Here is a 71,377-nt window from a genome sequence, read left to right on the forward strand (position 1 = left end):
AATATTAATTTAGGTAAAACATACCTAATGGATAATAGTCCCTAATCTTTGTATTATTCTAAATTTGGTCCTTAATTTCCTCAGACTCTCATTTTTCACCTTTCACATTTCCATATTCTCAATTACATCATTAATTTAAAGAAAGAATTGATCAAACATAACATTATCTTTTAATTAACAAATTCAAACGAAGCTCCATTGTAATTAAGATTTATTAATTTCTTTAAGATTGAATGTTCAAATTCCAATAACACACTTCATCAGTTAATTATATTACAAAAAAATGAAAACTAATCAAAAGATTGAACATAAAACATGCTACTAAATAAAATGCTATTTGACGTGTGATATCTTACTAATTTATCCTCAAAATCAAAGTCTTCTATTACAAATGGTTTTTAAAATAAGCCCGCATTTCGAAGTATATTAATAAAATAATAATTCAACAAAATATGAACATATCGTTAATAATTATATATCATACATTTGTGTGTATATATAAAAGAAGATTTACTTGAAAACATTCACTACATTGATGGTAAATCAAATAATTAAAATGATTTAAGGCTAAATTGAGAATCTTCTAAAAAAGAGTTACTTTATACATTTCAATTGTTTTTATTCTTCCAAATTATTATAGTTAAAAGAAAAAAGTCTACGGTATGGTAAGAAAAAGAGATGGCATTTTTCCACACACCAAACAAAAAAAAAAGGATGGTGGCAAAGACAAAGAAGAATGGACCACAAGACATATTTAAAACCATCAAACCACATCTTGAACGTATGGTTTCATTACAAAATACAACGAAATTGTGTCTTTCAATGCATTATTTTTCTGTATAGTCCGTCAAACTTTTACTTGGGCAGTTATTTGACTCAAAACTAAAACTTTTACAATATGATCCAAAATCATTTAAATCTATAAATTTTTTTCTCCAATTATATCCCTAAAAATTATCATTTAGTCACTAGTACCAAAAGTTCAAATATCCGTTTCAAGTTGCATTTTACCTAAAAAAAGGAGGAAATTACTTTAAATGACAAAATTGTTGAAAATATTTATAAATAATAGAAAAATATCACAGTCTATCTACGATAAACTGCGATGGGCTACTATCTGTGTCTATGACATAAATATCGTAGATAGTCTGATATTTTGCTATATTTGTAAATATTTTAGTTTATTTTTCTATACTTGAAAGCAATTAGAAAAAGAACCTTTAATTTTTTATTTACTAAGCTTTGTTTGGTAATAATTTGGTTTTTAATTTTTGTTTTTGAAAAGTAAGCTTATATCATCTACATCTTTTACCATGATATGCATTTTTATTAAGTAAAATGGTTGAATTTTTAACTAAATTCCAAAAATAAAACTTTTTAAAAGCTACATTTTTTAATTCCTAAAACTTGGCTTGGTTTTTTAAACAATTAGTGAAAAGTAGATAACAAATGGATAAATTTGAAGATGAAAATAGTATCTATAAGGTCAATTTTTCAAAAAGAAATAAAACATAAAATAGTTAATACACGGGACCTAAAATTGCTCATTTTCCCTTTCTTTCGTTGGAAAAAAACGTAAGCTCATTACTATGTGAATGGATAAAGGTATTTTGTATTTAATATTTAATATTTTTAAATTATGAAAAGTTGGCGTGATAATATATATTAATAAATTTTTAACTAAATACTCATTTTTCGTCTTTGATGGTAATATATATTAATAAATTTTAAATAATTAAATAAAGCAATAAAATCAAATTAAAAAATTTACTTCATAATTATTTTTAATTAATTAATTAATAGATATTGATGTCAATGTTTAAAAGTGAATGTTTAATGAAAAATTGAGGTTAAAAAGTAAAATATTGAAATCTAGGGACCAAATTCAAACAAAACTCAAAATGTTAAGAATAAAATTGTAACATTTTGAAGCTTAAAAGAACTAAATTGGAACCAAATTCAAAATTTGAGAACTAAATATATAACATTTTGAAACTTAAGAATCAAATAGAAATTAGATCTCAAATATAGTAATAAAAATGTATTTTTTCCAAAAGGAAAAGTCGTGCGGATTAAATTTGTAATTTAAATTAAAATGGTTATAAAAACGTGCATGGCCAATTTTCGGAAAAGCAAAAGAAAAATCAAAAGAAAAAAAAGAGTATTATCCAGGTCAGCGTTGTAATGATATATGGTCATAACCCCGAAATGGAATATCTGTACCCAAAAATAAAAAATAAAATAAAATAAAAATAAAATCCATAAAATATTCTGCCTGGTTAACTTGAGCCAACCATGTTGCCTGCTATGAAGCAGACAACGAAAGGGACGTTACTTAACGATAACGCCGCTAACACCTCATGTCTTCCGTTACCCAAACAACACGCATGCCGATGCCGTACTATTCCACCGTCAATTAACGTCGTTAATTCTCCATTCTCCGTCTCTATTTCTTCCCTTCCTCACTCCTTTCCGTCTCTCACGCCGTCCATGATCATCTTCTCCGGTTACAATCTAACCATGGTTGGGTTTAGAGTCTACTGAAGCTTCACAGTTCGGGCTGCTACAGAGGCTAGTTCCCGTATAATAGGACGCGCGCCAAGCCGTTTCGCGATTCTTTCTCTTTTCTTTTCTTGTGACGGCGTTTCCCCCCCTCGACGAGCGACAGAGAGGATCAGCGGTTGATTTTCGAGCGGTTTCTGTCTCCGGTGCAGTGACGAAGGAGTTTCAGGTCTGTGTTGATGGTTTAATTTTGTTGTAGTTGCTATTTTGGTTTGAGTTCTTGACTGTGTGTTGTTGGAATGGGAGATTTTGGTATTTGTCTCTGTATATCTCTTTGTGGAAGAGGGAATTGGAGTGAGTTTTTGGTGGTTTATGGCTCATGATTGGTTCTGATCGTGCGTATTCAGGGGCGTTGGGAGATTTGTTTTGAGTTGCAATTATTTTTGGTGGTTGTTTCACTTAGGAGCTTGACGATGACTTATAATGGAGGAGATTCGTATAGGCAGTCTTGTATTTCGGCCCAAGGTAAATTGTCTTAATATTGGATTTATTTATTAATTTGTTTATTTATGTTGGTGTTTTGCTCTGTATTGAAGATTAGTGGCTTCTTGATAGGTTGTGGAAGAGATGATCTGTATATGGAGCTATGGAGGGCTTGTGCAGGTCCACTGGTTGATATACCTCGCGTTGATGAGAGAGTCTTCTATTTCCCTCAGGGCCATATGGAACAAGTCTGTCTAATCTTTTATTCTTCCTCTTCTTCTTCATGTTTTTTTCTTTTTGGGTGCTTTTCGTTTCAGATCGGTTCTTGTTTTGTGTTTTTTTACTTGGAATTTGTTTCTGAAAAGCGTGATTCATGAGGAATATAGAAGTTGGCGTGTTTGTTGATTTATGGGCGTTGAATATTATGGTCTTTCTGTTGTACTTCAGTTTCTAAATCATATTTAGTGTATGTGGCTTTGAATTGGGATTATGACATTTCTTATGGATTGTAGTTAGAGGCATCGACGAATCTGGAGCTAAATAAGAGAATTCCTCTGTTTAATCTTGCCTCGAAGATTCTATGTCGTGTAATTCATATTGAGCCACTGGTACTGCTCTTTCTCATCTTATGTTGCTCTGTTATTTCTTGTGAGTTTGGTACTGATGAAATTGTTTCTTATCCCAAAAAGTTTGTTATTGAGATTAGGGAATCTAGGCGGAAAAGCACCTTGCATCCTTCTTACTTTGTTCTTCTCCTTCTTTGTCCCTTCCCCAAAATATCAAAACTTCAAATTTTCTACACGACCTGCTAATCTTTGTTTTACCTTTTCAGATTTCGAGTATCGGTATTTGTTCATTCCCTCTTTCAGGCTAGACATTTTTGAAAAATGCCAGTCTCTCTTATTAGTGGAAAAAGTATTGTATTCTTATTTATTATATTCATCTCTGATTGTAGGCGGATCATGAGTCAGATGAGGTTTATGCTCAAATAACTTTAATGCCGGAATCAAATGTAAGAACCAGAGAATTTGGTCTGTCAAATTTCAAATTGTTTTTTCTGCTTAACAACCGGCTTCATTTGTGGTATATATCTGCAGCAAAATGAACCTAAAAGTATGGATCCATGTCCTCCTGAACAAACTAGACCAGTTGTTCATTCATTCTGCAAGGTTTTAACTGCTTCTGATACCAGTACTCATGGTGGGTTTTCTGTCCTCCGAAAACATGCTACTGAGTGCCTACCTCCCTTGGTGAGACTAGTTCTTAATTCTTCCTAGTTCCTACAGTCAAATTTTTGCTCTCTCTCCTTCTTTCTCCAAGCTTTTGACTCGTTAATTTCCATTCTGAATTTTTTTCAGGACATGACTCTGGCTACCCCAACTCAGGATCTGGTAGCCAAGGATCTTCATGGATATGAGTGGCGATTCAAGCATATTTTCAGAGGTAATGCATTATATTTTCTTTTATAGATATTATAAAAGAGATTTATTGTTGGTGTACGTAATTGGCTAAGATCATATGTTATTAACTTAATGAGTCAAGTGATCCCCTTCTATAAGCAGCATGAAAGTTTGTTCATCCAGTCTGCTTTGTAGATAAAAGTTTCTTTATTAAATGACCAGGACAGCCACGAAGGCACCTGCTGACAACTGGGTGGAGTACATTTGTTACTTCTAAGAGATTAACTGCTGGGGATTCCTTTGTATTCTTGAGGTAACAGTATTATCTTTCATCTCTTCCTCTTACACCCTGTCCGTTGCATTTTTATGTGTGAGCATCAAACTGTGATAACTTTAAACCTGGATAGAGAGGTTTTTAGGATATCAATCAAATACGTAACTTTAAGGCACATGAACAGGGTGAAAGGGACAGAAAGAAATAGGATACACGAAGCAATGATGTGTGGAAAACCTAAGGGATTATCTCCACATGGAAAAAACTAAAGGGCCTAGTCTAGCACAAATTTGCCATATGAAGCTACGGGGCTTAGATTCATTGGCTGCTCAACATACTCGGAATGCCTCAAGTGTTCTTAAGTTCCCAACCTGCATTTCAACTGCAAATTACCTTAATGCTTAATAACCTATGCTAATTATTGCAATTTTCTCCTGTTAACATCGCTCGAAAACCTTTGAGTATAGTCCAAGACAATACCTCCAATATTTTACGAAGAATGCACAAATAGTTACTATCATATGTCTGACCAGGAACTATGACTTGAGAAACAACAGTAATCTTGTTCCAAGGTATTCAGGTAAAGAAATTGATGCAACTCAAATGTAGAATCTTCCAGGTCTGAAACTCTTTGTTTTACTTGGTTTTCAATATTCAAGAACCTCTTAGAATGATCTCTATGAAAATCAGATTGCAAGTACTTGTTTTTATGGACTCTTTAATGACAGAAAAAGATTGGTTTAATTACAAGTTTAGTTCCTAAACTTTCATGTTTGAGTCTTGGCCTTTGAATTTTTATCTAATAAGTTTAGAATATTGAATTGAACTCTAAATTTTCAATTTTGTCTTAGAAGTCACACTTACATCGTAAACATTTCTTAAATGTTAAAAATCTATTAGACATAAAATTCTAATATATTGAATTTTAAAAATTTTATGTCCAAATTTTACAAATCTTCCAATTTCGTGTCCAATATATTCGAGAATTTTAAGAAATGTCAAATAGGTCAAGATCCTAAGAGTTAGAAAATTGAAAACTCAAAAACTTATTGGACAAAATCAAAATTTTATGGACTTATTAGGTACCTATTAAAGTTAAAAGACACTTTCTAGATATAAAATCGAAAAATTAATGATCTATTAGACACCTTTTCAAGTTTAGGGACCTGTTTGACTAACAGAAAAGTTTAGGGACTATAGTAGTGATTTATCCAAAAAGATATTATACTTGGACCTCATAAGTATTGCATGATCACACAAACTATTGTTTGTTTGAACAAAGATCCTCCAAGACCTCTATGCATGAGCAAACAAAACAATTCTGCTATAGAAGATTTCACGAGTATCACTCATTAGTAGTAATATGTAAGGTTCCTCCTCTATATTGATATGAAACGAAATGAAAGCAATTACAAACACACCCCAGCCAATTCGAGAGGGCTGGTAATCTCTCCTCACTCTACTGACTTCTCTCCCAAGGAAATTCTTGCCCTTCTAGGTCACACATTCTCTTATTTCTATAAGACACAACATTCTCTCACTGGTCCCCCCAACCCCACACATAACTAACTCCCACTCTCTGTAATGATTCTTTTGCCCCTCCTCTTATATTGATGTATAACGGGGGGGGGGGGGGGGGGGTTGGGGTGCGGCTAACATGATATTTTTTCTTGAGCCAGATCCTGCTTTCACTTAACGAAGAACAGCAGCAAGCAGTATTTGTTGTGATTATGAGAATGCAGAACAGTGATAATTTCATGACTATCATTCTAGAGCCCTCAGCAAGCCATCCTCAAGTGTGGAACAGTCTTATGAAACTAATAGATGATGGAACATTCAAACGTCGCAAATGTTTTATCAAAACATCAGTTGCCAACTTAAGCTAGTTACAAACATAATATTGGAATTACATAATTAGTTAACAAGTAGGTTATTGGGGGTAACTGCCTTTTTATTTGACCTTTAAAACATAATGTATCATCATGTGAACTAAAATCTGTATTAATTTCTGTACTTGTACAAGCTTTAATTCATTTGAGAGTTGCTTTAATAGGGGAGACAATGGAGAGTTGCGTGTTGGGGTGAGGCGTCGTGCTCGACAGCAAAGCAGCATGCCACCATCTGTGATATCAAGTCAGAGCATGCACCTAGGGGTGCTCGCAACTGCATCTCATGCTGTTACAACTCAAACCCGCTTTGTAGTCTATTATAAACCTAGGTACTCAGCATTTTAATTCTGAAGTCAATTATGTTTCATTGAACTGGACTGAATTTTTTCTCCTTAAATCAGGACTTGTCAGTTCATAATAAGTCTAAATAAATACTTGGAAGCAGTCAATAACAAGTTTTCTGTTGGCATGAGATTCAACATGAGTTTTGAGGGAGAGGATTCTCCAGAGAGAAGGTAGTGAAGTAAATTATAAAATTACTGGAATGTTATTTTGAGTTTTATCTCTTGACCCTTTTTTTGGACGAATTAGGTTTTCAGGAACTATAATTGGAGCTGCAGATATTTCACCTCATTGGCCTAACTCAAGCTGGAGATCACTAAGAGTGAGCTGCTCTTGAATTCAATTCCCGCCGGGAATATCACTTTTCAAATCCCTTTTGAATTATTTACTTAATTTAATAGTTTTCAGGTTCAATGGGATGAACAAACATCTATAATGAGACCTGACAGGGTATCACCTTGGGATATAGAACCACTCACGTCTTCCGCAGTCACAGGTCTATCTCAACCCGTTTCAAAAAACAAAAGGCCTCGACAACCAACTCCAGCTCATGGTGTGACGATTTTCTTTCTTCTCTCTGCTCTCTGTTCTCTTATCTGGTCTCATTTCCTTATGTACATATGTGCAAGTCACTGAATCAGTCCGTACAATTTGTATTCCAGCTTCTATTTCATTCTTGGTTTCTAATTTAACTGCAGATGGCGCTGATTTGACTAAGCCAGCGCATTGGGATTCTGGATTGGCACAGTCACATGATGGTAAACAATGCAGTAATGCAGCTGAAAGCAGAAAAGGTGAAAATACTGAATTGTGCCACCATAGAGAGACAGATTCCATCAGCAACAGCTCATGTGTATCAAGAACACAGACTGACACCTGGCTATCTACCCGATCCAATAGTTATAAACACCCAGTACATGACATGGCGCAGGATTATAAAACTGTGCCTGGCGGTGGGTGGTCCTTTCTGTTAGGAACCTCAACCTGTCACTTGGCTAAGTTAAGTGATGATCAAATACATGACCCCATTGAAAATGGGAGGAACGGTGAAACAGTAGCTAGTTGTAGATTGTTCGGTATTGATCTTAATCATTTGGCTGCTGAGAAAGCATCTCCTCAACCAAGCAGTGTGTCTAGCGACACAGATGGGCGCATCAGTACCTTGTCAGTGGCTCAGTCCGATCCGAAATCTGACAACTTGGAGGGCTCTATAGAAAGAAAATCAGAACCATCACAAGCATCTCTGAAGGAGATTCAATGCAATCAAAGTAGCTCAGCTAACACTAGAAGCCGCACCAAGGTGCAGAAGTTAAACTCGTTCACTCAATTTAGCTGTAAAGAATTTTGTATTCATGAACTAAGCAGGCAATTCTTTTTTCACTTTTGTTTGGTGTCCAATTGTGCCAAAAGGTTCACATGCATGGAATGGCCGTGGGTAGGGCAGTGGATTTAACCATCTTAGAAAGCTATGACCAACTAATAGATGAACTTGAGAAGATGTTTGATGTCAGGGGACAGCTGTGTGCTCGAGATAAGTGGGAGATAGTATATACTGACGATGAAGGGGATATGATGCTTGTTGGAGATGACCCATGGGAGTGAGTACCATTAGATACTACAAGTACAATCTACAGAGTTCCTTTTCTAGACCTTGCTTCAACTTATTCCCTTGTTTTCCATCTTTTGCAGAGAATTCTGTAACATGGTGAGAAGAATTTTTATATGCTCTAGGGAGCAAGTGAAGAATATGAGCGCAGGAAACAAGCAGCTGACTCCAACAGAAGTTGAAGGGGCTTTAGTACTCCCGGATTCCCCCGCAGTTTGAGATGGGAACTTAATTTTTGTTATTTAAACTCCACTTCAGATGTCTTTCCCTTGTTTGTTTGTTTCGTTAGAGCTTGTTTGGTATTGGGTCGATAATAAAGTATGAAATTGAAAGTGGCAAATGAAAGGCTGTTTATGTGACTGCACATTTTTTAGAGCCAATTAGAAGTCAAACTGGCTTTTAATAACACGAAAGTCTCGCTAGGAGCCAAAGGAGTGGATTGGATGCTCGGTGTAATAATGCATTATATCAGTAGGATTTGGTTTCTGGGGATGGTATGAGTTTGTGTGAGCCTTCTTTCCTGATCAATGTAAATATGTATTTTCTGGACTTCGATCATTTATAACTAGGCAGAAGACTGGAAGCATCATTTGATGCACAAGTTTCAAGAATTTGAACGCGTTCAAATGCAAATCTTCCTCCGTTCAGTTTAACTTTTGTACACCATTTGCACACACAAATAGAACCTTTTATTTCCTTACATTTAGCATTCCATATTCAGTGGTTAATGCTATGAAAGGAAGGGAACCAGGAAAAGGCGTTCGAGTTGACGATTTTCAAGTGGTCTCTTTACAATTTTGATCTTAAACAGGACTATTTTGGCTGTCTGAAGATCACAATGCCTGGCTAGCTGTCAAGTACAATGGGAGGTTGCAAAAAGCTTGTTTATATATATATATATACACACGTTTTGAATATGGAGGACATGTTGTCCTCCCTCCATGGGAGTAACTCTTGAGTTATTTGTTCATTTAAACCCGTGATTCCAATGCAGGGTTGGATTATTGCACTTAGCATATACTCTGACTTGATCCTTCCTGTTGCTGTTGTTGCAGCTGCAGATGTTGGAGTGAATATGATCCCATCTCTGCAGTCTGGTTGGAAGTTGGAGGAAGCTCTGATGAGCCAGCCAGTGGTGGTGGCGGAGCAATGCCGGGCGGATCAGAACATCGAGTCGTTGGGATGACTGAGCATCTACAGAGAGGACAAGTTGAGTTGGAGATGAGCCAGTGGTTCATACAGTCAATATGAAACACATGTTTGCATGATGGGACTTGCAACAATTGCTCTTTTATCTCAAATTCTCCCAGGCAAACGCAGCACCTGTTAAATGGATAAGAAAGTTATTGCCTTTTTCTTTGTTTCAATGTTCATTGCTAACGTATATCCTCAAGGACAATATAAGGTTGACTTGAAATCTCAATCTCTCTCACACAAATAAGATAAATTGAATTACAGGTGGTGCGAAGAGAAACAACTCCACTAGTTAAGATTTATATCTTTTAATTAAAGGTCAATTGTTCAAATCTTTCATTCTATACATTGTTAAATTCACTATGAGGAGAGGCTAACAAGAAATTTTTCTATATTACCGAAGTATGAAAAACTTTTCATATTTTTTACTGTGTGCCACATCAGCATGCTTATAAAAATAGGGTGGCATTCTACTCATGATTCCTTAGTATTTATGGAGACAAATGATATGGTACTTTTGTAGTATTAGAATTTTTTTGAGACTCACTTGGATACCTAACTATTAGTCCTAGATCATAAATCTAATTGACGTGTAAAGGAGATTGGAGTAATGAGAAATTTAGTTTTGTAAATGAAAGACCCCTCCGTGTGAAGAGAAATAAGACTTTAAAATTTATCTGATAGTAATGCTTAAAAATGAGATTTAAATTATTTCATCAAACTATTTATTAAAGTAATACAAGGATAGAGAACAATATTTAGATATAAGATTGAAACATAATTACTAGAGGGGAAAAAGAAAAGAAATAAATCAAACATGCTCTTCATCTTCAGTAGCAATTTTGTCGGCCTAAGGTTCTACAAACAACACCTTTCAAGAAAAGAAAACAAATAACAAAAAAGAAACTTTTAGAACAAAAAATTTAAAAGTCACTTTTGAGAAATTAAAGAGCGGACGTTATAAGAGATTCCAATCCTCCAAGGAAAAGTAATCTAAAAAAATCAACAAATTTTGAAAAAGTATCAGTTTCACCTTTATCTTTATATTGTTTGTTATGTGTGCTCCCTATTTAAGTCACTAAATCTTCCATCCCTATCCCTTGACTGTTGTTTTGTATAGCTCAATGAATATGACACTAATTATCATTTTAAAAGTCGATGATTTGTTCTGCTACATTAACCATTGATGAACTCGATAAAGAACAAAGAGAGAACTTTTCGTGTTACGCAAATGTAACATGTCAATATCTATTTTAGTGGAGCAATGTTAACTTGATACTATTCTAATGGAGATGTTTTGGTGCACCTATTGATTTATAATCGGAAATATTTTAAAGGGAAAGAAAGGGAGGAAAAAAGGGAAGAAAAAAAAACTCTTCAATTCATGTAATCTATATCAATTTGTGCATGTGGGTGGCGAAGGATCAATTGGCAACTTTTGTAAATTCAGTATTCCAATACCATTTAGAGGAACAACTGTTCATGAACATCTTTTTTGCTTTCAAAAGAACCCCAAAAAGCCAACAGAGTTTTCTTTTTCCCCAATCAGAAATGGTGATACTTACAGAGAATCTCTAGTCTTTAGTTCTTCATCGAATTGGATCTTGGGAAGTTTTTCTATGAGATTATCTGCCTTCAAATCCACTTGACAAGCCTGAGAACAATTAAGATCAATGAGATGAAGAAAAATGGCAAAACAAATCACAGAAAATGAATAATAAGAAAGATGAATATTAAGGCTTCTAATTTTTTGCTTAGATTCTCTGACCCCCAGCATTGAAAACACACACAAAAAAAGAAAGAAAAAGTTAAGGAAATTGAGAAACAGAGGAAAAATTACTTACAGTGGTAACATAGAGAGTGAGAGTATTGGAAGTAGTTGGAAGTATTGGAGGAGATGAAGAAGAAGAAGAAGAGAGAGAGGAAGCTCTTCTTTTGAGATAAAATAAGTAGAAAAGAAGGAAGAGAATAATGGAGAAGAGGATTGGAATGGAGAATATGAAGGCTTGATAAAGCTTAAGTTGAAGTGCTTGAGGGTAAAGATGAGGAGGAGAAGGAGTTTGAGGCAAACCCATCAACAAAAAACAATTTTTTTTTTTAAGATTAAACCCAAACTCAAAGCTAAAATTTGAACAAAGAAAGAAAGAAAGAAAGAAAAGCTTCTTGCTTTGCTTGTACAGAGGAAGTTTGTTTCAATTTAAGGTCAGAAAAGGAGAAGGGGATTTTGTTAAAATAATGTCACTTTGTCAACAAAACACAAGCTAATTAAGCCCATTTGGAGGATTTTTTTCCTTTTATTTTTTTTATTAAGATATATATATATAAAATATGGTATTTATTCTTTTTTTTCCCCTTTTTTTGAGAGGTGATGGGACATGGCCACAACCCTCCACTGAATTAACAAAGGGCCCTGTTTTCACCCCAAGCACTGAGGCCCCCATGTCTGAATCTTCCAACAGCTTCCTTCCATAACCATAACCATAACCAATCCTTCCTTATTTCTTCTTGAAGAAGATGATTTTTTTTTTTTTTAATAAAAGATAAAATTAATCATTGTTCCTTCAAATTTAAAGATGTTTGGTTAGTAGGTCAAATGGGTTGTAACTACTTTCAGAGGGGAAAAAAGAGAAAAAAGAAAAAGAGAGAGAGAGAGAGAGAGAGAGCAAACAAATGGGTTTTTTGGTTTGGTTTGGTTCAAATTGAAGATGAACATGTTACTCAGTACTTAATTTTATTACATACAATAAGGTTGTCTCTAAATTTGTCCCATCAGCGATAGTGTCTTAATTTCATACTTTGCGGAGCTTTTGGCCAATGCATGTGATATTATTTAAGAAAATACCACTTTTTCCTCTTTTGGTCCCTGTTCTTGTCCCTTTTTTTTCCCACTCTATGATGAAAGGGTTGGAAGCTAGGACAATAGAGAGTTGTCTTATGAATGTATTCAAGGATTGGGAGTTGGAGTAGTTGAGTGCATTTTTACTCATGTAATCCGCGATGGTTTTATTTAGGATTGGATGATAGACCGTGATTGATATGTAAAAATTGAAAAGTATAGGTGACATCATTTACAACTTCATTCCCGTAAGTTGACATGATAACTTATGTATAAAAATTGATTATGCAAGATGGTGTTGTAAAATATGTTTAAATGAATTGTAACAATGATAAAAAATTCTCTTACATGGTTAGAATTTAATTGCAAATTATGTCACATACATTTTTCAATTTTTACACATGTATTGCCATGTTATTTTTCATCCTTAACTCTTCAAGGATATTTTTCTAAAACAGTTTCGATTCAAGGGTTAAAACGAAACATTTTAAAATTTAAAGATATAATTAAAATGTTTTTTAAAGTTGATATGATTTAATTTTTTTTTCCCAAAGAGAAATGGTTAGGACAAATGAGATATGACTTGGTGGCAGCCTTGGTGTACAAGTGATGATGATATGGTTTGAAACTTTAGCAATGGGATCCTTTTTTTAGATTAATAATGAACATCTAATTTTTAGGTTAAATATTATAATGTCTTAATTTTCAAGAAGGTAAGATTGCAAATTGTCCCTCAATTTCTTTTCATTTAAAATAAAATTTAATTTCTAAAACCGGATTTTTCAAACTTATTTCTCTCTCTTTACCCGGAAACTTCATGCCCTCAATAACATTGAGCGAGTTATAAATTCTCTTGAGAAGCATCAGATTTTTATAAATTAGATAAAAGATTATGAAAAATTCTTATAAATAGGAAAATCTAAAAATATTTACATTTTATAGCAAAAGTTTCAAAAGTACAAATATTTGAAATTTTTTTGCTATAAAGTGTAAATATTTTTTTATATTTAAAAAGACCCTTCAAATTATTATGGATAATTGTTTTAAATGGTAAAATTGCTCTGTCACCGTCAACTAATGATAAACTGTGACATTTTGTTGTATTAGTAAATAAATTCGCTCATTTTCCATTATTTGAAAACAACTTAAATATTATCATTACTATTATTATTATTATTTACATTATCATTACTTTTTCTTTTACTAAAATTTCAGCAATTTCAACATTTTTTTTGGAGCCAAAGTATTAAAATATGTCCATTTCTAGACATTTGCCAGTAATGACCAGAAATAAATTTGAAACAAAATTTTCTGTAAAGAAAAATCATTTGTTCCAAGTCGTTCCAAATTTGTTATTGATTGGTATTTGTTATTGTGTCTGTAAATAAACATATTTTGCAAGGAAGTTTTTATTAGGTAGCATTCTTTTATATATATATAATTGTAAAAGCAATAGTAAATATGATATTTTCTAAATTTTGTTTTATAAAACATTAATCACTTTTTTAGTACAACGAATATGGAATATAAAAATTTAAACCTCCGATCTAAAAAAAATATCTAATACCAGTAAGTTATATTCATGTCGATAATTAATATAACTATCACTAAAATGAACAAAAACGACAATAAAAAGTCAACGGTAGTAACTAGCACTAAGAATATTGCATTTCCATTGTAGTTTTAATCTAATGGTCAATTTTCTTCAAAAGAGGACAAATATATATATATATATATATAGTCAACAATTCAAATGATATTAGTTATCATCAATTTTCATACATTTTACGGCTAACCTCATACCAATTATCTTCCATACCTTTCTTTTTGATATATCTTTCATAAAATTAAAGATTCCATCTTACAATACTACATTTGTTGACTAGAAAATTTCTGAGTTTGGTTAATCAACTTTTTTTTTTCATTCTTTCAACCGAATTAGACAATATTTGTTACACTTTTATCTTTAAGAAGAAGATGATGATAATAATAATGAGGAAGATTTTTAAAAATTAGAAAAATAAGAAAAATCATTTACACGAAATAGTAAAATTTAATTTTCTTTGATAGAGACTCACAAAAGTCTATCATTGATACCATATGAATATCAATGTTTTTTTTTGCTACTTCGATAAATAATTTGACATTTTTTCTATCTACAAAAATTTCTCTAATATAATAATAATAATTAAAGTCCCATTATCTCTCTTTTTCTTTCGTTTTAAATTTTATTAAAACGAAAGTCTTTTTACATAAATCTTAAGGAACCATCCTACCATAATTGACTGAGCCCAAATAATAACGAAAAAGATAAAGGCAAAGAATATGTTCGAAGCATTATCAAAAAGTGAAATTTACGGTTTGAAGTTCTCATCATTACAATAAAAACATATGATGTGACATCAAAGTTTGCTTGAAAGTTGCTTTCATAATGTTTTTCTATTTTGTAAAATAATTTTCTTTTAGTAAGTAATAACTTCAACTATCTTCCAATATAAACAAATATTATTGTTTTCTTCCTATTAAAAGACATTATTTTACCGAAAGTTCACACCAATAACAAAAAATAGCATAACTAAAACTTTCTATTGATAAGAGTGTAAAACCTTCAAACTTACCCATCAAATAAAAACTAAACTCAAAACTCAAATCTAAAAAATATAGATCATTTTGTGATAACCATTTGATTTTTGGTTTATAGTTTTTGAAAATTAAGCCTACAAACACCTCTACCACCACTAGATTTCTTGCTTTTATCATATTTTAAAAGCTAAAAAAGGTTTGATTTGAAAACCTTTGTTTTTTGCTTTTGAAATTTAAGATGTAAATCATTGTAAGAAAATGTGAAAAAAAATAAGCTTTTCAAAAACCAACAAAAAAGCAAACTGATTATCAAATGAGGCCATAATATTTTGTATCCTAGAGAACAAATAAAAACTAGAACTCTAAAATACAAATCTAATGTTTTGAACATAAGGAATATATGAAAACTATACTCGAAACTTAGAGACTAAAAGATATTTTTAGTAAAAAATAAATGAGCTTCTTCCTTTCACAATCATGAATTTGTAACTAATAATTTCAACTCTAACAATAACATTAACTTTTACCATTCATTGGATCGCAACTTAAAAAAAGAACCAAATAATAATAATAATAATAATAATAATAATAATTTTAAAGACAGCCCCTCAACTTCTACCTAGTACTCCATGCTCGTACTTTTCTTTCTATTTCTTTTGAATCCAAATGCACTTTCAACGGAGTGTGTTGCTTGATTGATAGAACAGGACAGTCATTGGTGGATCATTTTAAAAAAAAAAAAAAAAGTTAAGTCACTAAGTGGATTTTCCAGCTATGAAAGATCAACATCTAATCTACAATTCCTTTTTTTCTTTATCCAACTTGTTTCCAACTTCAAATAGCACTTCCATTGGAAGGCTGTGATGAAAAGAACAGCAATCAGATGGTTATGGATAAAGCCTAAATGGCCAGAGTTGTCACAATAGCAGCACTCATTTTGAAAAGGAAAAGCACAAATTGCAACTACACATCTTTTTCCATTGCTTTGAATAAAATTTGTCCAAAAGATAATGTGAAAGACCAAGATATTTAGGCTAAGGCATACTTAGTATTTTCGTTTCCTTACCTTGAAACTCATTGATCGAACGACATTGTCATCTGCTTGAAGTGTTGCCTCGAGAATTCCCATTGATTCAGGTTTTGTGAAGTAGGTGAAGAGGAGATTGATGCCATCCAAGTAAGTGTTAGTTTCACCAGCTTTGTTTTTCTTCTTGATGCTATATGCTAGTGGAATGAGCCCTTTGTGGAATACTTCAACATACATGGCACCCCCAGCAACAAGCAACTGCAAAATAAGCCATTCTTATCAAACACTATGTTGAAAGAAAAACAAAACTAACTTGATTCAAACTAACTTGATTGTCCTTTTACCAAATAATCATTTGCTTATATAAAGCTAAATGATTATCAGTTTGATACTTACAGCATATAAATCCCCAGTTCGTAACTTTACTCCACAACCAGAATTTTACTTATATCAAGGACGGGGAGAATTTCTCACAATTATGAGATATTACTGTGTTTTATTGTAACAATAAGCACACATCAAAAGGAAAAAGGGAAAAAAAAAAAATTGTATTCCATTCAATGTTTTCATGATAAGGATTGCATATTAGTAAGGAATATAACAAGCAAACAGTTCCTATAAGAAATAAATTGCCCATTCAGGCAACTTTTCCTCCAAAAATGCACGGTAACTTTCCTCTCTTTCCTGCCTTACTTGAATGTTCTCTCATATATGGCCTCAATGCTGCCATTGTCCTCTTTACAACAAATCAGCTAGTGCCCCTCCACATCAAAGTTGTTTAACAATGCACTATATTTTTCAAGCACTAAAAGTTGGTTCGTGGATTAAATTTGTGTAACATGAGATCAAAAGAATGAAGTGTTTAAAATGTTGATTTGTTTATTCCAAACTATACGTTTGCTAATCTTACAAACTACATAAATTCATATTACACAAATCTAGATTAACAAAACCCATATTTTATACTACGTACTGTACAAAAAATATATATAAAAAATAAAAAAAAAATCTAAACTCGGCAAATAAGTACAAGTTACACAAACTCAAATTTCCAAAAAGGCAACCTTTCTAACTTAGGGTTCATAAACTCACGTTTATTGATAGTCAAACATTCCTAAAGTTCAATAGAAAATCTCTTTCCTCAAAGTTGAAAAGAATCCATCTCATAGAATCCATCTCATCCCCACCTACCATTCAGATGAACATGAAAATTACATCTCAAAACCAATTGCCAATGAAAGAAATAACGTATATATCTCTTATTCTTTCAATCGTTTCGACGTGTAATCTTCAATATGCCCCATAGATGGTGCTTCTTTAGGTTCACCCATTCTTGGGTCAGGTCATTTTTTGTATACCAAGTACTCGATTGGACTTCGAATACCATATTAAATAAACATAGAGTTCCATCTGATTGGCAACAAGAGGAGTGCTCATGTGTCTCTCCATCTTTTCGATATGAAATTCTCGACACTTGTGTCTCCAGAGGACTTAGAAGGCTGAGATGACAAAAGGTTCTCTCTTCTTTGGAACCAAACACTCAAACAGAGCATACAGGAAAACTCACATATTATAATTTTTCAACAGCATTCCCATAATATCTACTGGTTTGCATAAACTGCAGCCTAAGTTTTCATGAGCTATCCATTACTTGAATAATATATTCTGATTCAGACAATGACAATTTCCCACCTCATTACTTCGCAAGTGGTTTCTCAGGAAGGCCAAAAGGAGTATGATCTTAGGCGCAATTTAAACAGAGTAACAAACTGAATTTTCTCTCTCAGATACGAAACTAATATAAACAAATTTTGGTTTTCCTTTGGTCTCTCTCTCTTCCTCGGAAACCAAAGAGAGATTACAGTAGGGGGGAAAAAGCAACAGCAGAATAGCAACATTTCAGAGATGATACTACCTCTTCGTATTTCTCGGTGAAAGCGAGTCTCTCGTCTTCAGACATGTCGGGCCTCAGAACGACCATAGTCTCGTACTTTCGAAGTCCAGGAGGGCACTGAGGCTCCTCCTTATCTTCGAGGGCAGCGGCGAATCCTGTTCCTGGAGGGGCAGGCGGTTCATCCTCAGTTCCTAACCCACCTTCGAAGAAGGAACCTGAGAATTCAAGAGTTTGGGCTTTCACGGACAATCCGAGACCCAAAGCAGGGCCGATTCCGTCGGGAGAAAAGAGGGATTTGAAGGGTTTGAGGGTAAAGGGGAAAGAAACTTGATGCGTGAATGGGGGAAGGGAAAGTGGTTTGGAGGAGAGAGGAGAGGTTGAAGAAGTAGCGGTGAGAGTGGAAGTGAAGGCCATGTTAATTCGAACGAGTTCTGCTATTGGGGCAGACTCGGAATTCAGTGGCAACAAGGAGATAGCATAGTGGAACCGGTGAAATGAAGTAGATATGGATAAGAGGCCATGCGCCTTGCGCAGGATAATAGTTATTTTTAACAAAACCCCATTAATTGAACCATTGTTTTTCATAGAGTTATATCGTTGCTTTGCCTTATATTAAATTACGAATTCTGTTAGGGTTGTTGGGACAAATTCTGTTAATAAAATTTATCGGTAGTTGTGGGTTCCGAACCATTTGAAGTTATCTCGCTCTTGAATTAAAATTTGTCAAACTTATAATCAAGTTTCGTATCTTCTTTTGAGTCGTCTGGGTCTTGGAAAGAGGTCATTCCTCCTATTTTGTCCCTAATTCTCGAGAGGACTTGATGTTTAGTGTTCCTATGTTAGTGGTTTCTAGTTTTATTTATCTCTACTTAAAAAATTGTTTGGAGCCTATGGGCTCACCATTCATATACGATATCATGGCCTATCGAGTTCAGTACTAACCTACCATCACACATGTCCCTCTTCTCCTAACTTTCAGTTGCCATTACGCTCAACTGTAATAATAGAACAATGAGAAAAAGTATAAATAAAAGGTACTCATCCCACTAAAGATGTACACGATACTATCCTAGCTCAGCTCGGAGTTAATTCGATCTAAACACTAACTTTTTGTTTTTTTAGTAATTTTAAACACCAACTTAAACACCACAACTTGTCATGCATAACAAGCATAACACCATATCAATGTTAGTATCTTTCAATTTAGCTCGACTACCTAACCAAACGCCTCAATCAAGAGTTGATGTGGATCCAGGATCAAATTCTCACATTAACAAGTTTAATTTTAAACTTTTAAATTTATGTTTATTTAGTATATGAATTTTTAAAGTGTCTAATAGATTACTTAACTTTAATGAATTTAAATTTTGGCTAATTGCATTTAGCTCCACCTATAAAATTATAATTTATCTAATCTCAACTTAGAACCAAATAAACTTATAATCCGACTCATATTGTATAAATTGGGTTGATCGTACTTTGTTGAATAAAAAAACCTTCATTATAGATGAAAATTGAAAGGAGAAATATGACAATTCAATTAACTATGCAAGAAACTAGAGTTTTTTTTTCGTTTTTTTAGTTCAAGTTCAACATGTGAAGGTAAAAGGTTGAGATGTTTAACCTTATAGTCGAGGAAATATGTTTAAACTAGTTGAACTATACACAAGTTGGTAGAAAATAACTTTTCACATTCCATCATAAATACTTAGAATGTGGGCATGAAATGAAATTCATCCATCTGCCATAGCCCCAACTGGGGATGCCTAGCACAATAACATTGTACACTTTTTTCAGTCTAATCCAAAATCTATTCACAGACAAACTTGAGAGATCAATCCTTTTTATTGTTTATGCCTATGAATAGGAGAAATATATGGGCATGTCGGAAAATGATACTCGAGCAGAAGGCAAAGAACTTTAGTTTCTAAGGAGAAAACTTCTCTACACATCAACTAGAGACCTAAAAATGGATTTGCATGCTAAAGTCAATTGATACTTGATAGACGTAGGGCGTATCACTAATGTGATAATATTCAAAGAAGACATTTTCAAATAAGGCGAAAACAGTTTAGAATGTAGTTTTCCTGGCCTGTGCTGTAGCCTGTAGCGTCGCATCGTATATTTAAATATGAATTGGCAAACTCAAATTCCAAGATCAAAACTTGGGCATGCATCCATTTCTCTTTCATATGTAATCTCCTCGCAGATTTTCCCTTCATCATTAACAAGGCTACAAGCAGCAGTGTCACTTGAAGTTCGAGTCCTAGAAATTGAGTTTCTGAGAGAAATAATTTCAGCTTCCACATGGTCTGACCGAAGAAGCTGTGCAAACATTTCGGAAAGGAATAAAACCGAGTCAAACTTACTAAAAGATCTTATATGACAATCATCTAATGTACATTCAAAGGATACCAAAGAGAAATTTAACCACACCTGGCTGGAGTGTCCAATTTCAACATCTTCTGTCAATGTTCCGGCATTACCAGTGAATGTTGCTGCAGGATCAAAGTTGAAATAAGTTTGTAATGTGACATGACAATCTCATAGTAAAATTACGAAAATTTAGACTTAAACTGAGCTGCATTTGCACGTCATCACGTTGAGTTAGAACAATGGATTGGTTGTTTTCTGCATTCTTAGTTGATTCCCTCTTGTCCTGTCCTTCACTTGGTTGTTGATGAGATTGGTCATCTATAGAAAGATGCAATGCCTCCGCAAGGGAAGGTTCAGGGTTATATGACGAAACAGATACGCTAATATTTTCATCCATATGACCTGAAGAAAGAATCACTCTAGCCCTTGGCCTTTGAAGGATGGACAATATTTGATGGGCTTCATGATATAAAACAAATAAATATTTAGTTCAGAAGGAACCAAGCATAAACAACTAATGAGTTCAGACAGAATTCATCAAGTAACCATTCTCAAACCATTCCGTAAAGACTTTTTCATAGTCTCTCTGCCCGATCCCTTTTCATCTCCACCAGAAATGCAAAAACTTGCGTCTTTTCTTATATCAAAATTTCTGTTGCCGAGCTCTACTGCATTTGACCAAAGGTCGCATGCAAGCCAGAAAAATTATTAGATAGCCATAAGGACATTGGTTAAGAAACTAAAATGTTACATAAGTATCAGACCTTTAACATTTTCACATGCCTCGCCAATCTCCACCAAGTATTTTGGTAACTCAAGTATCTCCCCCATCCTCACATTTTTAGATAAACTGAAGTGTTTGCTGCTTAATATACTTCTATCTTCATTCAGTAAAGTAACCTGAAATAAATGTAAGAGTTAGTCTCATAAAAAAGATAATAAGAAACCCCTGCAACTCATTGAATTGCATTATATATATATATATATAAACCCGGTTAATATGTTAATATCCTATCCTGAACCTTCTACCTTTCTTTTTACATCTGCTATACAATCTAAACTTGCATTCATAGTCATCAGACAACTCTAGAACTTTAAATAGTGACGGTCAAGTCTGATAAGAATTTGTTTTTTAACTTGATAATGAACAGCATGTTCCAGAAGTGATCAATTAATTTATAACAGCTGAAATTTTGGGCACACTGCCTATTATTAGAGTAAGCCATCAGTAGTTCTGATGTTCTTTTTCAACAATCTCGATTGCACTGTGTATGTATCTATTTGTATCCATGGCATCAAAAATGCTGTTTGGATTATACAAACAGTTTAATTTAAACATGAAACTCATATTGTGTACTAAAATATACATTCTCTGGAAGGAGGAGGGGAGTGACCAAATTGTATTTTTGTACAACTACAAAATAGAAAGCAGGTAACATGGTGTTCAATGCAAAGTAAATTAACCTGCCTAAGGTGTGAGCCAGAGGAGGAAACTTTGATGATCCCATTGTGATATTTCTTGGACTTTTGAGTCATCTGACTAGTGTACAAAACATTCCATTCTGCACTAAAACACTACACATGCCTAAGTAGAAGCACAACGAGAGGAAAACACACGTCATGACACCTTATGGCTGAAGGAGGAAAAAGATGAACAATGCTGATAAATTTCATTACGATCATTAGCTGATAGAAATTAATGTGGCAAAAACAGCTGACCTTTCCCAGTTGATATTTCATTTTCACTGAAACAGTTTTTCCGTCCATGCAGTACCCTGGTTCCCCCTTCTCCAGAACTGTTACCTTGATTTGAGAGAATTTTAGGAGGCTTATGGTCCTTTTCACATTCTCCAATTTCTACCAAATGAGCATCAAAGGCTATTGATTCTCCAGATTTTACCGTTTCATCCTTCTTAATAAATCTGCTATCCAATAGTTTCCTGTTTTCATCAAAGAGCATAACCTGCAGAAAGACCAGGAGAGGTCCAGGCATAAACTTTACCTTTCCATTGAACCTTTTATTTGGGGTAAGGTGCTGGTTTGAGAAAAATAATGGAATGCTAGGGCATTTTGTTTATTATTCAAAAAAAAAAAAGAGAGGAGTCCGACCCTAATTATATAGGACTCCAATATAAAAGAACAAAAACTAAGACCATAATTTTGTACAGACACATCACTGATCTCTCGATCTCCCTACAAATTTTATTGTTCCTCTCAAACTCTTGACCTACCTTTCAATTGATTAATACTTCATCGTGATGACATACATCCCTACTAAAAGTTCTAATATTTATCAAAGTTGAGCAGAAGATAAAAAGTTCTAATATTCATCAAAGTTGCGTAGAAGATATAAAGTTCACAAACTGAATAGTTAACAATTAAATAAAAAGTATGGTAGGCCTGATAAACCAGATAATTTAAGTGACAACCAAGAAGTTAACCTGCCTCCCGAGGGATCCACAAATAGAAAGTTTTAAGAAACCATCATGAAACTTCTTAGCTTTCTGAGTAATATTTGTGGTGTAAAGGACCTGCCACTCTACAAACATCATAAGGTTAATCATGTGAATAAAGACAACAGAAGCAGAAGACGGATAAGGACAGAATGAAAGAAATTGGTAGATACATAATAAATTTGACTCTTTGAGGAATGTAAATATACTTGGAAAAGCATATTAGGCAAAGTAGCTGATTTCAGTTGCTGTTGTTAATTAATTTGTTTTCTCAGAGGTGCCTCAGTTATACTCTATATTTGGCTATTTATAATATTTTGTAGCATAATGAACCGACGTACGTAAACATGTAGAGTACTTTCACGTATTTCAATTACATTGTTTTCTCAAGACGGCAGGACTCAAATTTATCAGCATTATGCTCTATTTCCATTGCACATTTGCCCCCCTCCCCAACCAACAACAACAACAACAACAAAAAAAAAAAAAAAAAAAAAAAAAAAATGATTTAAGTTAACCCAGGAAAGAAATCATGAACTAACCTGTCTCCTCTGTCTTTCTAGTGTCTGGACTACTTTGTGGCGATCCGTAGCACTTCAATCTTCTCTTCTTAAATTCTGGAATGTAAAAGGAATGACAGCGTTACAACCTAATCTAAAATCACATTGGCACATGCATGATGAGAGTAGCATGTATGAAATAAATGGTAATCACCAGTAAGATTGATTACATATATAGCCCAAGTTATGATTAAAACCGCTTTAAACAAGCAATTAACAATGATAACAGAAATGGTGCATTAGCAAAATAATGCAAGTTACCTCTGATTATTCTATGTGAAGGGCTGAGACTCGGCCGAGCTTTATTCTTCTCTGTACTTGCTTTATTTTTGAAGTAACAACCAAGAGAATAGTACTAATCATAATCCAATCAGTAAGAGAAATGAACTTAATCCCGTGCTAATTAAATATGGAAGTTATTAAATAAATAAATAAACCAAGGAGATAAAACTAGGCTAATTACCAAAGCTAACTGAGTTATTTCGGAAATTTTTCCCTCGCAGCACACCAGATTTTTCAGATATCTTATCATCACCTGGTTGGAAATTCAGATCAGACTCTGGCTTATGATCTCCCAGAGGAGTGTCAATGTCAACAAGGTAACTGTTGAATATAAGCGTTTCGCCAGAGCCAATTACTTCATCTTGCTTTAAGATCCTGCATTCGAGCAGCTTCTCGCACTCATCGTAGAGCATTGTCTGTATATCAATCTAGCCATTAGAAAAAAATCGACTAACCTAACAACTAGAATGAGAAAATCCAAATATGTGAGAATCAAACAAATCATCACCATGTTACTCCGAACCGAAATCAGAACCACATAAACCAACTACCGACTCACTTCTCAGCAATTCAATCAACTATTATCATTTCCATCTAGAAGATTTTAAAGCTCTACATCCAATTTTAGGATTTGGCGCCACTAATGCTAGTTAATTCCGTACTTTTCAGTTCAAAATCGGACATGTTCTTCTGCAGAATTACATATCTAGGAGTCCAAATAAAAGATGTGTAGTGAAGTTAAAGTGTGAAAGAAATAGAAACCTTGTTGCTGGAACGGTGGATGTCTAAGAAACCATCGTGATAAACTTTACGCTTCTGCTTGAGGTGCTTGGTATAGGTCACCTTCCATCGATTCATTTCTCCCATTGCCTCAGCTTCTTCTCTCTCAGCCTTCTCAAATCAAATCAAACTCACCGGGAACATCTCTTGCAATTGCAGCGAATGGAGTTGGGAATTTCTGGTGACGGGAAATTCTCCGTCGAACGAAAACAACACTGGTGCCCCGCGCTCGCTGGTTTCAAGTCTAAGAAATTGTGGCCTGAGGAAAAATATGTTTGAAAAGAAGGGAAATTGTTCTAAATTTGAAATTGCTCAAAATATTCTCTAAATATAGCAAAAATGTCAAATTCTATTGCGAAAGATATTGATAGATATGTATTATTGTATATCTATAAATATTTTATTTCATTTTTCTATATTTGAAAAAGATTAAAATTAATGTGTGAAATAGTTTTTTTTTAATTGTTGGATGATAAAGGATAAAAATAGGAGTTTATAAATTTTAAAAAGTAGAAGGCGTAATTGTCCCTTCAATCATTTCTCCATCGTTAGATATTAATGTTTCATATCTATGATCTAAATCACACTATATTACTTTGACCTAAATAGTTGTAACGTGACGGTTTGGTCTGTTTGAATTAACTAAAGAAAAAAATATTTTTTAGAAAAATATTTTTATTTAAACGCTTTTGATAAAAAATTGTTTAAAATACATTTTAAAGTATTTTAAAAGTTATTTTGAATAGTTGCTAAATACTTCAATTTTTTTTACAAAATGATTCATTTTCAAAATCAAATACTTGAAAAGTTAAACCAAAACACAACATAAATACATCTCAACTGTTAGATTGTGATTTTTCATATTTATGGTCTACATCACACCTCTACACGAAAAGATATAGCACTCCAACAAAAATAGTTGTAATTGGGAAATGACGATTGTCAATTAAAAAATGACTCTACCGTTAGATCATGATGTTTTATGTTTATGGTCTAAGTCACACCCTTACATAAAAAAAAATAAATAAATATACATCACTTCGCGTATAACCACCTCGACCTGAATAGTTGCGATAAATGACATAAATTAAAGTTGTAATGACAACTTGGACAATCCCATCATAGAAATCCTTAAAGAGTCTTCCAAAAGAATAGAACGAAGATGCAAAGATTCTCTCATCATAGACCCTTTTATATATAGTATAGATTTAAAAAAATTTAATTTATTATTTGTAAATTTAAATATGAACTAATAATTGTATCAATTAACACATATCTTTAGACTTATTCGAAAAATAACATGTGAAACATATGGTTATTTCAAATTAAACTTATAAGTTATTATAAGTAAATCAATTTAGACAATTTATAAAGATTACATTTGAAAATATCAATTCATTCAATTTCACATGTGTAGACTTATTGAAATGTCGAGTTAATTATAAAATGAATGATTAGAATGGATGCATGTACAAATTTCAAGAAAAATTTTAATTGAGAGTTAAAATTGATGCACATATGGAGCTTTAGAGGTTTAATTGATAAAATTATAAGATATTTTATTTTGACTTCAAGTATAATTTGAAAATATTTTCGATCCCTAAATTTTTGCAAAAGTAACTATTTAGTTTTTAAACTTTACACTACAAGAAATTCTATCTTTTCTTAAGAAAAATTTTTCAGTGTAAAAAAAGCGTCAGAAAATCGTAGCTTTTACCGACGGTTTGTCTTTGCTGACAATATTTTTGATGTCGTCGGCAAAAGGGCGTTTCCAACCGTATGCCCCTCAATTGACCCTCTCTCTCAATCCCACCCCCAAATTTTTCCCCCCCTTTCTTCAAACCCTCGTTCCAGTCGATTGGTGCTCACAAACCCACCCCCGTCGGAACTGCTGCACCCATCGGATCTGTCTCAGCCGCCGGTTCTGCCAAGTCGCTGCTGCCATCGAAGCTTGCCGTCGCGGCATTGCTTCGTTCGCCTCCAGTAAAGGAAGTTCCATCCCCAAATAAAATTTATAACCTTCAAATACCTTTGTGAATATGAATAAATATGAACAAAGTTTCCTAAAATCCTCCATGGAACAAGTTTTTGCATTTTATTTCTTCTTTATTTTTTTTAGTTTTTATTTTAATTGTGTGCATGTATATTTATCTTTTTTAAGAAATTTATGCATGTATATTTACATATTATTTGAAGTTTCATTTTTTTTTTGTTATTAGATTAACACATATTATTCTTTTAATTTCATTTTATACATTTCAACATCTACATGTATATATTACTTTAATTCTCTCTCCTTTTTTTTTTTCTTTTACTTTGTGATATTAGTTAAAAAAATATCTATCATTTCATTTTTTCTCACATGCGTATAGATATACAAATATTTTTAATCTTTAGTAAATTATATTAGGAAAATGAGTTGTAAAAAAATGTTTATATACATTTTATATTAGTTTTTTTTTAAAAATTTTTTTAATGAAGTTTTAAGTTTTAGCTTAGTTTGTTTTGGATGTTGAGTTAAATGGGTTGTTTTGGATATTGAGTTAATTGGTTTGTTTTATATGTTGATTTATTTAGTTTGATTTGAATATTGAGTTAATTAGTTTGTTTTGGGTAGTGAGTTAATTGGTTTGTTTTGTATGTTGAGTTAATCGGATTGTTCTCTATGTTGGTGAGAATTAGATGTATATTTGGAATTGTTGAATAATAAGTTCACTTCCTTTTTCTATAATACATTAAAGAAATATTTTCTCTTTTAAACCATTTCAAGGAAGAGAATACTTACTAAAATGAGCGGTGATTAAAAATAATTAAATCAAGTATGCTTCTTATTTTTTGATAATTCTTTCAAAGAATGGCTTCAATTTAATGAATTGAAACTATATATTTTAAGTACTTTTCCGCCTCCACACCTTCCTTCGCTTCAACTACCTAATCTTTTTCATCAAAGAGTTTAAGAAAAATAACTCTTATAACAAAACTCTAATAGTTAGTAATTGAAATTATAAGTTCTAAAATAACTTATTGTCTAAATCATACAGGTTTTAACTTATCACATATTACGTTCGTGTTGGGCCAAGAGATATATTATTAAGAATGGATATTAAGTTTAAGAACAAGTTATCAATCGAGTATGCAGAAGGAGTAGCCCGATTCCTTAAAATAACAAAACTTCAAATTAATAACTCGAGAAAAACAAGATGTCCATGCAGAAAATGTATAAACACAATGTGGGAGCCAATAGATAGAGTTGAGTGATACTCACTCATTAATGAAATATCTCCATCGTATCATCAATGGGTATGTCATGGAAACCCAATTGACCTATTCAAGGGATACGAGAGTCACACATCTCAACCGACATGTGATGATGATTTAAGTATAACAGAGTTTAATATTTTGGATGAAGAAAATGAAATGTTGAATATTTTAAATGATCTTCAGTGTCCAATTACTGATATAAATGAAGAAGATAACGAGAATGAAATGCCTACCAATATCCAAGAAAGAGAAAATAATTCAAGCTTATTTAAATACTTAATAAATGAAGTATGTAATAAGTTGAATCCTGTTTGTACAAAATTTTCTTTATTGATGTTTTTGTTGAAATTAATGCATATTAAGGTTCTTAACAGTTGGACTAATAAGTCATTCGATTTGTTACTTTAATTGTAAAAAGGAAGTATTTCCTATCGGAGCATCTAAACCTAGTTCATTTTATGAAGCTAAAAGAAAATTACGTGATTAGGACTAGGTTATGAGTCTATTCATGCTTGTAAATAAGATTGCATCCTATATTGGAAAAAAAATTGTCGATTGGCAACGGTGTCCAGTATGTGGTAAGTCTCGGTACAAAGTTGATGATGGAAAAGGTAAAAAAGTTCCACATAAAATTTGACAACATTTTCCTTTGATACCGAGATTAAGCAGTTCTTTCCATCGAAACATTTTGCTTTTGAAATGATATGACATAAAGATAAACGTGATCAAACAGATGGAGTGTTACGACATCCAACTGATGTGGAAGGGTGGAAGCATTTTGATTATGATTTTCCTCAATTTGCTTTAAACCCACGAAACGTTCGTTTAGGACTAGCTTCAGATGGCTTTAATCCATTGGAAAATATGAGTACTTCATATAGTATGTGGTCTTTGGTGCTTATTCATTATAATTTGCTTCCTTGGAAATGCATGAAAGAGACAAAATTCTTTGTCTCCCTACTTATACTCGGGTCGAAATCTCCTAGTAAAGAAATTGATATTTACTTGCAATCATTGGTTGAAGAGTTAAAAAAATTATGGAATAATGGTGTGCGCACTTATGATTGTGTTGGCGGCGAATACTTTTAACTACACGCAAGCTTGTTGTGGACTCTTAATGACTTTCCTGCATACAGTGACCCATCTGGATGGAGTACCAAGGGTTACCAAACATGCCTTATTTTTAAAGAGGATACACCATCATTAGGATTATAAGGAAAATGATGTTTTATAGAGGCATCGACGTTATCTTCAAGAGAATCGTAGTTGGCGTAGAAGCAAACAATATGATAGAAAAGTGGAATGTAAACCTCCTTCAATTTTCATGGATGGAGAAAATATCTTACGATAGGTGAACTTGTTAAGCCCGTGCTTAGTAGATATTTAGAGAAACGTGATAAGAGCCGAAAACGAGGTTTACATTGAAATAAAAAAAATATATATTTTTCCAACTTTAGTATTGGTCGAAACTTTTGTTGAGACATAAATTAGATGTGATGCATATCAAAAGAACATATGTGATAATTTGGTTGGTACATTGTTAAATATGGATGGAAATAGTAAGGATAAAATAAATGCACGGTTGGATTTAGAAGATCTATAAATATGCTAAAAGAACTACACCTACAAAAGGTAATGGATAGAGTTGTACAGTCACATGTTGCGACACATTGGCTACTAGTGAGAGGGTTGTATTTTGTAAGTTTTTTAAACCAGTCAAATTTCCTGATGGATTTGTGTCAAATATATCAAGACGTGTGAGTGAAAAGGATGGAAAACTATGGGGGTTGAAAACTCACGACTCTCACGTTTTGCTTCAAAGCCTTCTTTCAATTGGTATTTGAGTGTATTTAGAAAAAGATGTGTTTACTGCTATTGTTGAGCTATGAGTTTTTTTTTTTTTTGTGATCTATGTGCGAAAACAATATCCATAGGTAATTTAGATCGCTTACAAAGAGACATTATAGTCATACTTTATAAGTTAGAAAAGATATTTTCACTAGTCTTTTTTTGATGTAATAGTGCATCTAGTAGTCCATTTGCCATATGAAACAAAAGTTGTAGGTCTGGTTAGTTATAGTTGGATGTATCTTATCGAAAGAAGTTTACGGACATTGAAACAATACTTAAGAAACAAAGCATGTCCTCAGAGTTCTATAGCAGAAGGTATATAAGGAACGAATCTTTAGTAATTTGTTCATTATACTAGAATCGAGACAAGGTTCAATATGTTTATGTTTGTGTTGAATTGGGGGAGAGGTGATGGAATTGCCTAAAGTGCATTTTAAATTTTCTTAGATTGAGTATTGAGTTTTATATTGAGTTTAAAGTTGGTATAGGGTAAATGCATAAATATGTTTAAATTTGAGTTGAATTTAAGTTTTACATGAGATTGCTTAAAGTGCATTTTGAATTTTCTTAGATTAAGCATTGAGTTTCATATTTAGCTTAAAGTTAACATAGGGGTAAATGCATAAATATCTTTCAGTTTGAATTGAATTGAGGGAGGGGTGGTGGAGATTACTTAAGTGCATTTTTTATTTTCTTAGGTTGAATATTGAGTTTTATATTGAGTTTAATGTTGGTATAGGAGTAAATGTATAAATATGTTTAAGTTTGAGATGAATTTAAGTTTTATATTGAGTTTGAGATTGATATATGAATAAATGCATTGAGTTTAATATTAGTATATAGACAAATGTATAGTTATGTTTGAGTTAAAATTTATAGCATAGCTCATATACTTATATAAAGTAGTTAATTATTTGGTAGCATCAAAACTATTTAAATTTGTATTTTGTAGGTTGCTCGAAGGACTAGCTTTAAGAGGCATCTCTAGACGAAGATAATATGTTATGTTATTTTGGTGTTAATGTTTTGTGGATATTATATAATATTCAAGATGAAGATAATATGTAATGTTAAAGATAATCTACAATATTATTTTGATGTTGTTTATGTCTTAATTATGTAATGTTGAATATAATATGTAATGTTATGGAAGAAAATTAATTAAATGTTGAAGATTTTAGTTTATTTGACTACATTCGTAAACTTTAAACAAGTTTGATATTTATCAAATTATAAAAAAAAATTAATTTGAAAATGAAGACCTCTCCCGGTACTAAATTTAAAGGAATCGGGAAAAACAACATTATTATTAAATATTTTTAAGACTTTTCCTGACACCATGCCCATATATTGTCAGAAAAAAGTAATCTCTCCCAATGCTAATATATGTTGGCATCGGGGCATGTAGCCTTTCCTGACGAAAACTTAAGAATTTTAGCATTGGGATACATGTACCTGTTGGGATTAGTGTCCTAATTCTCCCGGAGTCTCGTTGTTTTGTAAAGATATACATTGTTCAATGAATAAAATAAGTGTTATTTAATTCTGGCATTTACTCATATCTATTAAACAAAGCTCATTGGTTATCTTATATGAACTTAAGCATGTCTATATGATATACAAATGGATCATGCCTTAAGTGATAACCTAAATCGGTCTGTAGTATATGGATTAAGGTGGGATACCTGATCCTGGTGACACTATGGATACGACCCACTTTGTAGAGGTTTGCAAGTGTTGTAAACTACTACAGATGGTAGATCCTGACCATTCATGTGGAGATGTAGAGCGGGGGTGTCCTATATAAAGAGTTTGTGTAAGACCTAGACCACGAGATGACTAGACTCAATATATAACGCCGTTGATACTTGAGACTTGCATCTCACCTAAACGACCATAGGTGACACGACCTCAATCCTGAGTGTTTCGTGAACTCCTACCTTTGAGGGTGGTCCTTTGATTAGTATGGGTGAGAGTGGCCAGATTGCCAACACAACATGCTTACCTTTTTGGGGACTTGTCTGATCTGGGAGCTGGGAACTCAATCCACAATATGGAATTCACTTCTTTCCCGAAGCAGGGATAAGTAGAGAGATTGCTCTCTTAAGGGATGATTCTGAGGCTTGAACATAGTGGTCATAGCTTCTCTTTGGAAGAGAAGACTCAGTCATAGTAGGACTATGACTTATATTCATTAGAGAGATCAGTGGTACTTAAGGAGACAGATGTAACTACAGGGGCATAAGGTGATTGACCCAGTTGTACTTACGAGCGATTTGTGAAGGGTTGTCACACTGCTAATTAGTTAAGATGGACACATAATATATATGTAGTGAGGAGAGTTCAGTTGTCGGTCTTTAGTGGAGTGCCTGACAGTTAACGGATGGTGGATCCCATGACTAAAGAGTTTAGTTAGTTATTCACGTATCGTTGGAACTTCGGATCTACAGGTCCATGAGGTCCCCTTGGTAGCTTGGATTCATGTTGAAGGATCAATTCTTAGTGTTGATTTGAATTGTTCAAATTAACAAGAGGTATTTTAATTATATACGATATAATCGGTATGATGTATAAGATACATCTAGTGGAGGATTGATGTAAATGAGATTTACATTAAGTACCATGGAATAGAAAAAGAACGATGGTTTATATGTTTCATGAGATGAAATATTAAAACTATGGGTTATAAATATAGTATGATAAGTTGGTTATCATTTATATTTATACTAATATTAATTATTAGATAATTAATACTTTTTTCTTTTAAATAACCAAAGTAGTGGGTGGTTATTGGATCATGGTAACCGTGAGTATAAAGGAAAGTGGTTTCCTATTTTGACAAAGAAGATTTTCACAAAAGTTTGAAAAGGCATTTGAGTTTTTCTCTCCGATGAAAAGAAACTCACGGAAGTCATCAAGTAAATACAAATTTACTAAACGACGACTGGGCGAGCTAAACGATCGTGCAGTGTTTACTAAACGATCACTGGCCCAAGGTAAACGATCGTGTAGAGTCTATACGCGACATACCGAGCTAGATGATAGAGCTAAACGATCGCATAGCTTTTGCTAGATGATCACATAGTTTTGTCTAAACGATTAGGCAACGACCTGTACGATAGGTCTCCGACTTCTCCCACTTGCCCAGTCGTGTACGCGATTGTTGTTTCCTCCATTCGTCTGCCTCACATCAAGTCCGAACACAGCCCACCCTCTGGATTCTCACAACGAGAATACCAAGATCATCTTGTTGGTGGTGTCAGACTCAACTCGACACCGTCGAGGTTTTCTAGAGGCCATTCATGGTGCTGCGGAGGAGTTTGTTCGTGTTGCGGTCATGTAGATCGAGCGCTCGTGGTTGCTGTTGTTTGATTAGAATGCATCGGAGTGTGGAGACGCTTCTGCCTATGTTCGTATAGAGTTTGATTTTCGTTCTTCTGTATTGTTCATGCTGTAATTTCTCTGTATAATTGCATAACTATTTGTTTGAAGTCGACTGTAAATGTATTGTTGATTCATGATTGTAATTTGGAATAGTCTTGTTCCACTGTTCATGGAAATCTCGAGTTCTGATTTCCTTCAATTGATATCAGAGCCAGGTTATCTGATATTCCAAATTACAGATATGAATCGAACTTTTTTTACAGTCACAGTGGGTTTTTGCATATGTGGTTAACCGTTTTCTGCATTTGTGGATGGATTTGATGAACGTTTCGGGTTTAAATTGCCTTTTTTTTTGTTAAAGCTTTAAGTATTACAAAGTGTTAATTGTAAGGGCCCCTACATTTTTTGGCGAAATTAACTTTGCAATCGAGTCTGTAATTCAAAAAGTTCGAGTTCGTCGAGTCGTTCGTGATGAAGCTTCGGTGCATGGCGATGTTGTTCTTAACGAAGAAGAAGATCAAGTGTTGGTCGGATCGTGTAGCCTGAGGTAAACGATCTTAGGGATTTTACTAAGTGATTGTTTAGATTTTTCGTTCTTGACGATCGTATAGTATTTTTTAATCGATCGTTTAGATAATGCTTGGGGTAAATCATTTACCATATCGCGTGACGTTGGTTGCGCGATCGCGGAGGCGATGGAGGTAGGCGATCGTAGTGGGAGCATGCGATGCTCGTCGTTTATAGAATGCGCGCGCTAGACGATCGCGTAGTTAGCAAGCTTCATCACTTAGTTACTACCTATGCGATCGTGCGTATGCGATACAGAGGCCCTAGCTAAACGATTGCTTAGGTGATGGTGCTTCGCGGCATCATAGTCACTTAGACGATCGCGGAAGGCAAGCGTCGTGTGGAGCGCACTAAGCGATCGTGTACTTCAGGCTTCATTGCTTAGTAAAGGTACACGATCGTGTAGTAATAGCTAAACGATCGTTTGGATTTTTCTAAACGATTGTATAGTAAAACTAAACGATTGTTTAACTTTGGGAGCGCTAGTAAGCAATACAACAAAGAGTTTTTGTTTTTTATCATGTAGACGATTGCGAGGTGCTTAGTACACGATGGATGGTTGGAGAAGCGATGCTTTGTTGAGCGGTTCAAGACCCGATTCGCCTGTTTGAACCGGAGACTCTTTGTCTTTGTAATAGTTAGCTTTTCTTTTGTGTTTCTAAGACAATTTCACCCGGTTCATCAATTTTGATTGCTTATACATGTGATGTATGATGCTTATATGCCAAAGTGTTTATCATATAGTTATAAACCCACCTTAGGTTGTGCAATTACTCATGCATCGTGTATTATAAGTGTTATAATATTGCATGAAGAAATTACTTGAAAGCATACGCATGCATAATGAAATATAAGAGTTATATTTTACATGCAGTGAGCATTATCATGCATCATCCTTTTATTATAATTGTTATAGTCTAAGGGTGAATGGAAGCATATTTTGCTTGTTTCATTGTTGTTTTGTATAAGTGTTATATAAAAGAAGTAGCAATAAATGGACAATGCATTGAGCATGACACTTAGGCTGTTTATAATCGTTATAAATGCCTTGCATGTGTTAGCTTAGCATTGTAGTTGTTTCTGTTTATAAGTGTTATAAAGGAAATTAGACCTAAAATCAATAATTCAGAGTTGCATACGGACTTAGGGTGAACTCAAGTTTTTTAAAAGGGTTTTAAAATTGGATTGAGATAGACTTAAGTTCAAATGGCTCTAAAGAGTTTAGTAACCTAGATTAATCTTTTAAAATAAGTTTAATAGGATTAAATTGGTTGAAATAAAAGATTAAATTTGTTGTAAACTTATCTATAAGGGACCTTTTTTCTAAGGCGGGTTCTAGCTAGGCTGGGGTTCTTAAGTTGACAGAAACGTAACACCCCTACCTGGGAACTATCTAGAAAGGTGAATTAGATAGATTTTCAACAAGCATACAACGATTTGGTCAAAGACTCCGTTAAAGAGTTTAATGGATGATGATCAAAAGTTATTCAACTATCCAAGGTAAAAGTTACTCTTGGGAAAACCTAAAAGACACTTAGTTAAAATCCTTAGCCGTGTTTTTTCTAAGTAAACTAAACCCTAGGTTATAAAATACTCAGTAGGAGGAGGAGACGTATCAGATATGTCTATGATTCCACTCACGTTTCTCCATGTGTATTCACACCATGAGATTCATACTTGGCCTCGAGATGCCCCATGATGCATCCCCCTTAGGATGGTGTTTGCATGAGTCAATACCAAGGTGGACGGAGAGAGTATTTATAGTAAGTGGGTGAAGGGTGTGTGTCAACACGTCCTATGGTCTCTGTCATTGGTTCACATCGTGAGATCATTTTGTACGCCCTCGTGTTGCCTTCGATGCGGCCTCCTTAGGAAGGGTTTTGTGCAGTTGGTCGATATCAAGATGAACTCCAGAAATGGATAGGGTCACTTTAGGTTTTACCCAATCGGATTTTTTCCCTTAGGATTGGCCTTTTGGGACGGACCTCTAGGGATTAAAATGGCGGGTCATACTTACGGGAGATTTTTAAATAAGGTAATGATCTTTTGACCAAATTAGTGTTGGCTAGTCGTTATAGAAGCAAGAGTTGTTCTTGTATTAATGACTGGTTGAGAACTTCTCAATTCAGAGGAGGGATAACTGATCTCCCTTAGGCGGCTTTTATCCTAAACCTTTGAAGCATCATTGCGAAACTAGATGTCACACGGGGTTCATGTTAGTTTTGCTAAAACCTTATTGGATGTTGTTTTGTTTTACAATGGGTATTTTCTTAAAAACCTAACATAGGTCAATGTGTTTTTCTTTTAAGCAACTCGTTAGAATTTCCGTTTAAAGCTTTTAAAAATGACCAATTTATTACAGTGGAAAGAATCGTGTGAAATGAATTTCGTGGCAAACGACCTCCATCCCACTACTTTCCAAAAGAGGAGATAAGATAGTAAATATGATTTATTGGTCTTGGAAACATGTCTGGTAGAGAATGATGATTCTGCTTGGATCCTTGATTCAGGTACTACCAATCATGTCAGTTTCTCTTACCAAGGATTTAGTTCTTGGCAAACGTTGCCACAAGAAGAGATGACTCTTCGAGTCGGTAATGGTGATGTTGTTTCAGTTATTGCTGTAGGTAGGCTGAACTTATTTGTTGAAAAGAAATGTTATCTATTATTGGAGTTTTTGTAGTTCCTCATATTAAGAGGAACTTAATCTCGGTTTCTTGTCTCATTAAACAAGGCTATACTGTCTCCTTTTCTGAGAATAAAGTGTTTATTTTCAATAATGGAATGGAGATTGGTTCTGGTTCAATGGAAAATAACTTATATGTACTAAGACCGTTTGTCATAAAAGCCTTGTTTAACATTGAAATGTTTAGTACGGCAACAACAGCTAAAAGACAAAAGGTTTCTCCAAAAGAAAACACCCATCTTTGGCATATAAGGTTAGGTCACATCAACCTCAATAGGATTAAGAAGTTGGTGAAAAGTGGACTTCTAAAGAGTTTAAAAGAAAACTCCTTGTCGGTATGTGAATCATGCCTTGAAGGCAAGATGACCAGACGACATTTTACTGGAAAAGGTTACAGAGCCAAGGAAGCCTTGAAGCTTGTACATTCAGACCTCTATAGTCCGAAAAATGTTAGAGCTCGAGGTGGGTATGAATATTTCATCTCTTTCATAGATGATTATTTAAGGTTTGGGTATCTCTTCCTAATGCAACATAAGTCTGAAGCTCTTGACAAGTTCAAGGAGTATAAGGCTGAAGTTGAAAACTTGTTAGGTAAGAAGATAAAAACACTACGATCTGATCGTGGTGGAGAGTATGGGCCTCTAATTCTAGAACTATATGATAAAACATGGGATTGCGTCCTAACTCTCGGCCCTTGGTACACCTCAGTAGAATGGTGTATCAGAAAGAAGAAACAAGACCTTGTTGGACATGGTTCGGTCTATGATGACTCATCTTCTAGACTCGTTTTGGGGTTATGCAGTGCAGACTGCATGTTATATCCTGAACAACGTTCCCTCAAAAAGTATTTTTAAAACACCTATTGAGTTATGGAGAGGCCGTAAAGGTAGTTTACGCCACTTCAGGATTTGGGGCTGTCCGGCACATGTGCTAGCGACTAACCCAAAGAAGTTGGAACCGCGTTCGAAGGTTTACCTCTTTGTGGGCTACCCAAGGAAACGAGAAGAGGATATTCTATGATCCAAGTGAGAACAAAGTGTTTGTTTCCACTAATGGTATCTTCTTGGAAGAAGATCACATGGGGGATCATAAGCCACGAAGTAAGCTCGTTTTACGTGAGATCTTTAGTAAGACTGAAACTGCTGAGGGTTCAATAAGAGTTGTTGAACAGGCCGACAGATCAACAAGAGTTGTTGAAGTCGGGACGTCTAGTCAACCAGCTCAAGAGTTGAGACTGCCTCAACGTAGTGGGAGGGTTATGAACCCGCCGATTGCTACATGGGTTTGACTGAAGCCCAAAACGTTAATACGAATGATGGGGTTGAGGATTCGTTGTCTTTTAAGAAAGTAATGGAGGATGTTGACAAAGATGAATGGGTTAAGGCCATGAACCAGGAAATGGAGTCTATGTACTTCAACAATGTCTGGGAGCTTATTGATCCACCTGATAGGGTAAGACCTATTGGGTGTAAGTGGATCTATAAACGAAAGAGAGGTGTAGATGGAAAGGTACAAACCTTTAAAGCTAGACTCGTGGCAAAGGGTTATACGTAGGTCGAGGGAGTTGACTATGAGGAAACTTTCTCACTTGTTATAATGTTTAAGTCTATCCGCAATTCTTCTGTCCATAGCCACATTTTATGATTATGAAATATGAAAAATGACTCAACCAGAGGGGTTCGTAGTTCCAGATCAAGAGCAAAGAGTTTGCAAGCTTAATAGGTCCATTTATGGGTTGAAACAAGCATTTCGATCTTGGAACATCAGATTTGACACTGCTGTCAAGTCGTTTGGCTTTGACCAGAACGTTGATGAGCCTTGTGCTTACAAGAAGATCATGAACAACTCAGTAACTTTCCTAGTACTGTATGTGGAAGATATCCTACTCATTGGGAATGATGTAGGATATTTGACTGACATTAAGAGTTGGCTAGCTACCCAGTTCCAAATGAAAGATTTGGAAGAGGCACAGTATGTTCTTGGGATCTCCTTGTACTTTATAACGTTGTTTACTGTTTAAGACTGACTATTTCACCTAGATGACCTAAGTAACTCAATCTTAATCCTGAGCTAACTATGAAATCCTGTTTATTTGGGATTGCCCTTAGATTTGCATAGTTGAGGGTTGGCTCAACAACGCTGACTCAATAAGACTCTCATTTCAAGGATAAGACCGGATAGATAGCTGAGAACCTAGGGTGCAAGACAGAGTTCACACCTACCCGATTTAGGGATAAGAGAAATATTGTTCTCTCAAATACTGAATCCAAGTCTTGAACAAGGGGCCACACCCTCTCCCTGGGCTGAGAGAGTTTAGTTTGGTGATTAGATAACAAACCAGTTGTTCATTAGAGAATCAGTAGAGACTTGAGGAATAAGATGTAATCTCGGAGGTAAAACAGATATTTGACTCAGCCGTTATTACAAACAACCTGTGAAGGATGAACTTGCTGATTATGGTTAAATCATGTGGACATAATATATCTACAGTGAGGGGAGTGCAACTATGGGCTTTAATGGAGTGACCCATTAGTTAACGAATGGAGATTATTTTGGTCTAATGAGTTTAGCCAATTAATCTCGGATCGTTAGAGCCCATGATCTGTAGGTCTGCGAGGTCCCCCTACTAGCTCATAATGAACTAGCTCTAGAATAACGTGATAAGTTAATTTGAAATGTTCAAATTAGAATTAAGGGAATTGGTAATTATATGAGATATAATTATATGTTTAATTTTAGAATTAAACGAAATAGGAGAATTTATATATATTTAAATATGATTTAAATATATTAAGATGGATATGTGTTAAAATTAATTTAATATTTGATATTAAATTAATTAAGCTTTATTTAATAATTAATTTATGAAATTAATTAAAAAATTTCATTTTAAAATCAAAATAGATTTAATAAAATCAAAATTTTATTTTTTGAGATAAAATTGAAAAAAAAAATAAACAAAACACACAAAATGGAAAAAAAGGATTTTTCCATTATCCATCACCTAAGTAGCTCACACATGAAGCAATGACTTGGCCTTGTCTTCTCCAAGTATAAGCTGCAACTCATGCAACTATTCTCTTTGCATGTTGATCTGTAATATGATGAAGAGATTGGAGTGAAAATCGGGCATGCAATCAATAGAGAATTTTAGAGAAAATTCGGTTTGAAGAAGGGTTCTTCAACAAGGTTGCTGCAGTAAGCTTTTCTCCTTCATCCCTTGATTCAAGCTTGTTTTAAGTCCCACAACTCAATCTAGAACACCAAGAGAATAGTGGGGAAGATATTGAGGTGGTCTGCAACAAGATATGGAGAAGATAGCAGCTGGAGAAAGAGCTTTGAAGAAGTTCTACAAGAGTTATGTCTTGAAACCCACTTGTTTCTGCAAAAGCATGCTTTATATTTTGCCAAAATTAGTAAATTTGAGTGCTTAGATGATCCTTGTGCTTCCGCTGCTACTGATACAATCCTACAATTGGTATCAGAGCATCAAATAAGTATTCAATTCGGTTTAATTTTGGTTTGGTGGGTGTTTTATATGAGAAATATGAAATGGTGCATTGATATGGTTTTCTAAGTTTTGGCTATTTCATTCCCTTTGATTTCTCATTAAATTTGTAATTGGCTCTTGCTTGATGAGCTTTAATGTGTTCCCAAGAGTTTGTAATTTATTTGGAGTCATTAGAGTAGAAATTAAGCTGTAAATCGAAGAAACAAGCGAAAAGGCCGAGTTGCAGTTCCAGAAAATAATCCTATGTTCTTATCGTTGCTGAGCTTTAGTACCTAAATGATCATTTAGCTTTATTCGTTAGACGGTGTGAGGAAAATCTAGACGATCATATAGCAATGGGTGCTAGTCGTTGTTATTAATTATTTGATAATTAACCAATTGATCCACGTTGGCTGCGAAGGTTATGGTAACCGGTGGGTTAAAGCAATGAATATTGTTTTCATTTTTTTTTCAATCGTGCATTCGTATCGCCCGCACCCAAAAAGAATCCGTGAAAACAATCGCGAGAGCCTATACGATAGAAGCTCTTTCATCTAAATGATCGTCTACTTCAGCGTTCTCTAAATTATTGTTCAGTTTTTCCTAAACGATCATGTAGCTCTTCTATACGATAAGCATTTCTGCTATACGATAGCAGAGTTCATCTCCCACTTGCTTATCATCTATACGACGTCTTCTCCTCCGTCCTCTACTCAACTCACCAAAGCCCATTCTTTGGGTTTTTGATGCCAAGGATACCTGGGTTTCTCTTATGGTGGTGTCGTCCCCGCGACATTGTTCGTGTGCGTTCGGATCATGGTGTTGTAGTCAACATACTCGTTGGGTGCCGGTAGATTGGTGGGAGGTTTTTCATTGCTGAGGGTTCTGACATACGAAAACAGTCTTCATTTGGTATGAACTTTTTTCCTTGTGTTTTATTGTATTCTCAGCATGTCGATAATGAGTTTTGAATGTATGTCGTTTGTGTTTCGATCACTGTGAAATCGGAGCGATCTAAGCCCACTCATGGAACTCTCGGTATGAGATCCTTCAATTGGTATCAGAGGCAGTTTCTGATACTCCAATTTCATTTGTTGCAACGAAATAACGTATACATTAATGGTGGGTGTATTTCTACGTTGTTTTAAATGTTAATGTCGGATTAATGGATGTTTTGGGATGAATTGCCTTGGTTTGTTCAATTCTTTTTACATTTGCGGTTGTTTGTAAAGGCCTCTGCATTTTTTTGGGCATAAATAATCGTACTCGAGTCTGTATTCAAAATGTTTGAAGTCTTGAGTCGTTCGTCGAAGTTCTGGGCAAAGGTTGCGGCTCTTCGAGGAAGGAGATGATCTATGGTTAATTTCATCATGCAGAAGAGGTTCTATGTGATCGCTGTCCATCGCATCGTAAATATAAAGGACTATGTGATCGCGGTTGAATGTATCAGTTGAACGATGGGGTATTCGATCAAAAGTTGGTTGTATCGGGTTGACGATCGGGCACGCGATCGCTGATTTTCATTTAATGTGCGTGCGAGTGTTCGTTGCTATCGTGATTCGAGCTAGGAGTGTATTGTATAAAATAAATTGGAAAAATAAGTTCTAAGTATAGATGATGCGTTGATGCTTTGATGCGTTTATGTATTTGTAATGCGTTGGTGTGTTAGAGCTGTGCAACAGAATGCACGACACTCCTTCTATTGACGTTTAAGTTTTTCTAAACCAGACCCAAGTATAAATCCAATTTAGGTTCCTGGTAAGTTCAAGGTCGAACTCAGGGATTCAGTTAAGCTAACGCAGAACTTGCGTTGTAGCTGTTGTAAGGGTTTCTTAAAATATATGAAGAAATGTGTTATTTACACTAAGGTGTTGTGCTTGTACAAGAAGATACAAAAGCGTTGAGTAGTGAGTGATGAATCATGCAAAAATGGATTTTAATGTAAGTGGTATGCGTCGATCTAAGATGAATGTGCACAAACCAGAGTGTGATGTGGATGAGATGGGATGATTTGCTTATCTTTGTTTATGCGTTGGACTACATTCAACACTTCTCAATGCGAATAACATACAAAACCTATCTCTAGGATGCATGCGTCGAACATAGAATGCAATAAACACCAATAAGTCTATCTCTAGATGTACTAGGTGTTCTACTTGATGCGGCTTAGTTATTCTCTCGAATAATCTAAGTTAAAGATGCTTTTACCAATTGATCAAGATGGCTTAAGCATTTGAAATGAGATTTTGCATAAAGTACAGATGCATTCAACATAAACAAGAAATAAACAATGGCAAAGTATGATGGATCAAATATATGAATTTTATAAAGAAGCAGATTGTCTTTACAAAAGCAATATTTAATCAGATGAAATGAAAGCGATAAATGAGATGAAATGAACTAAGTCAAGCCGCAGAGTACAATCTCTTGTATCTCTTTGGCTCAATCTAGTTGTGTACAATCACTTGTATAGAAGTTGGACGAAGTGTCTTTCTCAAGCTTGACTTCCTCTGCTTCCTGACCGGTGGTGATGGTGGTTCTCAACCCTTCTGATCGTCTTGGCACCACAGCACAGCTTCTAAAGAACTAAAACTATGACTACGCTAATCATGAGAGTGAGGATCTTGAAAATTTCTGTGTATGTATATGTATCTCTGGAGGGATTTCATCTATTTATAGGCATTGGTCATCTCCACTTGGTGATGGGCAGTACTAAAGTCCATGCCCTAGTCAGCCGCCTGACACTCAGAAGCTTTTCAGACGCCACTTGCTACAGGTGCCCATACTTGCAAGCAGTGATGTGACACAATTAGCCTGGATCAATGAATCTTCTCTACATTGAATTCCCTCCGATGCACGACCCATGCATTAGAACTTTTTTCCTACGACACTTCTTAATGATGCGTTAGCTTCTTGTTGAAATCTTGCAATACAATGCGTTGGTGCCGCAGTATTTGGTAATAAAACTTCTTTTGCATGAGTTTCCTAATGTTTGAGTAATTCCATGCGTTTCTTCTAAAAATGAGGAGAATTTATCATTAAAAACTTTAGTTGTTCTAACTTAAGAGTAAAAATAACTTGTATTTTTATAAGGTATCACCGAGCTAGACGATCGTTTAGGTCAACAAGCTTCATTACTTAGTAACTGACTAAACAATCGCTTAGCATCGCAAGGTAAATCGTTTACCAAGTTGCATGCATCGGTTAGACGATCAGACGCTCGCGTATCGTTTAAAGCGCGCTAGATGATCGTTTATGTCAGCAAGCTTCATCGCTTAGTAACTCAAAGGTAAATCGTTTACCTGTCATCGTGCTACACGATCGTTTGGACGATCAGGCTTCGCAGCCTCGTCGTCGTCTACGTGATCGTTTGCTATTGTTCCTATCATCTAATGCGCGTTGAACGATCGTCTACCTGCTGGAATTTACTGCACAATGAAGACCTCCTAGCGGTTTAAGACCCGGTCGCCTGTGAACCGATTTGCTCGATGAAAAATGTAATAGATAGGGTTTTTCATTTCGATTTTTTGGTTTAAAGGCTCATCCCGGTCCATTAATCTATTTGTTTAATACATGCGATGTATGTTTTATATGTTATGTGATATACACATATAGTAAATCTCACCTTGGGTTATGCATTGATCATGCATCATTTCTTTATTGTAATTGTTATAATTTAGAGAAGCATGTTTTTTAATTATGTAAGAGCATGTTCATGCATCATATAATATAAGAGTTATATTTATGCATACATAAAAAGGATTTTAATGCATCATCTTTATATTATAATTGTTATAGTATAAGGGTGAATGATAGCATGTTTGCTTGGTTATTACACGTTATATAAAAGTTATATAGTGATGACCGGACATTGCATGAAGCATGACACATAGGTTACTTTATAATTGTTATAAACGCCTTGTTATACGCAATATTTTTTAGTTGTTTCTTTTTAAGAGTTAAAGAGAAATTAGAACTAAAAGAAATAAGAAAGACATGCATACTCACTTAGGTTTAATTCATGGTTTTAAAATGTTTAAAACTTGGATCACATAGACCTAAGTCACGGTTCTAATATGATTAAAAAACCTAAGGCTTTAATATTTTAATCAGTTTAATAGGATTAAATTGGCTAATAAAAGGTTAAAGTGTAGAAAATCTATCTATAAGGGACCTTTTATCTAAGGCGGGTTATGTCTAGGCTGGGGTATTTAAGTTGACGAAAACGTAAGACCCCTACCTGGGAACTTACCTGGAAAGGTGAATTAGATAGATTTGATGCATGCATGCAAGTTAAGGACGGTCTATTAAAGTGCTTAAATGTGACTACATGAATTTGTTTATATTTCATAAACAAACGTTGTTTGTGAGCAGACTTTAAAAAGACCACTTAGACTAAAATCAATAGCTGGATTGTCTAGGTTAATGAATCTCTAGGTAGAACATTCAACGGTAGGTACGTGGGGCATAAGATGCTTCACTTAAACCTTTCACTTTTCTCCTTGGCCTCACGACACCTTTGGTGTGTCCCCCCAAAAGATGGTGTTTGGGTAGGTCAATATCAAGGTGGATGGAGAGAATGTTCATAGTAAATGGGAGCGGGAAGTGTGACAACATATCCCTTGGTCTCCCTCGTTACGTTGAATAAAGTTACTGTGCATCACCTCGAGGCACCCTGGGAGTGTCCCCCTAAAGGATGGCAGTTTTGCGCGTTTCTTTATTTGATCTCCTGTAAGAGGATAAGGTAACTTAGTCTCTTTTCCTAATCTGTCTTATCCCTATTGTAAGCGCATTAGGGCGGGACTCTGGCACCGAAAACGAGGGGTTACATTTACACGGAATAGTTAAAGGTTAACGATTCTGGATCGAAAAATGGTGGCTATTAGGTTCAGTTCTAAGAGTTGGTTTTGCCTAATGGTTGAAAATGTCTCATCCCAGTGAAGGGGCAACTGATCACCCTATCGGCGACATTTGTCCTGACTCACTAGGGCATCATTACAAAATAAAAGTCTATAACTTAGGGTACTTGAAACTGTTTTGCAAAACAAATTGGTTTAAAAGTGGTTTGTCAAGATTTGTTCGTATTTTCAGCAACTTTTTCAAATGGCTATAGCCACCTTATCGTTGTTAAGCGCCGAAAAATTAACTGGCGACAAGTTTTCAACATGGAAACACATGATCACGACGATTCTAATCATCGAGGATCTCATGTTCGCTCTCACGGAGGCTTGTCCTCCTATTCTAGCTCCAAATGCCGCTCGAAATGTTCGGGAGGCATACGAGCGATGGACAAGGGCGAATTAGAAGGCCCGAGCCTATATCTTGGCAAGTCTTTCTGACGTCTTGACCAAGAAGCATGAGCCTATGGTCTTAGCCCGTGAGATCATGGAGTCCTTACGAGGGATGTTTGGACAACCGTCTGAACAACTTATGCATGAGGCTCTTAAATACATATTCAACTCCAAAATGCAAGAAGGCACTTCTGTTCGTGAACATGTGCTAAACATGATGGTCCACTTCAATATGGCAGAGTTGAATGGGTCTACCATCGATGAGGGCAGCCAGATTAGGATAATCCTGCATTCTTTGCCGGAGAGCTTCCTACACTTTGTTAGCAATGTGATTCTTAACAAAGTGAAATATAACCTTACAACTCTCCTCAACGAGTTGTAGACATACCAATCTGTACTGAAAAGTAAGGAGAGGCAAAAGGGTGAGGCAAATGTTGCTTCATCCTCAAGGACGTTCCATAGAGATTCGACCTCAAGAACGACGTTTGCACCTTCTACTTCTAACTCTTCAAAGGGGAACAAGAAGAAAGGTGGTAAGGGAAAAAGGAAGGCACCTGCTAACCCACCGCCTGTCACCCCGAGGAGGCATCCACTAGTTGCTAAGGAAAAGTGTTTCCATTGCAACCAAGATGGACATTGGAAGAGGAACTTTCCTCAGTATCTGAAGGAGAAGAAAGCAGCCAAGGCTAAGGCCAAGGCAGATAAAGGTAAATGTGATTTACTAGTGCTCGAAACTTTTTTAATGGAGAATGATGATTCTGCTTGGATAATTCATTCAGGCGCCACTAACCATGCTTGATCTTCTTTTTAGAGGATTAGATCTTAGTGATAGCTGGAGGCTGGTGAAATGACGATGTGAGTAGGCACCGGGCACATCGTCTCAACTGTGGCAGTGGGAGGACTCTAGTTATCTTTACATAATAGGTTTCTAATTTTAAATTATGTATATATTGTTCCCGAACTAAAAAGAAACCTTATTTCTATAAAGTGTTTATTGCAATGTAAATACACTGTTTCTTCAATTTGAGTAAAGCGTTTATTCATAAAGATGGTGTCTTTATTTGCACAGCAAATCTGCAATCGAATTTATATGTGCTAAGGTCGTTAGCCATTAATTCCCTCCATAATACTGAAATGTTCAGAACTATCATAACTCAATCAAAATGTCAACGAATTTCTCCAAAAGAAAATGCCCAAGTTTGGCATCTACGTTTAGGGCACATCAATCTCAATAGGATTGAGAGATTGGTGAAGAATGAACTTCTAAGTGAGTTAGAAGAAAATTCTTTACCCGTGTGTGAATCTTGCCTTGAAGGTAAGATGACTAAACGACCTTTTATTGGAAAAGGTTTTAGAGTCAAGGAGCCTCTTGAGTTAGTATATTCTGACCTTTTGGTCCTGTGAATGTGAGAGCCCGAGGTGGCTATGAGTATTTTATCAGTTTTACTGATGATTACTCCAGGTACGGGTATGTTTATCTTTTACAATGGAAGTCTGAATCCTTTGAAAAGTTCAAAGAGTTCAAGGCTGAAGTTGAAAACGCATTAGATAGACGGATTAAAACACTTCGATCAGATCGAGGTGGAAAGTTTTTGGACTCTGCATACCAGGACTATTTGATAGAACACAGAATCGTTTTCCAACTCTCAGCGTCGGGTACACCTCAGCAGGATGGTGTAGTGGAGAGGAGAAATAGGACCTTGTTAAACATGGTTCGTTCGATGATGAGATACGCTTCCTTACCGGACTCGTTTTGGGGTTTTGCAGTGGAGACTGCGGTGTACATACTCAACTGTGTTCCCTTCAAGAGTGTTGCAAGAACACCTCTAGAGTTGTGGAACGGGCATAAAGCTAGTTTATGTCATTTTCGCATTTGGGGTTTCCCTGCTCATGTGTTTGAGGCTAATCCCAAGAAGTTAGAACCACGGTCAAGGTTATGCCTCTTTGTAGGCTACACCAAAGGTACACAAGGGGGTTATTTTTATGATCCAACGGAAAATAGGGTGTTTGTTTCAACAAACGCTACTTTCCTGGAGAAGGATCATATAAATGAGCACAGTCCATGAAGCAAAGTCGTGTTGCGTGAGCTTTCCAATGAAACTACTAAAACTTCAACAATAGTTATTGAAAAGCTTGCTACATCAACAAGAGTTATTGATGGGAATTCATCTAGTAGGTCGGTTCCACCTAAAGAGTTAAGGGAACCTCGATGTAGTGGGAGGGTTGCGAACCCATACGTTCGCTATCTGGGTTTCACGGAAATCCTTGCTATGGTAGCAGATGGCGACGTTGAGGATCCGTTGGCTCATAAGAAGACAATGGAGGATGTTGACCGGGATGAATGGATCAAGGCCATGGATCATGAGATGGAGTCGATGTACTTCAACTCAGTATGGGATCTTGTAGATCAGCCTGATGGGGTTCACCCTATAGGTTATAAATGGATCTACAAGCCCAATGGGGTGCTGATGGGAAGGTACAGACCTTCAAGGCTTGACTTGTGGCAAAGGGTTATACCCAGGTAGAGGGAGTCGACTATGAGGAGTTTTTCTCACCTATTGCCATGTTAAAGTCGATCCGCATCCTCCTGTCCGTTGCAGCTTATTATAATTATGAGATCTGGTAAATGGACGTCAAGACGGCCTTTCTGAATGGCAATCTTGAGGAGACCATTTATATGGTGCAGCCCAAGGGATTCATAGCCCAAGGTCAAGAGCAAAAGGTTTGCAAACTGAATTGGTTCATTTATGGATTGAAACAAGCGTCTCGATCTTGGAACATACAATTTGATGTTGCGATCAAGTCGTATGGCTTTGACCAAAACGTTGATGAACCTTGTGTCTACAAGAAGATCATCAATGCTTTAGTAGTCTTTTTAGTGTTGTATGTAGACGATATCATACCCATTGAGAATGATGTAGGTCTACTGACTGCAGTTAAGAACTGGCTAGCGACCCAATTCCAAATAAAAGATTTGGGAGAGGCTCAGTTTGTTCTAGGTATACAGATCTTTCGAGATCGCAAGAACAAAGTGCTAGCACTGTCTCATGCATCGTACATTGACAAGATGTTGCTCAAGTACTCGATGCAGGACTCCAAGAAGGGCCTACTGCCATTCAAGCATGGAGTCACTTTGTCTAAGGAAATGTGTCCTAAAACGCCTCAAGAGGTTGAGAAGATGAGACATGTCCCATTTGCATCTGTTGTTGGCAGTTTGATGTACACGATGCTCTGTACTCGTCCAGACATCTACTACATTGTGGGCATAGTCAGTAGGTATCAGTCTAACCCAAGCCAGGGTCACTGGACCATAATGAAGAACATCCTCAAGTATCTTCGTTGATTACATGCTCGTGTATGGTTCGAAGGATTTGATCCTTACAGGATACATAGATTCTGAATTTCAGACTGATAAAGACTCTCGCAAGTCCACATCAGGGTTAGTCTTTACTCTTAACAGAGGAGCTGTAGTGTGGCGAAGCACTAAGCAAGGGTGCATCATCGACTCCACTATAGAGGCGGAGTACGTAATGGCTTATGAAGCTACTAAGAAGGCCATCTGGCTCAGGAAGTTATTGACAGATCTGGAAGTTGTTCCAAATATGTCTAGGTCCATTACCCTCTATTGTGATAATAGTGGGGTAGTGGCAAACTCCAAGGAGCCAAGGACTCACTGACACGGTAAATACATAGAGCGGAAGTATCATCTGATCTGCGAGATAGTGCATCGAGGGGACGTGATCGTCACACAGATCGCTTCGGAGCACAATGTTGCTAACCCATTTACAAAGGCTCTCACAGCTACAGTGTTTGAGGGTCACCTACGGAGCATGGGTCTACAGGATCGCCCGCGGCTGAACTAGAGCAAGTGGGAGATTTTAATGTATTGGGCTTTTATGCCCTAGTTTATCTTTTTGTACTAAGTTTTTTGTACACCCCACTTCGCTTTAGGACAAGTGGGAGATTGTTGGGATTGATGCCCTAAAGTCTCGTGTCATGTAGTTTGTAAACAGTATATATACGAACACCTGTGATTGTTAATATATGATATTTACTTCACATCTTGTTGTTTTGCTCAATTATTTGTTTTATTTACTTTACCACAAACCAATAAACATAAAATCCCCGGTTATCTGTACGTGACTCAAGCATGTATGTGGTGACATACAAGTGAATCATGTCTTGAGTGATAACCAAAATGGTCTGTAGTAAATAGATAAAGGAGGGAAACTTTATCCTGGTAATGCTACGGACACAGCCCGCTTTGTGGAATGGTCACTAGTGTTGTGACTTGTCACAGATGGTCTGATCCTGATCATGTGAAACCCAGATTTCCATTGTTCCTACCTAAGCAAGTGTTAAAAGGAATTAACTAAGTGAAAGTTAAATCCTATGTTGAAGTGAAGGAAATTTCTAAATGTTGAATAGATTTTCCTTGAGTAGTTTTGAGTTAAGCTTTAATTGAGGGAATTTAGCTAAGTGTAAGGTCAAAAGGACCCATGCGTTAGGAGTTAGGAGAAATTAACTCATAAGTTGAAAAAGCAACCATGGGCTTGTAAGGTTGGACTCATGATTGGCCGAAGTATTGGCAAGAGGCATTGCCAAGAGTAACCATGCATTGGAAGCCAAGGAGAAAAACGATTAAGTATTTGACAATGCGTTAGTGTGTGCCATGCGTTGGCCATTGGACTTTGAGAGGTTATTTGGGAGGTTAGTAGTGCATGCAGCAGCCAAGGTCTCAAAGAGGTTAGAAAACGCATGCGGCAGCCTCAAGTTACGCATCCAAGGGTGTTGTACGTTGGATGCGTTGGATACGATGGATGCGATGGATGCGATGGATAGAGTCATACAGCGATGGAGGCAGGCACGATGGATGCGTTGGACACGATGGATGGGACGGTAAGCAGCCGAAGGCATGCGGCCGAAGGAAATGCATTGATAGTTTGCAGTGATGTGAGGGCATGCGATGATGCGGTGCGAGGCATGCGTCGATGGATGGCATGCGGCGAGGGAGGCATGCAACGTTGGACGCGGCAGTGCTATGCGATGGTAAGCAGCGATGGACACGATGGATGCACCAGTGCTACACTATGCGTTGGTGATGTGCTATGCGTTGGTGATGTGCTATGCGTTGGTGATGTGCTTTGCGTTGGTGATGTACTATGCGTTGGTGATGTACTATGCATTGGTGATGTGCTATGCATTGGACATGTGCTAGCGTTGAACATCCAAGGGTTTCTGGGCGCATTTGTGGTTAACGCATATGAGGTTGGATAGACTCATGCAAGGTCGTCATCCGAACATGTGGCTTGTTGGGAAGAAATCTCAAGCCTTAAGCAAATGAAGTAGATGCATAAGAAGACATGCAAAGTTGAGGGCTATGCATTGGTAAAAGGGGAGCAAGACACCTTGGGTTGCGCTGATGCAAGATTGCGTTGATAGTATGGGGAAGAAACACTTGGACATACGGCCAAGTAGGAGGTGTTGACCTTGGAAAGTTTTTGGACGCCTATATATAGGGCCAAAGACTTCAGATGAGAACTCAAATTCTCTTTAAAGGACATAAAGAATAGTGTATTGGGAGGAGCCTATGCGTTGGTAGCAAGACCATGCGTTGGTCAAGAGATTCCAAGAGGGAAGATGCTGTCGGACAGAAAGGACAGGAAGTAGCATCAACTTGGGACGAAGAGTTCTCCCAGAATACTCGTGCGTTTGATTTGATTCCAAAGCCACTTGAAATCTAGGAGAGTCTAGTTTTCAAGGTAGGGTGCCGGAGAAGAAGATCCAAGGAATCGTGCTGGAGAATGAGGAAAAGACAAAAGGATCGAGCTGTCTGGTAAGCTGAGCCAGTCTTGATGTTTTAATGTTTCCGGCCAAATTACGAAGAGTTAAGAGCTAAGATTTTGAGGTAAGCTTCCTGAGACAATTTAGAGTATATTTGTAGAAGGAAGTAACTCGAGATAAAGCTTATAACTATGAGTAATCTGAGTTTTAAATTGAGTTCAAGAGGGAGCCTGAGGTGACCAAGGAAATTCTAGAGAGAAAGATTCCAAAACGATCAAGGTGAGTGACTAAAATATTTTCAATTTTTTAAGAAACCATGTGCTAAAGAAATATCTTTTAGATAAAGACATGTTTTGTAAACCCCGAACTCTAGGTTCCTAGATAAGCATGTTTAGCCAAAGGAATGTTATAATATATATATATTTTTTTTCTTTTCTTATTTTTTTTATTAAAGTAGTAGTAATTCATGGTTATTCATAGGAATTATGATGGAAGGGAAGGAAAAACGTATTAGGTGGGGGAAACGTGGCGGTTAATCCTTGAACTTGGAAGGCGGTGGGAAGTGTTTTGGAAGAAGAACTTCAAAAGCTTGGTTTCGGCAGTTGACATGAAAATTTTAATGAATTCAATGCCATTCGAAAACTGAGAGAATCTAGCTTGTGAAATTTTCTTGCCGGAGGAAGATTTCAGGAGGAGAAGAACAAGGAGTGAAGAAAATAAAGAGAATGCAGAACTTCAGATTTAAGCAGGGCCGAGGTGAAGATTGGAAGTTCCAAGCCAAACTATAAGGAATTCTAGGCTGAAATTTTGAGATAAGGAATTAACTCAATTTTAAATAAGTTTGTAGAAGGAAATTTCTTGAAAAGAGCTTTAGATTATGAGTTATGAAATTTTGAAGATATAACAGGAAATTGGTTCATAAGCAGACAGTTGCTTGTGATGAACAAGCAAGCAATTCATCGTGGAGAATTATAGCGAGATTTGGGCATGAGGATCTCGCTTATAAAGGAAATCTTGCTGATTTTGTAAGGAGGATCTCGCTCTAGGGGAAAATCTCGCTAGGAATTTGGCTGAGTATCTCTGGTAAGGTGAGTATCGCTAAGATGAAAATTTGACACGAAAAGCTTGATCTCGCTCTAGAGGATCTCGCTGGTATCGCTCTAGAGGATCTCGTTGGAATCGCTCTAGAGGATATCACTAGCATCGCTCTAGAGGATCTCACTGACCTCGCTCAGGGGGATCTCACTATTAAAGACTGTCTGTGTTGATGGAAGTTCCTTTAATAAATGAATTATTTGAGGTATTTTACTAGGAATTCTAAGTAGTTTAATCAGGAATTATATCTTTTCAGGCCAAGAAGAGCTAGGGGAAGCGTATAAACCATTAAGAGCCTGACGAGCAGTGAGTGACTAAGTAAACTTAAGGTTTCCAATACTCATGCATATATGATCAAGTAAAGCATAGTGACATTAATGATGAAATTATACTTCCTCAAGCAACAAAAGGTTGGAGAATAACTTAATGCATGTTTCCGGGCTTGTATGTGTGTAACACAGGCCAAGGTATGTCGTGTAACCATTACAAAAGCTATGTTTTTGGTTTTGATATATGCTTCCTAAAGGAAGGTTATGAGAAAATGAGTTCTTATGTAAATGAGTGGCAATGGAACAGTTCTTGTGTAAATACTAGGCAATGGAACTTAATTTGATGTTACAAAATACACATTTGATACTGAAGGAATTTTGAGAAGGTATCTAATCAATTTGGTACCGAAGGACATTTGAGAATGTACCTGGCCAATTTGATACCGAAGGATATTTGAGAATGTATCTGGCCAATTTGAACCAAAGGACGTTTGAGAAGGTATCTTAGTAGCTTGATGCTGAAGGACAAATTTGAGAAGGTATCTGAGGAGAAGTACCTAAGATATGATGGTATTTAGTATAGCCATGTGCACATAGGCAATTATGAATGAGAGACCGAAGTATGGGTCTCTTGGCCGATAATAAACGTTTGGGGGCTAAAGCGTTTAGGCTTGTTCTCAACTAGGGAATAATAATGTTTAATGATGTCTGAGAATGGTTTACTCGTTTGTATATTTACATGTTTATAGTAATGCTATGCTTGTTGCTTTACGATTCTATAGTCACTCACTAGGCTTTTAGCTCACCAAATTTCTGTGTTTTCCCTTTTCAGGTAGCGGTCAGATTCCTCGGGGTTGATCTTGCTGCTGCTTGCCACTAAAAGATTTGGCTTATTTAGAAAATTTAGGTTATTGATCTGTCTATGTACACATGTTTTGAGATGGACTAGGGCTCTATTAGAGTTGTTTGGGCCATCTGTGAACGTGTCATCTCTTAGATGTTATATCATGGTTGAATGCATGTGTTATATAATATTTGTAGAACCTTAAGGAGGCATATCTTATTCATACATTATTAATATTTAACAAGTTGGAATTTAGATTAGAGGGCTAAGGCGGTGAGTACTGGCAGTAGGGCTAGTAACTACTGCGGTCATATCCCCTTCTAGTTTTGAAAGGGTAATCTGGGAGAGGGTGTGACAAGTTGGTATCAGAGCCAGGTTTTGGGAATGAGAGGGAAGTTTATGCATAAGCCTAAGTCCCTAAGTGTGAGTCCCTAACATGTGTACATTGTATTAGGTAAAATGCCGAGGCAAAGTGACAGACAGAGTAAGCAGACAGGTGGCAGGAATACTTACCCTACCATTAGAGGCCCGGAGGTTAGAAAGAACGCACCAGGTAGGAAAAAGAAGGTGAATGATCCAGTGGGTCAGGAAACGATGTCCGAGGGAGAGTCTAGTACTCCCCAAGTAAGGGCAGATTCGCAGCTAGGAGATGTAGTGTTTGACAGGATGGTGCAAAAGTTAGCAGCTAGTGTAGGCTCAGTACGAGACTCAGAGAAGAAATATGGTATTGAGATTTAAAGCCCTAGGGGCTGTGCCATTTGAAGGTACAGCAGATCCGACTGAAGTTGAGTTATGGCTGGATGTAGTTGAAAAATGTTTCAATGTTATGGGTTGCCAAGAGGATAGGAAAGTAGGGCTAGCCGCCTTTCTACTATAGAAAGGAGCAACCGCCAGACGAGCCAGCATAGATGCGATGTTATGGCCTGAGTTTAAAAAGGCCTTTGAAGATAAGTATTATCCCAGCTCGTTTTGGGATGCAGAAAGGGATGAATTACTCAGATAATGCAGGGAACGATGTCGGTGGCAGAATATGAGCAGAAGTTTACAGAGATATCACAGTATGCTCTACCGATTATTGTTGAGGAAAGAGATAGATGCAGGAAATTTGAACAAGGTTTAAGGAAATAAATTAAAACTCTGGTGATGTCTATGGCTAATTGGCTAGATTTTAACTAGTTAGTAGAAATAGCAATATGAGTCAAGCAGAGTTTGGCAGATGTTGAGCAGTTGCCAAGAGGCAGTGAGGCTATAGTAGGGCCTAGAGATCGGGGATTCCGATCTCCAGTTGCAACCCAGACTAGTGGAAGCCATTTCGGGGGAATCAATTGGCAGGGATCTAAGAAAAGGAAAACGAGACCCTCGGCCAGTATAGTTAGCCGAACAGAGATGCCACCAGCTGGTGAGTCGGTAGCCAGCACAGACAGGAGACCGACATGCCCTAGTTGTGGCAAGAGGCATTTTGGGGCATGCTATAGTGGCAGAGGTGCATGTTTCCAATGTGGACAAACAAGGCATTTCAAGAGGGACTGTCCCCAGATGAACAAGGACGTTCCAACAGCACAACAGCCGACCTCCCAGACAGTTAACCAACCAAAGAGTGTCGGAAATCGGGGCGAAGGGTCGAATGGTGCCAAGCAGAAGAATGTTATAGGTCGACCCCAATAGCAGGGGCGAGTGTATGCCTTGACACACAAGGAGGAAGCAGAGTCTCCATATGTTGTGACCGGTAATGTTATGTTATGTGGATAGTCTGCTTATGTTTTATTTGATTTTGGTGCCACACATTCATTTATATCTAGCATGTATGCACCTAGTATAGATAGGTTGGTTGAACCTATGCTTGAAGAGTTATTTATCTCTACCCCTTTGGGAGATGTGATAGTAGTAGATAGATGTTATAATCATTGTGAAGTTGATCAATGGTCAGAACTTCTATACTGATTTACTTCCTTTAGAATTGTTGGAGTTTGATGCTATCCTTGGGATGGATTTTCTAAGTAAGTATCATGCTTCAGTAGACTGTTATAAGAAGGAGGTGGTGCTCAGAAAATCAAAATGGCTAGGATGCAATGCTGACAGGAAGCAAATGATCAGTCGCGGGGAATTTGATATCGATAGTGAAAGCTCAAAAGCTATTGGGCAAGCGATGTAAAGCCTATATGGCTCATGTGATGGTTGCTCAAGGGAAAAAGCTTAACCCAGAAGATGTCTCAGTGGTAAATGAATTTCAAGATGTATTTCCTGAAGAGCTATCGGGATTACCACCTGACAGAGAAGTGGAGCTTACCATTGACATAATTCCAGGAACAACTTCTATATCACAGGCACCGTATAGAATGGCACCAATCGAGTTGAAAGAATTAAAGTTTCAGCTGCAAGAGTTAATTGACAAGAGATACATTCGACCTAGTGTATCGCCGTGCGGAGCTCCGATATTGTTCGTAAGGAAGAAAGATGGTACATTTAGATTATGTATCGACTATAGGCAGCTGAATAAGGTAATGACTAAGAACAAATATCTGTTACCACGCATTGATGATTTGTTTGATCAGCTAAGAGGAGCCATGGTGTTTTCAAAGATAGACCTGAGATCAGGTTATCATCAACTGAAAGTGAGGGAAGCCGATATTCCTAAAACCACATTTAGAACGAGATATGGACATTATGAATTCTTAGTGATGCCATTCGGATTGACAAATGCCCCTGCGGTATTCATGGATCTCATAAACAGATATTTCATCCCTACTTGGACCAGTTCGTGATAGTATTCATTGATGATATACTAGTGTATTCTGGTAGTAGGGAGGATCATATTAACCACCTGAGGATAGCATTGCAGATGTTGCAAGATAGGCAGTTGTATGCTAAATTCATTAAATGCGATTTTTGGTTAGATCGGGTAGTATTTCTTGGGCATGTTGTTTCAGCAGAGGGCATTAGTGTAGATACCCATAAGACGGAAGCAATAGTTAATTGAGAACGACCCACGATTGTTTCAGAAATATGCAGTTTCCTAGGTTTGGCAGGTTATTATCGGAGGTTTGTGGAGGAATCTAAGATAGCTCTTCCGTTGACGAACCTGACCAAGAAAGGCGTGAAGTTTGAATGGTCGTTGAAGTGTGAACATAGTTTCTCGGAGCTGAAACGGAAACTAGTATCAGCACCAGTGCTTACCTTGCCTATTCCAGGTAAGGAATTTGAGATTTATTGTGACGCATCTCGACAAGGATTGGGATGTGTGTTGATGCAAGATGGGAAGGTGATTGCGTATGCCTCTTGTCAACTTAAGAAACACGAGGGCATTTATCCCACGCATGATCTGGAGTTGGCAGCAGTTGTTTTGGCTCTGAAGTTGTGGAGACATTACCTATTTGGAGAGTGCTGCAGGATATTTACAGATCACAAAAGCTTAAAATATATCTTTGATCAAAAGGAATTAAATCTAAGACAACGAAGATGGATTGAATTGATTAAAGATTACGACTGTTCCATCGAGTACCACCCTGGTAAGGCTAATGTTGTAGCGGATGCGCTGAGTAAGAAATCCTCGGGACCCAAGGCCATTATTTGTTCAATAAGAGGAATGCTATTACAGGAGTTCAGGAATTCTAGAACCGCCCTATCAATGGAGTCGTCAAGAGGATTGATAGCTACTTTCTAGGTAAGGCCTACCTTAGTAGAAAACCTCAAGTAGGATTAGTTGGAAGATCCTGATCTTCAGAAGATTGCTGATGATGTAAGGAAGGGCATCAGAGTTGATTTCCAACTGAGAACAGATAATATACTAGAAAAAGAGGGGAGAATGTATGTGCCTAACAAGCTACAACTTAAACAAGTCATTCTAGAGGAAGTACATAGTTCCGTCTATGTTATGCATCCAGGAAGCACCAAGATGTATAGAACTTTGAAAAAAACTTATTGGTGGCCTGGGATGAAAAGGGACATAGCAAAATATGTGGACCAATATATAATTTGTCAACAAGTAAACCTGAGAGACGAAGACCAGTAGGATTACTCAATCCACTCCCAGTGCTTGAGTGGAAGTGGGAGCATGTGACAATTGATTTTTTATTTGGATTGCCTAAGACACCTTCAGGATTTGATGGAATTTGGGTAATAGTTGATAGACTCGCCAAGACGGCCAAGTTTATACCAGTAAAGGTTACTTTTTCACTAGACTGTCTAGCTAAGATTTTAGGATAATCAGTCAATATGGAGCCCCAGTGTCGATAGTGTCGAATCGGGACTCGAGGTTCACCTCAAAATTTTAGCCTAGTTTACAGAAGGCTATGGGAACTAAATTGCATTTCAGTACGGCTTTTCATCCGTAAACAGATGGACAGTCGGAAAGAATTATACAGACACTGGAAGATATGTTAAGAGCTTGTGAACTACAATTTAAAGGAAGTTGGGATACACACCTACAGTTGATTGAATTTGCCTACAAAAATAGCTACCATTCTAGTATCGAAATGGCTCCCTATGAAGAATTGTACGATTGACCTATTAGAGTTGTTTATATATTTACATGTTTATAGTAATGCTATGCTTGTTGCTTTACGATTCTATAGTTATTCACTGGGCTTTTAGCTCACCAATTTTCTGTGTTTTCCCTTTTCAGGTAGCGGTCAGATTTCTCGGGGTTGATCTTGCTGCTGCTTGCCACTAAAAGACTCGGCTTATTTAGAAAATTTAGGTTATTGATCTGTCTATGTACACATGTTTTGAGAGGGACTAGGGCTCTATTAGAGTTGTTTAGGCCATCTGTGAACGTTTCATCTTTTAGATGTTATATCATGGTTGCATGCATATGTTATATAATATTTGTAGAATCTTAAGGAGGCATATCTTATTCATACATTATTAATTTTTAACAAGTTGGCATTTAGATTAGAGAGCTAAGGCGGTGGGTACTGGCAGTAGGGCTAGTAACTATCGCGGTCATATCCCCTTCTAGTTTTAAAAGGGTAATCTGGGAGAGGGTGTGACATGTTTTCTAAGTTTTATTAAAGAGAGTCATTGTATGATTAGTTTTATTTGAAACTCAATACCAAAGGACGGTTGAGAAGGTATCCGAGTAGCTCGATACTGAAGGACACAGTTGCGAAGGTATCTGAGCAAAAGTACCCAAGTATGAGGTAGTTCTTTTGATAATAATTAGTTTTCTGGTCACTCACTGGGCTTTATAGTTCATGCTTTCCAAATGTTTTTCTTTTCCCCCCAGGTAGCGGAAAGGTGAGGAGTTCCAGGGCGCTGCTAAGATTAAGGTCTGCCACAAGCCACAGTTACACTTCCGGAAGATTTTACAGTTGGTGTTGTAAACTTTATCGCTAAGTCTTGGAGTTGTATAAACATTTCATTGTTGTAATATAAAATGGGCCTACTTAATCAGTTGGTTGTTGAATTTGTTCATCGGTATCAGAGTTATTTCCACAAGAGTTATTAGACAGTAAGTGTCAACAAAAGGGTTGATAACTGCTGCATTCACATCCTTTTCAGGCTCAGAGGGTAGTATGGGGCGGGGTGTGACAGATCATTCGTGTTAGAGACATACGAGCGGGGGCGTCCTATACAAAGAGTTTGTATAAGACCTGACCACAAAGTGTTAATGTATCGTTATATAACACCATTCATGATAGAATATTCACTTCACTAGGATGACCATAAGTAACATGACCTCAATCCTAAGTGAGTTGGGAACTCTTACCATTGAGGTCGGTCCTTTGATTTGTATAAGTTGTATGAGTGCGAATGGTCAAGTCGCCGATTCAAACCTACCATTTTGGGGATTCGTCTGATTTGGGAGCTGAGAACTCAGCTACATAAGATGGAATTCATTCCTTCCCCGAGGTAGGGGGTAAGTAGATAGATGGCTCCCTTAAGGGCTGATTCCGGGGCTTGAACGATGTGGCGCCACACACCTTCTCTTGGCCCGAGAGGTGTTTATACATAGTTGAACTATGTTGTATTGTTCATTAGAGGAATCAATGGTACTTAAGAAGTGAGATGTAATTACAAGGGCAAAACGATAAATTGGCCCAGTTGTACTTACGAGCATCTGTGAAGGGTCATCGTACTCATGATTGGTTATATTCGATGGACACAGAAATATATCTGTGGTAAGAAGAGTTCAGCTGTTGATCTTTAGTGGAATCACTGACAGTTAACGGATGGTGGATCGCATGGCTAAAGAGTTTAGTCAGCTATTCACGTACCGTTGGAGCTTCGAGCCATAGGTCCATTAGGTCACCTGGGTAGCTTAGATAAAGTCGAGAACCAGTGCTTGGGTTAATTTGAAATGTTCAAATTGACAAAAGGAAGTTCAATTATATATGATATAATTGGACTGGTTAATTATATATGATATAATTGGCTAAATGTATGAGATATATTATTTTGGAGAAAATTATATATAAATATGATTTATATCAAGAAGAGGAGAAAATACTATTATAGATATATGATATAAAACTATAGGATATAAATATAATATGATTATATTTATTAATTAAATTAATTGATTAATTATTTGATAATTAGCCGATTAATCCACGTTCGGACGTGGGAAGTGGGGCTGCGAAGGTTATGGTAACGGGCGAGTTAAAGCAATGAAAATTATTTTCATTTTTTTTTCAATTGTGCATTCGTATCGCCCGTGCCCAAAAAGAATCCGTGAAAATGATCGCGAGAGCCTATACAATAGAAGCTCATTCATCTAAACAATCGTCTACTTCACGCGTTCTCTAAACGATCGTATGCATCTTTCCTAAACGATCGTTCAATTTTTCCTAAACGATCGTGTAGCACTTTTATACGATAAGCATTTCCGCTATACGATAGCAGAGTTCATCTCCCACTTCTTTATCGTCTACACGACGTCTTCTCTTCTTTCCTCTACCAAACTCACTAGAGCCCACTCTTCGGGTTTTTGACACCAAGGATACCCGGGTTTCTTTTATGGTGGTGTCATCCCCACAACATTGTTCGTGTGGGTTTGGATTGTGCTGTTGTAGTCCACATACTCGTCGGGTGTCGGTAGATCGGTGGAAGGTTTTTCGCTGCTGAGGGTTCTGACATACGAAGACAGTTTTCATTTGGTATGAACCTTTTTCCTTGTGTTTTATTGTATTCTGAGCATGCCGATAATGAGTTTTATATGCATAACTGTATGTTTGGAATGTATGTCATTTGTGTTTCGGTCACTGTGAAATCGGAGCGATCTAAGCCCGCTCATGGAATTCTCGATATGAGATCCTTCACTATAAGCAATCTTTAAGTGAGAAAGAAAGAGAATCTTCCCATGGACGTAAGCTTATTAGCCAGACCACGTAACTCATTGTGTTCCTTCTTCTTCTCCTTATCTTCTTCTTTTCAATCTTCATCTATTCCTCTGCAAATCAAGAAAACACGATCTTGTAATCAAATCACTACATTTTTAGAGTATCGACTTGCATTGAGTCAAGAATTTCTCTTACGAGTAGTATCGAGCCAAAATTTCTCTCTTCGAGCGGCTCCGAGTAAAGATAACACATTAAATAGGATCGAGTAAAGATTAACACTCGTCGAGTTCCATCGAGGAAAGAACATAAATTCATCGAGGATAGAAGGAAAAATCCATTGAGTAACGAGTAGAAACTCATCGAGGATTTAACGGTGCCTATCGAATAAGAGAGAAAAACATAAATAGCTTTATCCGAAGAAACAAAGCTTTCCTTAGTTATTCCTTCACCTACTCAGGATTGATCTTGATTAATTGACCTACACAAGATAGTATAACCCAACAAATTACTTCTTTTTTTTAAAAAAAAAAAAAAGTCTTGATTTTTTAAAACATGGGTGAAAATTAAACAACAAAAGAAGAAATCTAGAGGTGGATGTTTGTAGGCTTAATTTCCAAAAACTAAAAACACAAAATCAAATGGTTATCGAATAGAGTCTAAATTAATTAATAACGTGATTTAGCTCAGTTTTTTTAGTGAGCTCAAAAGCTTAATTAGCTTTGGTTTCAATAGTCACATCATAATTTTGTTGGGTTATCTTATCCAATAGATCAAGAATAGACAAGGTATATTATTTGATTCATCTATTTTTGTGTCTTTTATATTTATCACGAGGGCAAATGTAATTTTGTAATTTATCGAAACTTAAAATCATATATATTTTTATCCGTAATTTAGATTAATTAACGAAGTATGTACATGTGTGATAGTTGAATTATATTCAGCAACATAATTTAATTATAAAATCGATAAGATCGAGATTATTAACAAATCTTACTTGATAGAGACACCTAAGTCAATTATATGGATGAGAAACAAGGTTGGTAAGATTGTGATAGTATGTACAGACCCAACAAAGACTTGTATGGTTACAACATTAATGTATAAGGAATCTAAAGAGCTATTCATGAGTTGACGTGTGAAGAATAACTTTTCCATCATATTTTACGCAACACGACTTAATTAAATTTTATTTTACGGTTGGTTAAATGAGAGTTTTCTTTTGTCTCATTAAAAGATTAGGTATGATGGTTAAATCGATTTGACTTTTTATTTATTTATTTTTAATATATTTATATAGTTTGATAATGCCCTTTATGGTTGTTAAAAGATAAAAAATTGTTTAATCTATTCATATATGATCAATATAATTTAATCGATCAAAGAATCAATTACCTTACAACAAAAATTTGGAGATTCAAAATCTTCTTATTTTTTTATTTTAACAACATGGAACTTTTTCGTAGATTCCACTGTTAAAAAAAATTCGCTTCGCATAGAAGACGTCAGCCAAGCTTCGACCGCGACTGCTCGTCGCTTCTGGCCTCTTTATTCCGTCACCCGAGATCCAAGTCAGCACGGGCAAAGATCTCTTTCTTCCTTCTTTACTTGTATGACTTAGATGTCTTGTATTTCTCGAAAAAGCGATTCGATTGGCAGTAAGGGTCGGAGAAAGGCAATCACTCATTCTTAAAACTAGCATTCTTAAGACCAAAGAGGCGAGCGGAAAAGGGGAGAAATCTCTCCGTTCCTGATTCTCCTGTAGCTGGATTCTCCACATCCAATCTCCAAAAAAATCCTACTTGTTTCGAACTTTCTCTTTTTTTCTATTTTTTCTCTTTTTTTTTCTTTTTTTTCCTTTTTTCTTTTTTACTCCCTTTTTTTTTTCCTTTTTCTTTTTTTCTATTTTTCTTCTTTTTTTTTTCTCTTTTTTTTATTTTTTTTTTGTTCTTATTTTTTTCTTTTTTTTTTTTCTTTTCTTTCTTTTTTTTTTTTTTTTTTTTTTTTTTTTTTTTCTTTTTTTTCCTTTTCTCTTTTTGAAATGAAAAGAGGAAAAACAATAAAATATCTTTTTTAATCCAAATTCGATTTAAAGAATTATATATTCAATCCCAACCAATTTTTTACACATAACATAAATGTTTGTTACTTTTTATTTTTAAGTGAAAGATAATTTTTTTAAAACGTAGCTAACTTCAAATCAAACTATTCCCAAAGACTTCTCTAAAGACATTTTACCCTCCAACAGAAAAGGTTTTAACCACATTTTCACAATAAAATATTAGCATTATTTTCAATTTTCCTAAGCAACCCCTAATTCCATATACACGAGAATCTTTACCTTCCTATTTTATATTTATATTCTTTAATAATTTATAATTTATAATTTAATCTTTCATTACAACTATTCAGAGTTAAAATGATGTAATTTTTTCATGTATGAGATGATCAAAACTATAGATATTACATATATCATGCATTTGAATTGTTATCCATTTCTATTTTGTCTTTTATAGACGGATAATTGCAACTATTTAGATTAAACGATATATAACTGTTTTATTAACTAGAATAATTTGAAATCATTTTCTATATATTAAAATAAGACTATTTATTTCTAGTCTCACACATGATATGGGATAGTCATTTCAAATTTAAGCACTTCAAAATTCTAAATAAATATTGACAGATCATCCAAAATGTAAATCAAATTCCTTACTTTTCTTGTCAAGGAAAGAAAAGATCCAAAAAAGAAAAAAAGAGACCCAACCAAAACCATAATTATTATTATTATCATTAATACCTTTTGTTTTAAGTAAATAATAATAACAATTAGGTTTATTCAAAAACCATGTAATTCCCAAAATCATGAACAAAAAAGTTCTTTTTCCATTTTTTTTTCCAATTATGAATTGGGTTCCGCCGTCCGTCGGCCGAATGTCGATCAAGCCTTGTTGGTGGCCGTCGTGCCTGAAACAGGGGTGGTTGCAGCTCCGCCGATAGCGGTGGTCTTGTCCGGCAGAGAGCCGCCGTTGACGACGACTTCAGAGAGATGAATTTGGGCTTTTCTTTCAGCGATTTGGCGCTGAGTAGATTTATAAAAGGTGGCGTAGAGAAGAAGCTGAAGGAGGGACGACAATGTCCCGAGGCCGTTGGGGACCTGAGAATACGCCATTAATGCAGTTTTTGAGGTCAGTAAGTTTTTTTTTTTTCGCAGAAAGCATGGCGGATTTAAATGGGAGAGAAAATATAATTTCTTTTTTCACCCAAAAATATTATTTTGACCCTTTATTCAGATTTATTCAATTTTAGTCTCTACCCTCCTATTAAAACCTCAAAACCTCAAAATGAATATTTTAAATTTTCAAATGTTTAATTTTTAAAACAAGTCTATAAGAATACTATTTTACAACCCCTTAAAATAGATCTTAAAATATTATTTTAAACAATTTTTATTAAAAAAATTTAGAAAAAAATGATTTTTTAAATAATTTTTCCTTTAATGAATATCTTTCCAAAATTTATTATGAAAATTAAAATTAATATTTATTTAAAGTAATTAAATACAGACATTTAAAATAGATGAATTAAAGTTAAATAAAATTTAAATTTATAGTACAAAAATGTGATTTTATTTTTGGTTAAAATACCCTTTTAGACCATATAATTTTGTGTTAGTTCAATTGTAGTCTCAATAATTTTATTAAAATTTAAATTTAGTACTTGATTTTTACTATAAATTTTAAATTTAGACTAAGGACATGCGCATGTCCTCACAATTTAGAGTGAAAATATTAATAAATAAATAAATAAAAGTTATTAATCGTATATACAATAAACTAATGGAACTAAATTAAAAATACATGCAACTTTAAAGTATTTTTAACATTTTTTTTCCTTTTTTCTTTTTCTTTTTCCTTACTGTGATGAAGGGGTCGAAACGGATGCAAGCGTAAGCAGTCCAAACGACGCCGTTGGCTAATGAAGCAAAGGATAGAAAAAACGGCATATATTCCACGCTTTTTGTCTTAATCACCAGTTTCTGCACCACACAATTCAACACACATTTTAAATCAATAATTAATTTAAATTAAGTGTATAAATCATTTATTCTCTCTTTTATTTTAAAAAAATATGGTATTTAAACTCTCTACAAAGAAATTATTCGGCATTCATGTATTTTTCTTTTGACTTTTAAAAGTATTTTGGCAATTTTTTTGTTATTTCATATAGAAGAAAGGTTAATTATTTTATATCATGAATCATCCAATCATTAATAGTTCCTAACATTCACAAAGAGAAAAGTTCATTATTCAAACATTCAATTCAATATTCATTTATGAAGATTCATTATAATGACCCACTAAATATTCATTTAAATCTATATAAATACTTTTGGTATTTCACATCAATTTCAGTTAATATTCATCTTAGTCAAATTTAAATTAGCAAAAGGGCCAAAGAGATTATACTAACCATGATGGTCAAGGGTGAAGCATACATCATGATGTTAAAGAGTATACAAACAGTGCCAACGATGGCGGAGCGACGACTATAGGTATGAGCCAAGGTGAGGACCAAAAGGGCTAAGAGCGCCACGAAGATGATCTCAACCAGCATCATCAGCAACACTTTCAACCGCTTCTTCTTCCCATCGGCATAAATCAAGAACAAAATAATGTACACGAGCTCGATGGCGACCCCAGTGCCATTGATCGTCACGACAAGCAAGCTACCCGGATGCACCATTGGTAGCCCGTACAACGTCCACACCATGCAGTTTATCAGCGTCGCCAAATATGGTACAGGCGAGTACTGCTCCACTGATCCCTTCTTCCATATTTGAATAAACGTCGGTCTGCATAAACATAGCTCAATAGTTAAAACGTTATCGGGGTTAATTTTGAATTGTTTTCAAAATTTTAATGTGTTTAATGCGAATATTAATTTTAATGCACTTTTTCTCAAATTTTAATGCTGATTTTGTCTATATTGGTTGGTTTGAAACTTTTTGTTTCTCCTTAATTTTCTCGCTTTTGCCGGTGATAAAGCGGCATGCAAGCAAGATATATTAACCTTATCGTATATATAGCATTAAAAGTGAACAAGATAAACTTCAACAACCGTTTCCTCTCAATAAAATTTAACACGCACTTTTTTTCTTAAAAAAAAATACATAATATCATTTGTAATAAAAATTTAAAAAAATATTTAAGTGTCAGTTAGATACAACTGGCTCAATAAAAATGTATCATGTGATAGATTATTTTTTTTCATTAGGTAACAAAAATGACTGCATGATATCTAAATGCAGTCTATATTAATCATTGTTTTAATTCAAAAATATCTCCTTTTATACATAAACAATTAAAAAATAAATCCAAATAAGTTTGAAGAAGGTACTATGAAAATTTATGGCTTCAACGCAAAAAAGTAATTCGAGAGGGTAGGTAGTGTGGGGCGGACGTGTTCATCGGTCAGTCGGAGTCGATTTTAGATAAAAACGAAAACCAACCACCGACGACTCGGTTTCCGGCGGGTATGGAGAGGTTGACACCATAATATGGGAGGAAAATACTTACACAGGGGAGAGGAACAAGAAGAGAGAGATGACATTTCCTGTAAAAACAAACACAAAACAAGAAATTATAAAGAAGAATTGAGAAAGGGAAGAAGAGGGTGTTTATGAAGAAGAAAACAAGAAGAGAAACCCACCAATGATTCCAAGAATTGTGCGAATGGCATCTGCAGAAACCATGGTGAAAACAAAGAAAGAAAGCAAAGAAGAGAATTTGGATAATGTTTAGGGAAAAGAGAGAGTGTTGTGTGGGATTGAAAACGGAGAAGGGTTGTTCTATATATAGAAGGGAAGGAGTAGAATGAGTTGTAAGCAAGAAGGGTTGGTCACTTGCAAGACATGTACTGGGCAGAGAAATTTTAGCCAACACATGGATAAAAGAGAAGGGGCCCATATAAATAAGGAGAGAGAGGGATAAGGGGAGGAGGTGGGCACTATCTTCAAAATTTTCTCAAAAAAAAATTTCTAGTACTACAATAGTGTAAAAAAAATTTGTGTAGTTTAATTTTTACTTACTTTTACCCTCATGAATAATCCTTGAATGTTTGGTACAAATGATGTTGATGTGATAACTAGTAAATGTGCGTACTAAAAGACTCGAGTATGAATGCTCTTTCTATTTATTTTATGTTATGTCAACTTTTTCTTTTTTGACGTGAATGTCTATGTAAATTAAAAATTATTTATAAATATAGTGTCGATAAAAGGGAGTAGATACTCTCGTAATACTAAAATTTTTTCTCAAATAGTACTTAATGCTTATATTATAAATGCATATTGTCTAGTGATATGTCAAAACAAAAAGATCAATATTTCTCCTAGTTTGTTATTTGTGTTTGAATGGGAAAATAACTCTTGAAATTATTTTAGTCTCTGAATTTTCAATTTTGTGTATCTAAAAGGAATATGAGCTTTATAAATGTGACTACTAAGTTCTCTTGTACCTTTCAATTTTATATCTAAAAAGTCTAACACATTAGCTATAAAATTAAATCTTATGTTTACTAATTAGACTCTAAACTTTCAACTTGATACGGACAAAACGTATAAGTATTGATATCGTATTACTAATTCTAAAATTTAATGAGAGGATGAATTAAAATTAAATTATCACAAACGGATCAATAACTTTATTGTTTTGATCCGTTATGAAAAATTAATGGCCCCAACGTCATACAGATATTATGTAATCATCACCATCAGAGATAATTTCTTCATCTTCCTACAAACGGAGGAAAAACTAAAGAGATTAAACATAAAAGGAAACCCTGATCTAACTAAACTTGAAAGATCATTTATTTATTTCGGATTTGTAACGGATACAGGTACGCTTATGTTTTTAAAGTTTAATTCTTTTGAATAATCCCATCAAATTCACCCACATGCACAATAAAAAATTGTCACGTGACATTTTTTCCTAAAAAGAGATATTTTTTTATATTCTCTTCTCTTTGTGAATGAAAACGAATGGTTGCATCTGTTAAGAACCCACGTTGGAAAAACCAAGGGGACTCACACTCTTTATAAGATAGATTGGTTACTCCTCTCATTGCCAATTGGTTTTGAGATGAAACCCCATACTATCAAACATGGTATTAGAGCCCATAAAACTCAATCGGGTGATGTCGGTCCAATAAGAAGAAATTATGATCTAATCAAGATTGGTGAACTCATCTTGAGGGGTATGTTGATCAAATAGACACAAATTTAAAAATAGGTTGAATTTTTAGCGGTAGAGAGGAGATAGAGAAAAGAGAGAGAATTAAAAAGGGCAACACAGATGGCGGTTCTGCATGCAGCAGATTCCCACTGAATTTAAGTCCAGCTTATCCAAAACTTGGTTCGAAGATGGGAAGTTGTTTTACTATGGTCAGAGCCGTTTATTGTCTTGAGATTTTTTTCATTTTCATTTTCTTTTTTTTTTTTTTTCCCCATTCTTCTTCTTCTCGTTGAGAAGACCTTTATTGATCTCTTTCTTTTGAATTTTTTTTTCTCATTAGTCAACGTGAAATGCCAAATCTCATTCTTCAAAATGTTGACCAAATATTATTCTCTCCTTTTGGTCTTCTTTTAAATTTTAAGGTTGTATTTAATATAGGTTATCTTTTAATTTATTAAAATAAAATATTTGTTTAAGCCCTTAAATTTTGAATATAACCTCTATTTTATCTTTTAAATTTTAAAAGCTTACATTTTTATCTTTTAAATATAATTTAATTATTTGTACCTACCGATTTTAGATTTTATATTTTTATCTTTGAATAATGAAAGCTCAAGAGTAAAACGTAAAATCCTAACGTATATGGACATATGTAAAATCAACTAAAAAATTCAAGATAAAAAAAGTAACATTTTGGAACTTAAAAATCAAATGAAAATTTAAAAAAAAAATGAGGGACGAGAATTTAATTTTAACATTTTTAAACATAGAGTAGAGGAAACCACTCCCAAAATTTAGGGACTAAAAATGTATTTTTCTCTAATTTATTAGACTTTTATTTTATTTATCATATATCTTCTTAAAGATTAATTAATACTTGATAATTGTAAATTTGAAAGTTAAAATACATAACTTTTTAAAGTTAAAAAATGATTGTTTTTAAATATACTAAAATTAAGTAAAATATTTAATACATCTATCACTGATAGACACGAATAAATTATGACATTTTGCTATATTTAAAAATATGTTCAATAATAAAACAATTTCATGCTAAAAAGAGTATTAAACATACCTATTTTAAAAAAATATTTTATATATTTTAAGGTTGACAAATACTCAAATGAAATCTAAAAGTTTGAAAACCAAACTTATAATTCAATCTTTAATTTTTTTGAGACATTTTTTTTTTATCCATAGGCTTTGAGTATATGTTTTAAAATGTTGTGCTTTTACTCTTAAATTTTGGTTTTGATTTTTATTTAGTCCCTAGATCTAAAATATGGCATCTTTAACATCGTGTTTCGAATTTTGTTTCCATTTTGGTCCTTACGTTTCAAGATTACACTTTTACTTAATATTTCATTAAATACTCAATTTCGATCTTTTGGGTTAATATCTATTAATTAATTTCACAATTTTAAAGCAATTATAAAGTTAGTTTTTATTAGTTTTCATCATTATTAAAGTTAAATAAGGAATTTCACAACATAATTATTTGAAATTAATTAACTTTGTTAATGTTACAAATTAAACTCCAGTATTAACAAAAACTTGTGGATAAAAGTGTAAAATATTGAAACTTAATAACTAAATGAAAATAAACTAAAACTTTAAAGATAAAAATATATCATTTTAAAATCTATGGGTCAAATAGAAACTAGACTCAAATTTTAGAGAACAAAATGTATTTTCCCTAATTTTTATTTATTTAAATTTCTAATAAATTATCTAATAGACTTAAATCCCATTTTAGTCCTTGAACTTTAAAACTTGATATATTTTGGTCCCTAAACTTTCAAAAACGTTCATTTTAGTCCCTAAACTTTAAAAAAGTGTTTATTTAAGTCCCTACTATTAAAATTATATTAACTATTCAATACAAATTTGGAGTTTGTACTTTTTGATGACTATGCTCTAGATATATTGAGCAAGATGAAGGTGAAGTAAAATGCCAATAACCAACACACTAAAATACCGAAGGACCAAGATTTTGAACTAAAAATGTCTTTTAAATTCTCCTTTTTCACCCTATTCAAAATTGAAACTCTAGATTTTTTAGCGTAGCTTACTTATTAGTCTAGTCATCCAAAAATAAAAATCATCTCGCCATTTTGTTAAAGAATTAACAAAATCTTAATATCGCATAGACCAAATTAAACCGTTTTTAAAAATTTAGGGACTAAAAAAAACAATTTTAAAAGTTTAAGAACCAAAATAAAATAAAATTTCAAATTCAGGAACTTAATCATACATTTTTTAAAGTTTAGAGACCAAAATAAATATTCAAAATGATCAAAATAAGATTTAAACTTATTTAATATATATGACATTTAGCAACTTGTTGTACTAATTATTCTTTTCCAACCGTTATAATTAATAGTTGACCTACATTAAATTGATTGATATGTATCATAATTATCGCTCATTACCACATATGTTACTGATTAATTAATTAGCATATGTTGATTAATAAATAATGATATTGACGATTGATTTAGATGTTGGTTTGAGTAAACTATACAGAGCAATTATTAACTAATGTGCAATTTACTTCTCGTAAAATTTCACTATTGCATTTTTGTTTATTTCAATTTTCTATGAAATATTGGACTTCCTTTTATTGCCCAAGGAGCTATAATATTAGACCCTTATCACCATTTTTTTTAAATTTTCTAAAAATATCCAACGCCTAAGGTCCAGGAGGCAAACCATTAATCACATTGTAAATTTAGCTATGAAAATTAGACAAAAAAAAAAATAATTGAAAAATCGACGACATAACAAACTATACAATGAAATTTGATTCCAAGTACAAGGACAAAAAAAAAAAAAAAAGAAACACTTCCCCGATGTCTCACCAAAATATCGATCTCATCAAAATAATGGTTCATGCTTCTTAGACTCTTATCGCTTAATAATAAATCTTAAATTTAGTACTTAACAACTAATTTTGATCAAAATTGATTAAATGATAATACCAATAATTTTTAGGTAAGAAAAACCATTATGTAAAATATATTTCAAATATTTATAAAGGAAAAATGTTAATAGAGACTAATAGTTTTGGAGAAAAAATAGAATACTAAATTCAAAATTTATTAAAAATACATGTTAATTTGTATAATATTGAATAATTAACTTAATCAAAGTAACATTACAAAGATAAATAAATAAATACTAACAGATCCAACAAAAGAAAGTCCACAAAAACAAGATACTATAAAGAAAAATAAAAATTAGGAATAAATCCTAAATTTCTTTAACCGTACCTAAGTTAAAATTGAATATTTAAAAGTATAAGGACTAAAATTAAATTAATTGTAAATTATAAAAACGATATTTTTCTCGTAAAAGTTATTATCATTGTTTAGCCGATTTTCATTAAAAACTAATTTTGATGAACAAAAATTTAGATATTTTATCGAAAATACAATGATAAAAAATAATATTTTAATCTATTTTTTTTAAAAAAAAAATATATATATATATATATATATATATTAATATATAATAAGAAATTTAGACGGTAGATCACAAATATCGAGTGAAACGGACATGGAGTTGGTGTTTTGCTGATCCGTTCTACTAATTCCTCAATGCTTTTATAAAATAAATAAAATAAAATAAGAAATCCTCAATGGCAAAACGGGTGCGTTTCGACTGTTTATTATTAAATTATTTTTTTTATATTTTCAAATTATTATCATATTATTGTGCCTATAGACCCAATCATTTTGTGACACTTTTCACTCTGCTTTTAATTGGGTGGTTGTGTGCATTGAACCAATTTGGGCTTAAGCTCTACTTTTTCCTCTCTCTTCTAATTTAATTATTTGAGTAAATATAATATTAA

General features: G+C 34.9%; 5 protein-coding genes across 11 annotated transcripts; 1 reads left to right on the top strand and 4 right to left on the bottom strand.

The window, feature by feature from the left end:
* Positions 1 to 2,478: 2,478 nt before the first annotated feature.
* On the top strand, positions 2,479 to 9,129 carry LOC120092865 (auxin response factor 9-like). 2 transcript variants are annotated; one of them, XM_039051103.2, is made up of 15 exons: positions 2,479 to 2,731; positions 2,910 to 3,027; positions 3,118 to 3,233; positions 3,498 to 3,593; positions 3,941 to 3,997; positions 4,083 to 4,235; positions 4,344 to 4,428; positions 4,608 to 4,698; positions 6,713 to 6,877; positions 6,950 to 7,063; positions 7,140 to 7,212; positions 7,299 to 7,443; positions 7,589 to 8,190; positions 8,301 to 8,488; positions 8,580 to 9,129. In XM_039051103.2, the coding sequence occupies exons 2-15, from the start codon at positions 2,976 to 2,978 to the stop codon at positions 8,713 to 8,715; spliced, it is 2,073 nt and encodes a 690-aa protein (XP_038907031.1). In that variant the 5' UTR covers positions 2,479 to 2,731; positions 2,910 to 2,975; the 3' UTR covers positions 8,716 to 9,129. The 2 variants fall into 2 exon arrangements, with proteins under 2 accessions (XP_038907031.1, XP_038907032.1); XM_039051104.2 differs by having other exon boundaries at positions 2,575 to 2,731; positions 2,966 to 3,027.
* A 105-nt stretch (positions 9,130 to 9,234) lies between these two features.
* Positions 9,235 to 12,158, bottom strand: LOC120092866 (putative E3 ubiquitin-protein ligase RHA4A). Its single transcript, XM_039051105.2, has 3 exons — positions 11,535 to 12,158; positions 11,256 to 11,344; positions 9,235 to 9,819 (listed from the first exon to the last, which is right to left on the bottom strand). Exons 1-3 carry the CDS (start codon positions 11,763 to 11,765, stop codon positions 9,507 to 9,509), a joined length of 633 nt encoding a protein of 210 aa, XP_038907033.1. The 5' UTR covers positions 11,766 to 12,158; the 3' UTR covers positions 9,235 to 9,506.
* Positions 12,159 to 15,973: 3,815 nt separating this feature from the next.
* LOC120092465 (Translation elongation factor EF1B/ribosomal protein S6 family protein) lies at positions 15,974 to 18,711 on the bottom strand. Its single transcript, XM_039050557.2, has 2 exons — positions 18,052 to 18,711; positions 15,974 to 16,394 (listed from the first exon to the last, which is right to left on the bottom strand). Exons 1-2 carry the CDS (start codon positions 18,613 to 18,615, stop codon positions 16,155 to 16,157), a joined length of 804 nt encoding a protein of 267 aa, XP_038906485.2. The 5' UTR covers positions 18,616 to 18,711; the 3' UTR covers positions 15,974 to 16,154.
* Positions 18,712 to 19,936: 1,225 nt separating this feature from the next.
* LOC120067307 (DDE family endonuclease) lies at positions 19,937 to 24,779 on the bottom strand. 6 transcript variants are annotated; one of them, XM_039018862.2, is made up of 13 exons: positions 24,464 to 24,779; positions 23,883 to 24,117; positions 23,681 to 23,740; positions 23,402 to 23,476; positions 22,848 to 22,945; positions 22,307 to 22,369; positions 22,126 to 22,209; positions 21,871 to 21,981; positions 21,171 to 21,306; positions 20,964 to 21,074; positions 20,608 to 20,865; positions 20,467 to 20,528; positions 19,937 to 20,355 (listed from the first exon to the last, which is right to left on the bottom strand). In XM_039018862.2, the coding sequence occupies exons 1-13, from the start codon at positions 24,566 to 24,568 to the stop codon at positions 20,176 to 20,178; spliced, it is 1,578 nt and encodes a 525-aa protein (XP_038874790.2). In that variant the 5' UTR covers positions 24,569 to 24,779; the 3' UTR covers positions 19,937 to 20,175. The 6 variants fall into 6 exon arrangements, with proteins under 6 accessions (XP_038874790.2, XP_090164773.1, XP_038874788.2 ...); XM_090308647.1 differs by having other exon boundaries at positions 20,632 to 20,865; positions 20,964 to 21,071; positions 21,871 to 21,968; positions 22,126 to 22,369; XM_039018860.2 differs by having other exon boundaries at positions 20,964 to 21,071; positions 21,871 to 21,968; positions 22,126 to 22,369.
* Positions 24,780 to 63,045: 38,266 nt separating this feature from the next.
* Positions 63,046 to 66,154, bottom strand: LOC120092898 (bidirectional sugar transporter SWEET4-like). The gene is made up of 5 exons (XM_039051145.2): positions 65,999 to 66,154; positions 65,866 to 65,902; positions 64,760 to 65,141; positions 64,206 to 64,325; positions 63,046 to 63,443 (listed from the first exon to the last, which is right to left on the bottom strand). Exons 1-5 carry the CDS (start codon positions 66,039 to 66,041, stop codon positions 63,228 to 63,230), a joined length of 798 nt encoding a protein of 265 aa, XP_038907073.1. The 5' UTR covers positions 66,042 to 66,154; the 3' UTR covers positions 63,046 to 63,227.
* Positions 66,155 to 71,377: the final 5,223 nt, after the last annotated feature.

This window comes from Benincasa hispida, chromosome 12 (assembly GCF_027475165.1).
Source record: "Benincasa hispida cultivar pf3 chromosome 12, pf3_genome.v1.1, whole genome shotgun sequence".
NCBI classification, from domain to species: domain Eukaryota; kingdom Viridiplantae; phylum Streptophyta; class Magnoliopsida; order Cucurbitales; family Cucurbitaceae; genus Benincasa; species Benincasa hispida.

Bases quoted from the DNA above. Each gene is read 5' to 3' on its own strand.
- LOC120092865 (XM_039051103.2), top strand. From the start codon at position 2,976: ATGACTTATAATGGAGGAGATTCGTATAGGCAGTCTTGTATTTCGGCC. The intron at 3,028-3,117 runs GTAAATTGTCTT...GCTTCTTGATAG, and splicing joins GTCTTGTATTTCGGCCCAAG to GTTGTGGAAGAGATGATCTG. The intron at 3,998-4,082 runs GTAAGAACCAGA...ATATATCTGCAG, and splicing joins CTTTAATGCCGGAATCAAAT to CAAAATGAACCTAAAAGTAT.
- LOC120092866 (XM_039051105.2), bottom strand. From the start codon at position 11,765: ATGGGTTTGCCTCAAACTCCTTCTCCTCCTCATCTTTACCCTCAAGCA. The intron at 11,345-11,534 runs GTAAGTAATTTT...AATTGTTCTCAG, and splicing joins TCACTCTCTATGTTACCACT to GCTTGTCAAGTGGATTTGAA. The intron at 9,820-11,255 runs GTAAGTATCACC...TCCATTTAACAG, and splicing joins CTAAAGACTAGAGATTCTCT to GTGCTGCGTTTGCCTGGGAG.
- LOC120092465 (XM_039050557.2), bottom strand. From the start codon at position 18,615: ATGAAAAACAATGGTTCAATTAATGGGGTTTTGTTAAAAATAACTATT. The intron at 16,395-18,051 runs GTAGTATCATCT...CTTATTTTGCAG, and splicing joins TCACCGAGAAATACGAAGAG to TTGCTTGTTGCTGGGGGTGC.
- LOC120067307 (XM_039018859.2), bottom strand. From the start codon at position 24,568: ATGGGAGAAATGAATCGATGGAAGGTGACCTATACCAAGCACCTCAAG. The intron at 23,477-23,680 runs GTAACTTGCATT...TTTACATTCCAG, and splicing joins TTCACATAGAATAATCAGAG to AATTTAAGAAGAGAAGATTG. The intron at 22,946-23,401 runs GTTAGTTCATGA...TGATGTTTGTAG, and splicing joins TAGAAAGACAGAGGAGACAG to AGTGGCAGGTCCTTTACACC.
- LOC120092898 (XM_039051145.2), bottom strand. From the start codon at position 66,041: ATGGTTTCTGCAGATGCCATTCGCACAATTCTTGGAATCATTG. The intron at 64,326-64,759 runs GTTAGTATAATC...TGTGTGGTGCAG, and splicing joins CTTCACCCTTGACCATCATG to AAACTGGTGATTAAGACAAA. The intron at 63,444-64,205 runs GTAAGGAAAAAG...GCGTATTCTCAG, and splicing joins GTTTCGACCCCTTCATCACA to GTCCCCAACGGCCTCGGGAC.